This window comes from Pecten maximus, chromosome 12 (genome assembly GCF_902652985.1).
Source record: "Pecten maximus chromosome 12, xPecMax1.1, whole genome shotgun sequence".
Classification (NCBI taxonomy): Eukaryota; Metazoa; Mollusca; class Bivalvia; order Pectinida; family Pectinidae; genus Pecten; species Pecten maximus.
In genome coordinates, this window is record NC_047026.1 from 30,969,038 (window position 1) to 31,041,126 (window position 72,089).

A 72,089-nucleotide genomic window follows, 5' to 3' on the forward strand; every position below is an offset into this window, starting at 1 on the left:
AGCCACAAGGTTAAGTCAAATTTGATAACAATGGTATGTGTAACAAAGGATGGGACATAACTCTCTCACTGAAGTATTTCTGCCAGTGTGATGTTTTCAACATGTATTTCTATCCCCCTATTTGTTATTTCAGACACCCATCATCACTTGATTTTTTTTTTTTTTTTTTTTTTTCAAAGCATAAAAAACTTATATTTTTCAATCTCAACCAATTTATATCAAAAAGGAAAAAGGATCTAGCAACAGGCATAGCCTATATAAATTCTTTCCTAGATAAATATATAGTTTATAATTGTGTCACCCAAATCCGGAAATCATATCCATTTCAGACATTTGTTGTCACTTAAAAATCAGACACCTAGTATCTCTATTCCTATTCAAATAAGCAGACAGTTGTAAATATTTCAGACACTTGTTATCCCTTTTGTATCAATGTATGGATATGTGTTGGTCAAAATATAATTACGTTATATCACATATTTACCTTAATTATTTCATGGTATTGATACTGATACCGGAAGGATTATCAGATAATTAATTTAATCATTTAATATCTGATTTATAATATATTTCTACTCAACTACAAAACAGTTATTCCCTTCAGCCTTACCCGTATAGACAAGTCCTCCGTTTTGCGACCAGCCATCATCCTTGCAAGGGCTTTTACCGGGGCACCCTCCTGGAGCCTTCTGACGGCAGGAAGGACATTCCTTCCTTTCAGAGTATGTCTCTTTTTCAATGTAGTTGGAAGGACCATGTTCTAAGCAAGGGAAATATACTACACATAGAATACAACAAACAATAGCTATCGAACTCCAAAACGTGCTCAGGGACACCATTATTGTTACTCCAACCCAATTATGTACCACAGCAGATGTTCGTACTCGAACGCGGTATAAACAATAATATTAGAGTTACCTCCCTTTACCCGTTCAAGTCGTTGGTAAAATTAGCCATGCTCGAATCTATGTCAAGCAATATATAAGTACGCAGTGTAACCGTCAATAAATATAACAACCAACACTATCATAATAGTACTCCTTACATGCATACCATATAACCAAATTAAGAAAAAAGTCTTGCATGACTGATAGCGAGCAACCGGCCCTGAATGAAGCTGACCCCACCAGCTCACGGATTTCCAATCCGTCAAGAAATATAACCATCGCGCCATCCAGGCGGAAAGTAAGGCTACCAAAGCCAAAATGGACCATCCAGGTCAAAGCCAACCAGGCTATTCCCGTTCCACGGGTTTTAAAAACATGCATATTTACCTGATTCTTTATCAGTCGAAACAGCGAACGTCCTCATGGATGGATGTTGAAGATGTCTATGACGTCACTTCCGCTTTCAGTGACAAGTCACTGAGGATCGTAATATCATCAACAGTATATTGAGAAAGTTTATTTATTTATTTATTTATTCAAAGGGTTTTACGTCCGCTATTACGGCCTTGCGGCCTTTCAGCTGACGAGTAAACAGTGCTGTCGACCAGTAATAATCATCAACAGTATCTTGAGAAAGACGATTAGTACCCCTATATACAGTGCTGTCGACCAGCAATACCATGCAAGTATACTGGATTCCATACAACTCAACAAATAGCTGGAAATAGACATGTCTTGCAAGGCAACCGCATCACTCAGTTTTCGAATTCAATGGATATCGTGTCATTCAGGCGACACAGGTATAGCGTAGCGGCGGTCAGACGGAAATTCATCTTTTTAGATTATAAAAATTGGGAGTGAGTTTTGGCGAAAATAAAATTCAAATAATCGATTGATTTTTATAAACGATATACATACATTGGTAATCAGTGATATGGGGAGTAGTTTGGATATGATTAATTTATAAGTAAATGAAATCCATGGTTTGTACATTGTAGATGCATACAATTTTTTTGTCCATAACACCTGCTTTTGTGTATAAGAAATGATTTGTTTAATCAATCGGTGGCAGTGAAATACATTTCTGTATTTTGTGTTGTTTATCCTACTGGATAATTGAATATAGAACACATGATTCACGATAAAGATATAAACGAATGCTGTTTTCCATCTAATCTATTTCAAAGTCGCCATCAAGGAGAGAGAATTGAAACATTTCTGTCGGGAGAGGGGTTGCACACCAATTCCATATCCCAGATGTTCTATTTTTCTATTTCTTTTATTGTATTTTTTGTCGTAATCATTTGAGTTCGCTTCTCGAAGAGAGGGATATCTTTTGTTGTTGGTTTTGATTTCTAAATGTTAAAGTGTTTGTAGTGTTGAGAGGCATCAGTAAAAACTCCTTTGTAAGTGTTATAGGGGTGCTGGTTTGGTTTGTACGACGGTTACCTATAACTTGCTGGAGCCGAATAATCTCTTTTTGGAAAAAAACTTTCATTGAAACGTTTTGAACTTAGATGTTTTATTGTTAAGCTACTACTCCCCGGCAAGCCATGCATACCTAAAATACTCGTATACTCTTAGCCTAAGGTATTACTTATATCATGGTTTTAAAATCTCTATGAATCCACGAATGAGACGTAGATACATGCATCCGACGTTATCTTTAGGGTTTAAATATGATGATCAAATCCATAAAAATCACGCATTAACTAATATATTGGCTACACAAAGTTTGATAAATCACTGCAGCACCGACAAAAAATGTCTTTGATCGATAGAATAAAAGAAAGGCTCGTTTGTAGTACCAACAAGAAAGACAGTAATAACGGAATGTGGAATTGAAAACAAATGGAAAGAAGAAACCATGAACAGAAGAAGAAAACAGAAACAACAAATACCGGAAATAAAACACACACGCACCACACCTACAAAACACACACACGCACCACACCTACAAAACACACACACGCACCACACCTACAAAACACACACATGCACCACACTTACAAAACACACCCGCACCACACCTACAAAACACACGCACTACACCTACAAAACACACACACGCTCCACACCTACAAAATACACACACGCACCACATCTACAAAACACACACATGCACCACATCTACAAAACACACACATGCACCACACCTACAAAACACACACACGCTCCACACCTACAAAACACAAACACACCACACCTACAAAACACACCCGCACCACACCTACAAAATACACACACGCACCACACTTACAAAACACACACACGCACCACGCCTACAAAATACACACACACGCAGCACACCTACAAAACACACACACACACCACATCTACAAAACACACACGCACCACACCTACAAAACACACACACGCACCACTTACAAACACACACACGCACCACACCTACAAAACACACACACGCACCGCACTTACAAAACACACACACGCACCACACCTACAAAACACACACACGGCACCAAACCTACAAATACACACACGCACAACACCTACAAATCACACACACGCACCACACCTACAAACACACACGCACCACACCTACAAAACACACACACGCACTACACCTACAAAACACACACACGCACCACACTTACAAAACACACACACGCACCACACCTACAAAACACACACATGCACCACACCTACAAAACACTACTCTAATACAGGGGGAAAGCAAAGTCATTCGGGATTCTAACTCGCTATGCTTATGCCTGTACTCAGCGACGTAACCATTTAGCCCTCACGACTGATTCGTCAATCAAAACAATGTGGTGTATCATTGTTGGATTAACACATATGCAATGTACCTATTTTCTCTACATGAATATCATCTGCATTCAGTATGTCAATGAGCGATCAACACGACAGGACACTCTCGTGCGATTACTATTGTAGGCAAAATAATGGATAATTACTAGGACGTTGTGTTTAATTTTTCATTTGCATTGATGTATTTTTTTTAGTTTCATCGGGGTATGAAACAAATTTTGTTTGCAAACAACATAATTGTTTCAACGATTCGGAGTTTGAATTAAAATTTCCTTATTTTGCCGACATTTTTTGTTTGTAGAATGTCACTTGACCTTGATTTGACCTAGGTTTATATGGTGGGTAGCGCCGAATGAGGAGAGGACGCTTACCCTTTTTGAGGATCTGGTCTTATTCTCGTTGTACGTTTGCCTGAGGCTCCATCCAAATCTATATATTTTTAGTTGGAATTATGGTTTAACTAGGTAGCCATATATAAGGGAACGCTATATAATTCAATGCCTAGATTCTCCATTTATATAATTCTTAACCATACTTTTTGTTTACCCAAATTTCAAACAAGGATTCCTTGTTTGAAAGGTTGTACAGCCACAAGTGTTTAACTTCAACCGCATTTTATCCCATACCGACTCATGCAAGACATAGTAAAACGAATTTGTCATATAACAAATGCATGTATACTCATTTTGCTAAGGCCGGTTATGTTAATAATCGTATATATGTTAATATTTGTGAAGAGATCGTATGTAGTCGTTATCCCTGAAGTATCAAGAATGATGTTAATAGCACTGATACGTCATGCTCTACGCACTAGATAATATGAAAAATTATATAAGTCTACATCAAAATTATCACAGCCTTGTTTCAACGAAATCGGTGAACCGACAAATCAGTGATATGTAGACCTAGTCTACAATATACAGTAATATCTTACATTTTCATAGACTTTTATGTGTCCTTTTTGTGAAATCCAAATGTACATACATGATTGAATTGATCTCATTGAACCATATAGTGGGCGTGTGTGTCTCATTTTAGAAACACACGTATACATGTGAAATAGAAACTAATTTGTGCATGGACTATGTCGTTTTAATCTCCAATTGTATCCCGTGGAAATGGCGAGAACACTCGCCAATTGAGTGTCTAATGATCCCATTTCAAATGAAAAGTTTTAAACCCGGCAAAGCATAGTTAGCTTATGGAAATGGTATTGTGCATGCACATTTCTAGAGTTTTCCTGTCATTCGTACAGGTTTTCCTATTTCAAAACAACAACAACAACAACAACAACAACAACAACAACAAATAAACAAACAAACAAAACAATTTTTAAGAAACAAAATAGTTTCGTATTTCAGAAACTAGAGAAATACGTTGCCAAATGTTTGCATGCTTTATTTCCTATTACGAAAATAATAAAATATTTAAAGCTAACACGTTTAATATGCAAAGTTATTACTGGTATTTCCTGCGGGGAAAAAATGGTAAATGTTTTAGCATTTTGAAAAAAACGAGATAACCCATAGATACTAATAATTCAGATCCAGTTATAAAAGAAAATCGTGACGACCTTAAGATAGAAGGTATTTCTTTCAGAGTAAAAGGTGCAACAGTTCATTAAACACTTTTAAAATTGGTACTTGTGATAGAATCGCTGTATATTAACAAAATCTCTTTTACCAGCCGATGTGAATTTTCCTCAATACTGCAAATAAATTATTCAGGCACTTTGGAACCATGCACATTTCTAACCATATTTCCTATCTTATTTTTATTGTCTTTATGCACAGAAGAGGTACAATGAAAAGACCTTTATTGTTTTTATTTGTTTATATTCTGTATGATAATGTACTATAACTATCACTATGTAAATTCTATTTTATAGAATACAGAAACACTAGCGACAATTATACTCTAAAAAGACAATACATCAATCATAGTACTTCTATTTAATAGAATATACAGAAACACTAGCGACAATTATACTCTAAAAAGACAATACATCAATTATAGTACTTTTATAGCAGTTAATGGAATACGTTTTCAAAATAGATATGTAACAACACAAGTTAAGACTATAACCACACCCATAACATATAAAAGCATAGAGTGGGCTTTAGCAAAGTACTCCCATAAAGTAACATCTTAGACTATGTTACAATAGTGCTATACAAAACACAACAGTAGACAATGATAATACCATTGTTCATACTCATCTGTGAAAAAAACACAAATCAATATAGCTCTACGCACGCATTTTGCCTCCTGGAAACATGTACATGTCGACAAACAATGTAGTTATGGGTAGCGATAAATTATCAAAATCTGCGGAAACGATAAGGAACTTTAAAGGGGCATTCCTTCTTTCGGACATCAGAAACATGCACAATTTTTATTGGTGAAATCTATATCCGAACGATTATTATATTGTGTTTGTGCCTACAAGAAAAAGGCGTTTCGTATGCAAATACTGTAAGTCTTTGGGGTAATAACTGATACTTCGGGTCGAATTAAGAATTGTCAGGACTTAATACTCGAAGAACTTCGGTTTTTATTGATAGTAAAACTGCCTTATTAACTTAAAGACTATAACTTTTACTACTTGGAAAATATATATATTTTCCAGTAAGTTTAATTTTGACGATCTGAACTGTATTCAAACGAAGGAATGCCCTTTTAACGGAAACTTTTAAAACATTCCAAAAGATTATTGAAACATTTTAAGATAAAAGCACCAGTATTTACTTTAAGAGACTGAAAATTCGCATATTATCCGCGGTCATGATTTGAGTGTTAAGGTACTTAAATTGGTTGCTAACAAGTATGGTGATGTAAATGTGTCAATCATCTAAATACTCATCGCAGATATAAAATGGGAAATACTATCGTATTTACAGGGATATAAAATTCGTTTGCACCATGGGAATTAAAAAAAAAAAACATTATCTGCATGTGTACATTTGTTTACATATGTATGTAAAACACAGCCCATTTCACCAGGCGCACAGCAGAATATGTCCCGAAAAGTACAAAAAAGTACAAATGTATAACACTGTATAGTCCATTATTATCGAGGCAAATACAACAATCCTCGTTTACGAATACTCGTGACCAAGACAAGAACCCAATAATGTTTCTTCATGAAGTCTATCACTCAACATTCGTAGAATTTGTAGCCGTTGCCAATACAAGAACCACATAACTCATTATTTTTGTAATATTCAATTAGTTCATTCAGGCTTCTGAACTGGGCTGCTGCCTCTATGCAATAAATGTCCTCCTAATAAAACAAAAGGTAGTTGATAATATATCGTTTTTTGACAATAAATGAATATAAATAACAATAGCATTATAATAAACAAAATATATTAAATCCACCGTTACAAATGTCCTCCTAATAAAAGAAAAGGTAGTTAATAATATATCGTTTTTTGACGATTAACGAATGTAAATAACAATGGCATTAGTAAACAAAATATATTAAACCCACCGTACATTTATATCAAATCCTCTGTAATTTTGTATTAAATCCATTGTACTTTTACAAGCTCGATTTTCTTAAGAGACGATTCGACATCTTTATATCATTGAATAATGGCGTTACAGGGCCAAAAGGATGCCTCGATAATCACTTACCCTTATGTTGATGACGTGTTGTTTGCATTCATCCCTTCTTTTAACCACCAAAATCTGTGAAATATGAATAAAGCAATAAAGACAAGACAAATACACGCACAAATAAATAAAATCGCCATCACCTTAGTCGAAGTAGAAAATATAATAAATAAATAAATGAATAAAGTAATAAAAGAGACATGCACAAAACCAAGGAAACATTTACACCAGGAACTAAGAGGAGCAAGATATTAAAAAAATCATCAGGAATATGTATTATACCAAGGAAAACAAAATAGGAGTATACGGCATGAAATAAACAAGAAGCATAGTTTTGCAAAATTTACATGAGTGAGCATGATTAACAGGCACACCGAGAATCTGCTCCGGGGTCTCCAATTAATAATTCAACAACGCATATATATCATCCTAAGGACATAAATCTTATTTTATATACAAATCCTCGACAGCTTTTAAAGAAGTGCCATATTTTGAAATATGAAAAAAAAGAGTTGCAAAGAATGGTTAAGATAAAATAATAAGCTTTGAATGGTGTTATTTTGTTGTTTTGAATGCCGTAAGCATACCTTCCTCCCTTGTTCCCTCGAGTTGCGTACCAGGAACGTCTGTATCACTTTGTCCTTCAGATGCCTGTAACATAATATGTTACAAACTATGGAGTAGGTTTGAGGCCGGATGGTGTGACTTTATCCGTTATTACATATGTTGGTAATTTTCAGACGACTTCATAGCCACTTAATCATAAATTAAAAGACTTAGAAAATACAGAAATCAAAATCGTAGCAATAAAAGTAAACACTCAGGAGCAATGAATTTCTTACCGTTATTCAGAAAAAGGAACGAATTCGCAAAATCTTAACAGATAGACTTAGCTTCAAAGTTCAATGCGGGGCTACACAGCCAGCACTATGGTACTTACGCTCGGGCAGCATTGCCGTCAGAACTATCAAACAGGTAGTCCTACAAATGGAGACAACTCTGTTATCAACTGTAGAACAAATCACCAGTAGTAATATAGATATTTGGTCATGTGTGTAACCATGGTTATAGGTGTTTGGCCGGAAAGTTTTATAAAGAAACAATAATGTGATTTATCCGTGCACTATACAATGCTTTTCTAAATTATGCTATAGCGTAAAGAACCAACGAGTGGAATATTTAAGCATTTGATGAACGTACACAGCATTACAGGAAAATAGAATGAACCGTTAAATTCAAATTGGAGAAACGGCTGGTTTATATTGACCTGCACGACAGCCGAATGCATGCATTATGTTGCTTGTAGACTAAACTGAGTTTTACGGGTATATGTAGGAACTATCTTTCTCCAGATATATGTTTATCAGCTTACATACATGACTCCTGATACATTCATATCAGATTACTTTACTATTAAAGTTTATTCAATTCCGCCCAAAACGTGATATACGATGATACATATGTTAATAGGAATGTTAATCCTATAGAATGATATATGTAGTGATGGCTATCCCACAGTTAACATATAGAATGATATATGTAGTGATGGCTATCCCACAGTTAACATATAGAATGATATATGTAGTGATGGCTATCCCACAGTTAACATATATAATGATATATGTAGTGATGGCTATCCCACAGTTAACATATATAATGATATATGTAGTGATGGCTATCCCACAGTTAACATATAGAATTATATATGTAGTGATGGCTATCCCACAGTTAACATATAGAATGATATATGTAGTGATGGCTATCCCACAGTTAACATATATAATGATATATGTAGTGATGGCTATCCCCCAGTTAATCGTATAGAATGATACATGTATATGTAGTGATGGCTATCCCACAGTTAACATATAGAATGATATATGTAGTGATGGCTATCCCACAGTTAACATATATAATGATATATGTAGTGATGGCTATCCCACAGTTAACATATAGAATGATATATGTAGTGATGGCTATCCCACAGTTAACATATAGAATGATATATGTAGTGATGGCTATCCCACAGTTAATCATATAGAATGATATATGTAGTGATGGCTATCCCACAGTTAATCCTATAGAATGATATATGTAGTGATGGCTATCCCACAGTTAATCCTATAGAATGATATATGTAGTGATGGCTATCCCACAGTTAACATATATAATGATATATGTAGTGATGGCTATCCCACAGTTAATCCTATATAATGACATATGTAGTGATGGCTATCCCACAGTTAATCCTATATAATGATATATGTAGTGATGGCTATCCCACAGTTAACATATATAATGATATATGTAGTGATGGCTATCCCACAGTTAACATATAGAATGATATATGTAGTGATGGCTATCCCCCAGTTAATCGTATAGAATGATACATGTATATGTAGTGATGGCTATCCCACAGTTAACATATAGAATGATATATGTAGTGATGGCTATCCCACAGTTAACATATATAATGATATATGTAGTGATGGCTATCCCACAGTTAACATATAGAATGATATATGTAGTGATGGCTATCCCACAGTTAACGCATAGAATGATATATGTAGTGATGGCTATCCCACAGTTAACATATAGAATGATATATGTAGTGATGGCTATCCCACAGTTAATCGTATAGAATGATACATGTACAATGTATATGTAGTGATGGCTATCCCACAGTTAACATATAGAATAATATATGTAGTGATGGCTATCCCACAGTTAACGCATAGAATGATATATGTAGTGATGGCTATCCCACAGTTAACATATAGAATGATATATGTAGTGATGGCTATCCCACAGTTAACATATATAATGATATATGTAGTGATGGCTATCCCCCAGTTAATCGTATAGAATGATACATGTATATGTAGTGATGGCTATCCCACAGTTAACATATAGAATAATATATGTAGTGATGGCTATCCCACAGTTAATCCTATAGAATGATATATGTAGTGATGGCTATCCCACAGTTAACATATAGAATGATATATGTAGTGATGGCTATCCCACAGTTAACATATAGAATGATATATGTAGTGATGGCTATCTCACAGTTAATCATATAGAATGATATATGTAGTGATGGCTATCTCACAGTTAATCCTATAGGATGAAATGTGTAGTGATGGCTATCCCACAGTTAACATATAGAATGATATATGTTGTGATGGCTATCTCATAGTTAATCCTATAGAATGATATATGTAGTGATGGCTATCTCACAGTTAATCATATAGAATGATATATGTAGTGATGGCTATCTCACAGTTAACATATAGAATGATATATGTTGTGATGGCTATCTCATAGTTAATCCTATAGAATGATATATGTAGTGATGGCTATCCCACAGTTAACATATAGAATGATATATGTAGTGATGGCTATCCCACAGTTAACATATAGAATGATATATGTAGTGATGGCTATCCCACAGTTAATCCTATAGAATGATATATGTAGTGATGGCTATCTCACAGTTAACGTATAGAATGATATATGTAGTGATGGCTATCCCACAGTTAATCCTATAGAATGATATATGTAGTGATGGCTATCCCACAGTTAATCCTATAGGATGATATATGTAGTGATGGCTATCCCACAGTTAATCCTATAGAATGATATATGTAGTGATGGCTATCCCACTGTTAATCCTATAGAATGATATATGTAGTGATGGCTATCCCACAGTTAACATATAGAATGATATATGTAGTGATTGCTATCCCACAGTTAACATATAGAATGATATATGTAGTGATGACTATCCCACAGTTAATCATATAGAATTATATATATGTAGTGATGGCTATCCCATAGTTAATCATATAGAATGATATATGTAGTGATGGCTATCCCACAGTTAATCCTATAGAATGATATATGTAGTGATGGCTATCCCACAGTTAACATATAGAATGATATATGTAGTGATGGCTATCCCACAGTTAATCATATAGAATGATATATGTAGTGATGGCTATCTCACAGTTAATCCTATAGAATGATATATGTAGTGATGGCTATCCCACAGTTAATCATATATAATGATATATGTAGTGATGGCTATCCCACAGTTAATCATAGAGAATGATATATGTAGTGATGGCTATCCCACAGTTAACATATAGAATGATATATGTAGTGATGGCTATCTCACAGTTAATCGTATAGAATGATATATGTAGTGATGGCTATCCCACAGTTAATCATATAGAATGATATATGTAGTGATTGCTATCCCACAGTTAACATATAGAATGATATATGTAGTGATGGCTATCCCACAGTTAACATATAGAATGATATATGTAGTGATGGCTATCCCACAGTTAATCCTATATAATGATATATGTAGTGATGGCTTTCCCACAGTTAATCCTATAGAATGATATATGTAGTGATGGCTATCCCACAGTTAACATATAGAATGATATATGTAGTGATGGCTTTCCCACAGTTAATCCTATAGAATGATATATGTAGTGATGGCTATCCCACAGTTAATCATATAGAATGATATATGTAGTGATTGCTATCCCACAGTTAATCCTATAGAATGATATATGTAGTGATGGCTATCCCACAGTTAACATATAGAATGATATATGTAGTGATGGCTATCCCCCAGTTAATCGTATAGAATGATACATGTATATGTAGTGATGGCTATCCCACAGTTAACATATAGAATAATATATGTAGTGATGGCTATCCCACAGTTAACGCATAGAATGATATATGTAGTGATGGCTATCCCACAGTTAACATATAGAATGATATATGTAGTGATGGCTATCCCACAGTTAACATATATAATGATATATGTAGTGATGGCTATCCCCCAGTTAATCGTATAGAATGATACATGTATATGTAGTGATGGCTATCCCACAGTTAACATATAGAATAATATATGTAGTGATGGCTATCCCACAGTTAATCCTATAGAATGATATATGTAGTGATGGCTATCCCACAGTTAACATATAGAATGATATATGTAGTGATGGCTATCCCACAGTTAACATATAGAATGATATATGTAGTGATGGCTATCTCACAGTTAATCATATAGAATGATATATGTAGTGATGGCTATCTCACAGTTAACATATAGAATGATATATGTTGTGATGGCTATCTCATAGTTAATCCTATAGAATGATATATGTAGTGATGGCTATCCCACAGTTAACATATAGAATGATATATGTAGTGATGGCTATCCCACAGTTAACATATAGAATGATATATGTAGTGATGGCTATCCCACAGTTAATCCTATACAATATGATATATGTAGTGATGGCTATCTCACAGTTAACGTATAGAATGATATATGTAGTGATGGCTATCCCACAGTTAACATATAGAATGATATATGTAGTGATGGCTATCCCACAGTTAACATATAGAATGATATATGTAGTGATGGCTATCCCACAGTTAATCCTATAGAATGATATATGTAGTGATGGCTATCCCACAGTTAATCCTATAGGATGATATATGTAGTGATGGCTATCCCACAGTTAATCCTATAGAATGATATATGTAGTGATGGCTATCCCACTGTTAATCCTATAGAATGATATATGTAGTGATGGCTATCCCACAGTTAACATATAGAATGATATATGTAGTGATTGCTATCCCACAGTTAACATATAGAATGATATATGTAGTGATGACTATCCCACAGTTAATCATATAGAATTATATATGTAGTGATGGCTATCCCATAGTTAATCATATAGAATGATATATGTAGTGATGGCTATCCCACAGTTAATCCTATAGAATGATATATGTAGTGATGGCTATCCCACAGTTAACATATAGAATGATATATGTAGTGATGGCTATCCCACAGTTAATCATATAGAATGATATATGTAGTGATGGCTATCTCACAGTTAATCCTATAGAATGATATATGTAGTGATGGCTATCTCACAGTTAATCATATAGAATGATATATGTAGTGATGGCTATCCCACAGTTAACATATAGAATGATATATGTAGTGATGGCTATCCCACAGTTAACATATAGAATGATATATGTAGTGATGGCTATCCCACAGTTAACATATATAATGATATATGTAGTGATGGCTATCCCCCAGTTAATCGTATAGAATGATACATGTATATGTAGTGATGGCTATCCCACAGTTAACATATAGAATAATATATGTAGTGATGGCTATCCCACAGTTAATCCTATAGAATGATATATGTAGTGATGGCTATCCCACAGTTAACATATAGAATGATATATGTAGTGATGGCTATCTCATAGTTAATCCTATAGAATGATATATGTAGTGATGGCTATCTCACAGTTAATCCTATAGGATGAAATGTGTAGTGATGGCTATCCCACAGTTAACATATAGAATGATATATGTTGTGATGGCTATCTCATAGTTAATCCTATAGAATGATATATGTAGTGATGGCTATCTCACAGTTAATCCTATAGAATGATATATGTAGTGATGGCTATCCCACAGTTAATCATATAGAATGATATATGTAGTGATGGCTATCCCACAGTTAATCATATAGAATGATATATGTAGTGATGGCTATCTCACAGTTAACATATAGAATGATATATGTTGTGATGGCTATCTCATAGTTAATCCTATAGAATGATATATGTAGTGATGGCTATCCCACAGTTAACATATAGAATGATATATGTAGTGATGGCTATCCCACAGTTAACATATAGAATGATATATGTAGTGATGGCTATCCCACAGTTAATCCTATAGAATGATATATGTAGTGATGGCTATCTCACAGTTAACGTATAGAATGATATATGTAGTGATGGCTATCCCACAGTTAATCCTATAGAATGATATATGTAGTGATGGCTATCCCACAGTTAACATATAGAATGATATATGTAGTGATGGCTATCCCACAGTTAACATATAGAATGATATATGTAGTGATGGCTATCTCACAGTTAATCATATAGAATGATATATGTAGTGATGGCTATCTCACAGTTAATCCTATAGGATGAAATGTGTAGTGATGGCTATCCCACAGTTAACATATAGAATGATATATGTTGTGATGGCTATCTCATAGTTAATCCTATAGAATGATATATGTAGTGATGGCTATCTCACAGTTAATCATATAGAATGATATATGTAGTGATGGCTATCTCACAGTTAACATATAGAATGATATATGTTGTGATGGCTATCTCATAGTTAATCCTATAGAATGATATATGTAGTGATGGCTATCCCACAGTTAACATATAGAATGATATATGTAGTGATGGCTATCCCACAGTTAACATATAGAATGATATATGTAGTGATGGCTATCCCACAGTTAATCCTATAGAATGATATATGTAGTGATGGCTATCTCACAGTTAACGTATAGAATGATATATGTAGTGATGGCTATCCCACAGTTAATCCTATAGAATGATATATGTAGTGATGGCTATCCCACAGTTAATCCTATAGGATGATATATGTAGTGATGGCTATCCCACAGTTAACGTATAGAATGATATATGTAGTGATGGCTATCCCACAGTTAATCATATAGAATGATATATGTAGTGATGGCTATCCCACAGTTAATCCTATAGAATGATATATGTAGTGATGGCTATCCCACAGTTAACATATAGAATGATACATGTAGTGATGGCTATCCCACAGTTAATCCTATAGAATGATATATGTAGTGATGGCTATCCCACAGTTAATCCTATAGGATGATATATGTAGTGATGGCTATCCCACAGTTAACATATAGAATGATATATGTTGTGATGGCTATCCCACAGTTAATCCTATAGGATGATATATGTAGTGATGGCTATCCCACAGTTAACATATAGAATGATATATGTAGCGATGGCTATCCCACAGTTAACATATAGAATGATATATGTAGTGATGGCTATCCCACAGTTAATCCTATAGAATGATATATGTAGTGATGGCTATCCCACAGTTAACATATAGAATGATATATGTAGTGATGGCTATCCCACAGTTAATCCTATAGGATGATATATGTAGTGATGGCTATCCCACAGTTAATCCTATAGAATGATATATGTTGTGATGGCTATCCCACAGTTAATCCTATAGGATGATATATGTAGTGATGGCTATCCCACAGTTAACATATAGAATGATATATGTAGTGATGGCTATCCCACAGTTAACATATAGAATGATATATGTAGTGATGGCTATCCCACAGTTAACATATAGAATGATATATGTAGTGATGGCTATCCCGCAGTTAACAAATAGAATGATATATGTAGTGATGGCTATCCCACAGTTAATCATATAGAATGATATATGTAGTGATGGCTATCCCACAGTTAACATATAGAATGATATATGTAGTGATGGCTATCCCACAGTTAACATATAGAATGATATATGTAGTGATGGCTATCCCACAGTTAATCCTATAGAATGATATATGTAGTGATGGCTATCCCACAGTTAATCATATAGAATGATATATGTAGTGATGGCTATCCCACAGTTAATCCTATAGAATGATATATGTAGTGATGGCTATCCCACAGTTAACATACATAATGATGTATGTAGTGATGGCTATCCCACAATTAATCATATAGAATGATATATGTAGTGATGGCTATCCCACAGTTAACATATAGAATGATATATGTAGTGATGGCTATCCCACAGTTAATCCTATAGAATGATATATGTAGTGATGGCTATCCCACAGTTAATCCTATAGAATGATATATGTAGTGAAGGCTATCCCACAGTTAACATATAGAATGATATATGTAGTGATGGCTATCCCACAGTTAACATATAGAATGATATATGTAGTGATGGCTATCCCACAGTTAATCCTATAGAATGATATATGTAGTGATGGCTATCCCACAGTTAACATATAGAATGATATATGTAGTGATGGCTATCCCACAGTTAACATATATAATGATATATGTAGTGATGGCTATCCCCCAGTTAATCATATAGAATGATATATGTAGTGATGGCTATCCCACAGTTAATCCTATAGAATGATATATGTAGTGATGGCTATCCCACAGTTAACATATAGAATGATATATGTAGTGATGGCTATCCCACAGTTAATCCTATAGAATGATATATGTATTGATGGCTATCCCACAGTTAATCCTATATAATGATGTATGTAGTGATGGCTATCCCACAGTTAATCATATAGAATGATATATGTAGTGATGGCTATCCCACAGTTAATCATATAGAATGATATATGTAGTGATGGCTATCCCACCCGTCATCATGTAAGGGTCAGCAATGCAAGTTTTGGAATTATACACGGTATATAATATCGATTAACTCAAAAATATCCATGGTTAACTTTGAAAATGGTAGCCTAAAAACTACACTAAATCAAGCCTCGAACCTCCATCTCTGTCTCCTCCTCCTCCTCCGCAACCTCATCGTCGCCTTCTTCCTCATCATCCACAATTCCACGTTGATTCACATATTGTCTTGTTTCAGCCTTTCAACATATAAAATTACCATATATTCCCATACCATACTTAAACTATAACCTAATGACATTATTAGATTGATATATTACGTCTACATTTTCTCTATCACTATGATGTTTGGTAAGTATCCACGCGCTATTTGCTAGGTTACCAATTAAGCCTGGAAAGAGGAATGAGAAATCATCAAGCATTTCCATGGTGTTTTTTTACACTAATACTTCATATCAAATGTACAGCGCTCTCAATATATACCCCATTCAAATAAAGACAATTAGTATAAAACGTAACGAACATCATTAACAAAATCGCTTATTGTAATCACATCAGGTACTTACCTCATTTACATACACGTGCTCATCACTTTCCATCGTAGGCTTCTTCTTCTGCTTCTGAATAACAAAAATGGAGAAAGTATCACATGTGCATATTAAAACTACGACACATCCACGTATCTCTTACTAATAACTAGCCATCGAATATTCGCAGAAATAAATATTTTGTAAAATCCCAATTAAACTGATGTTTCATGGAAAAAGATTCATGGAGCCGTTCTTTATTGCTCACCTGGTTTATTTAAGCAAACATCACAGTAATGTTTATGTTATATTTGTTTGTCCAACAATCCTATATGTATGGTTATTGCGTGAAGATCTCAATTACTTCAAAGATATAAACAAGAAACGAAGTCAAGACTCAACATGATTGTGTTTAAAGAAATTTAAAGTCACTTGGGGGTTGGGAAACCCCTGGGCTTATTTTTACATCAAGGTTGTGTTCATCTCTTGATGCCCAGCAATGCTATATATGTTTATGGGATGGGGATCTGAACGGTATTTAAAAATACTTAATTACAATTTTGAAAAAAAGTCCTGTATAGCAATATAGTCAAACTGGTCTCTTTCGCCCCGCCCCTTAGGCCCCTGAGGCCCTGGGGGATTTGAGGGTCATCTCAATCATTTGTATAAATTTGAATCCCAGCCACCTTGGGATGTTCCCACTGAAATATCAATGTCATTATTTGCTTAGTTTCAGAGAAGAGGTCGTTAATATCAATATTGCCAAATGGACCCCATTAGGCCCCAACCGTCAGACCCCTGGGGAGTCAGTCCAAACAGATGTATAAATTACCAGCAACCTAGGGATGCTTTCTACCAAATTTGGTTTAATCCTTATCATCGGTTAAGAAGAAGTCGATTGTTGACAATACTAGTTTGGAATTTTCTGTACACGATTGTTATGATAATAGATACATACCGTTTCTTTATTCATTTTTCCACCAGACGTTTCCTTTGGAGTGGACCCATCGAATATTTCTGTAAAATAAATATTGGCTGTGAATAAATGTAAGAAAATCGAACAATATTATATACAAATGTATGTAAAGTGGTGATATAATTTATTTTAATGTATATGCTATCATGCACTAATCACAATACACATACATCACCCTTTATAATAATACACATACAATTTTTTGTATGTCAATCTTATAATAATACACATACATCACCCTTTATAATAATACACATACGTCACCCTTTATAATAATACACATACGTCACCCTTTATAATAATACACATACGTCATCCTTTATAATAATACACATAGGTCACCCTTTATGATAATACACAAACGTCACCCTTTATAATAATACACATAGGTCACCCTTTATGATAATACACATACGTCAACCTTTATAATAATACACATACGTCACCCTTTATAATAATACACATACGTCAACCTTTATAATAATACACATACGTCACCCTTTATAATAATACACATACGTCATCCTTTATAATAATACACATACGTCAACCTTTATAATAATACACATACGTCCCCAGGGATTGTAGCGGTCAACTTTCGGTTTTGTTTTCTTTGTCTTATCCTCCTTTAACTTGTCTATGTTGGTGTATCCGCTGGTTGGACTTTCCATCAAAACAGGCTTCTCTGTCTCCGACAATCCAAACTTGATTAGCACGTGTTTACTGTGAAGGAACATAAACAGAAAATGAATACGCGTGTTTAATGTTATTTTCCGTATGGAAAAATATTTTTTTCAGTGGGTAGAAAAAAGAAAGACACAACAAGCACAGTCACTACAGGACATTTTCAGGCGGACTGTTGCTGGTCGGTCCCCAAAAGACATAGAGGATATCTAACAGTGTCTTCAGTAATACTGAAAATATTAGCCACACGAGTGAAATATATTTGGTATTACTGAAGACACTGTTAGATATTCTGTTTATTACATTTTTTATCAACGAAAAACCTACCCCGTATGCTAACTAGGCCTACAGCGAAAGTTTGCATGCAAAAAAATGTACTTCCCCCTGTCCAGGTGCTGACATATATGTCAGGCTTTCTGATTGGTCAATTATTGTGGTATTTTCTAATCATTAATTTGATTGGTCAAATCATCAAAAGTGATATAGTGAAAAATATGATATTCTTCACTAGTGAAAAATATCACTTTTATAGAATGAATAATTTTTGATATTTCACTGGTAAAAATGTAATAAACTGTTATATTTCATTATAAACCATATAGATACAACAAAATTTAATATATACACATATGAAAGCAGGCTTAATTTAAAATGAAATAATATTTCAATGAGAATGTCATGTTTTGTAGATTATCATAACTCCCTTTATCTTAATATGTTAAAGGTTTGCAAACTTCTCGATTATAGATTATTAGATGGTACCACATGAGCTAAGACCTGTCCCCAACAAACCGACCCCCTCCAATCCCAGAGTTACACAGCGACCAACGAATTATTCATAACTAATACCATATGTATTACTGACTGATAAGACAAACGCTGGGGAATATGTCACTACTTACTCGGGAGGCAACTGGTAATTTCCTACAAGCAGAGCATCGTATATGCTCCTCATCCAGTCCTGTAACGAAATAGGTATCTATCATGGATGTACCAAAATAATCTGGTTTAATTTAGGAGTTTAATATGGCTCAAGAAATAGTTATAAAATAAATAAATTTAAGTCAGAAAATCATTATGTAAATAACTATGTAGTATGAGCAACACTGACCTACTACCTGTCGTTTTCACCGAATTTCATTAATTAAGTTCAAAACACACACAAACTAATATAAATTTGATTGTACACAGTCTGTTATCAGAGGAAAACTTCATCGCCACTCACCAGCATGTCATCAGCATTGGCACATGAGAACATATACGTCTTCAGCGAGTTGTCTCCTAATGGGGGCTGTATCTCGAAACAATGGTCTCGCTGTTGATTATCTACCCGACACAACCTGACATACAAGAGCAGTATTATTACTTTATTCCATCTCTTTCAGGTGAAAATCGGTGGATTCACGTTTGTTATTGGAGTGTCCACTGTCTAGAATATTACAGTTGTAAACAAAATTGATTTTTAGTGTTTTTTGTATCTTAAATACGTCTAGGATAGACAAGTGTAAGAATTCAGCTTGACAATTCTTTGCAAAAAAAGTGAAAACCTCAAAAAACATCAGTTATATTCCTAAGACTTTTTACCTGCAGAGAAATTCGATTCTTTTTGTATTCAATCTAGAAATAAATACTTGCGATATATTGTAACCATACCAATTATTCCATTTAAGCATATTTGTTATCTATCGTGTTATTTAAACGTGCTACATCGTCGACAAAGAGAAGGTATGTCCAATTGAAAACAGGATTAGATTATCATTACACTACTACATTCAGTACCACCCTCTCTTTGATCTTTAAAATTTCAGGTGAATAAATAGTTAAATGCACCCCGAAGAAATTCTATCGTACACTATATTTGGTACACAAGTTTTGGTTTTATCTTAAGCGATAATTTTAGAACGCTAATATTACTTTTTTCCCCTTTCAGTGCTCAGAAATTGGCTCTTACATGTAATTGTTCGTTTTGTCTTTATTATTATCACTGCCCATTCTAGCATCAACATGCTTGCATACACAGGTACATAACATATACAGGTATATAACAAGTCATTAGCACATACACATAGAAATACACTTACACTCGCATTATTCGCATTCACCAAACACCCTTCCCACACTCACATAATTAGAATATCATAAACACACACTTTCAGATATCAAATCTATAACAGGAATTTACTATAAACATACGAACGTATAGAATGTCCTTTTTTAATTTCTTGTGAAATATTTTATTTTTGTAGCCTCGTTTTACCTGTTATACCCTGTAAGTGGAAAAGCTGTCTTCGGATTCTTCGATGTATTTGATTCAAAGTGGTACATACACCCCTCTGCTATACAGCAGTACAAGGTCCTCCCTGAAAAACAACACGGAGTCATGTCCGTATATCATAGTTTAAAGTATATGCATAACGGTTGTATCTTTCTCTGAAATCGAGCACAATAAAACTGAAATGATTATCACAGTAAAATAAAAATGGTTACCAATCCCATAGATAACCTGATTGCATTTCCAATCACAATATCATCTGTTATTTACCAGTTCTCAACACTGAAATAAATAACAAACGATCTCGTATACATTCGATCAGTAAGTATGTTAACATGACAAAGAATTGGCAAGGAGACAGATTACATAAGTACTTAGTCCTTGTTTCTGAATCCTTTTAGACATTATATTGTATATATCATATTGTCATGTATTATTGAATAAAATAAGTTTAAACTAAGAATTGGCATAGATTAAAACAAAAACGATTTAACACAACATGTATCGTATGTATAGTAGGAATTCAAAGAAAATCTATAATTGAACTCTAGGAATACTTCATCTCGTGTCTATAGCCTTATATAGATAAAATGCACCATAGTGTACGTGATGTGATGAAACACAAATGACACATCACAAAGATGGACAGATGGTATTTCTTGTTATATTTTTGATAGTACATCAGCTATAAGTAAAGTTTTAACGGTGATTGAACGGTGTTTTTTTTACTGTAAACGAGTCGGGCCAATAAACCAGAAGAGGTCGAGTACTTATAGGAAATAAATTATATATAGGGATCTGAATGTTGTACAGCCTAGTTTACTCTATTAGTCGCTAGATACTCTCTTGAAGTACTACTGGTAGGTCACTGAAAATACTAACCAGATTCCGTTGAATCCTGTAATTAGCTGCTCAAACAAACAAACAATAGGAAGTAAATCTGATATGTTTATATCATAGATTTAGGGGGTAATTCTTCATTTTCGGTATCATCCTATCATAAATTATGCAAATATATTAAAGGATACTTTCCCGTTTCAATGTAAAATGTAAATATTGACTTATCTATTGTTGACAAACCCAGTTTTACTCTGACAGACGTACATGCAATAGCGCCAATCGACAGACGCTGTGATCCACGCTGTGTCTTCCTCTTCAGCCACCCGCTCTTTGATACATGTCCGAGCTTTAATAAGTCTTTAGCTCCTGTGACGACCAAAATCAAAACGGAACAAACTATATCAAAACATATGCCCCCGGTTATCACATATAAATCCGTCAGAATTTGGACTCTTGCCAGAAAAAAGAATAACCTAGCAAAGATTTCGCAATACACATGTATTTGTTATATAACTTCAGACCTGTGTACTTGTCCACTTGTGACTCCGTGTCATTGTGTTATTATTCATTTTAAGAAAGGAATTCGATCACCATTTATTCCGATATCTTTCATTGTATCGTTATATTTTGTCTTTAAACAAAGTTGACAAACGTAACCAATGTTGAGTTCTACAATAAGGTACACTCTACTTATCGTCAATAGAACCGTTCCCTGTCGGCCCAATATATTCACATTGGGACTATATTACTTGTCTTGTTGTCCCAAAACAATCAAACATTGTAAATAAAATGGTTAATTGACTTTATACTTACCTATTGTTGATAAGAACTTTATCTCCCTTAAATTCCCTGTATCACTGCTATCTGACCCGTCACTCATCATTAAAGATTACATTTTGCATCAGATGTGAAAACCTGAAACCCGAACACAAAAAAATAGAGATGAACAATACGAAAGTGAGGCGGAAATGATCTACAAATGTACATTTTCTAGCTTAAATATTGTTATATCTCATCAGTAGGTGACTGCTTTTCTCTTATCGTTCAAAGATTTACCTGTTCAAGATTTCTATATCATTCAATGTGTGATTTCTCTGTCAACCCCTAGCCATGGGTATGTCATATAGCACGTGCTGCTAACAATACAATGACGTCACATCAACAACACAATCGCGTTATGCCAACACTATCATGATAGCACGTCGACAATCCATTCACGTCACATTAACATCATGTTGCATTGCAATACTAGTATATGGTTAATAAGATGACAACTGGACCCTACGTAAATGAACATTGCATTTTATGATAACTAATGTATAATTTGGTTACTGGAAATACTTGAATACTAACATTGTATTATATAATACATAATAGTTTATGATTTAGTTACTAAAATGATTAACATTATATCATGCCATTATGATATATAACAGTGTATGATATATTACCGTATATAATCTAGTAACCGGAATGAGACATCGCTGATACACTGTAAGAGGATATTGTTCGATATGTAGGAGGTTTACTTACATTGATGACAGAAGTTTACCTGAATTACCTCGAGGTATTTCTAAACACACCTAGCGATCACATACACTTTTAAACCGTACTAAATGTAAACACAAGTGGATTCAGCTTAACATATTCCAGTCAAACCACGTCTCATGCATTTATTTATTGCGCATATCTAAAATGTAAATTTGAATTAAGTAAAAACCAGGATGAATATATGTATCACAGGAACATGGAACTCGCTGAACCTGTTTTAGCTTATGACTCGGCAGTATAGACCGTTCTTCCTGAGAGGATGTCAAGTGCTACACGTATCATATGTACGTTAAACGGAAAGCGAAAGACACGCGCGTCAATTGTTTCGATAACTAGAGCTATACTGACCAGCTTTCTCCTGAGTAATATAAATTGTTCTTTAGTTGAATTTATTACTTCTTCCATCTACTCCTTTATGTACAAGCGGTAGAATTAATAGAATATAACAAAGGTCTGTTCCGTGGAAAGTGGAATCTGATTATTGTCTTACAAACTTGCAAGCAAATGTAAGTTTTTATAAAAAACAATTCATCCCGCCATCAACAATGCCACTGGGGATGTACGTCAAAATTGATGACGTCATAATTTACGACATAGTTACTCAAAGTCACATATACATGTATGATGATGTTACGTTATGTGAGGTGCGTCATATAGCGCGTACGACCTGTCTCAACCCCCAGTTTCATTTTTCTTGACGATTCAACAAAACCATGCCACCATTAGATCGGCCAAGTGGAGACGATTTGAGTTTAGATTAAGTCCATTCCGAAAAGTTTAACACGTCTCACAAAATGCAGTGGTAATATCTAATATAGACTTAAAGTGCCTTTGACGATATGTTTGTGTTTTTTCTTCGGTCTGATATCGTTAGCCATCTTAATTTTGTCATAAATATCAAAAGTAGTTGATTCATGGTGTATAAAATGTTCGATAGCAGTAATAAATTAACCAATCAAAAACAGTCAATTTTGTTGAGGTGTAGTAAAGTCTATTTATACAGGTGTTCAGTAATAATGAAAGTAGCAACGTGGACCGTGGAAACAAATGTTGTATTACAATGTTGTTTCTATTGATAAGACGCGAATTGTGACTCATATATTTTTTTAATGCTTCCCCTGAGTTTGATTCGGATAATAAATCATACAGACACAGTTTCTACCTTACAGATATTTCCCATGACTTAAACTCGGATAATAATCATACCGACACTATATGTAGCTAACACACATTCCCCCGACTTTCTCTCGGGTAATTATTCATACAGAAAATATGTAGGTTACAGTAATATCATACAGACAATATGTAGGTTACAGTTATATCATACAGACAATATGTAGGTTACAGTAATATCATACAGACAATATGTAGGTTACAGTAATATCCTACAGACAATATGTAGGTTACAGTAATATCCTACTGACAATATGTAGGTTACAGTAATATCCTACAGACAATATGTAGGTTACAGTAATATCATACAGACAATATGTAGGTTACAGTTATATCATACAGACAATATGTAGGTTACAGTAATATCATACAGACAATATGTAGGTTACAGTAATATCCTACAAACAATATGTAGGTTACAGTAATATCCTACAGACAATATGTAGGTTACAGTAATATGATACAGACAATATGTAGGTTACAGTAATATCCTACAGACAATACTAGTACATTGTATGTAGGTTACAGTAATATCCTACAGACAATGACATTATGTAACTTGCACATATTTCCCTTGACCAAACCATAGCAATGTGTAATATACACAGTTATCATCAGATATGACTTGATGTGAAATGTACAAGACAACAATATCGGACGTCAACACAAAGGAAGTACAACAATATGTTTATATGATAATAACATTTAACCAATTTAATGGAACACGTAGGCTCCAGTAAGACGGCCATTACCTGATTGAAGATAAAATAAAGACAGAGTTTATCATTTTAGTAACGAAAGACGTGTTGTTAACTTGACCAATACAAATATTGAAAAAGGTTGATCTTAAAAAAAACATTTGAAAGCAAAAACAAAAAAGGGAAAGTTAAAATAAGACGGTAATGAAAATTAGATTACACTGCGGAATAAGGTACAACATTAAATAAAGTTATAACATGCAATAAGAAAGTACAACAAATACTTCTACAATAGAGTTAAATTCTGCAAATCTTGGAAAGAAGTCAAAACTTCTCTGTTTAAACAACTTGGAATTTTTTAAACATTTTCGTAAAATATAATCACAACTCAATTTCATAACCACAAAGGCCATGTCAATATATACGTATGTATGTTAAAACTAACGAAGGGTAAAAACATATGTTACCGAAAGTATTAACGTTAACATCGGTCATGTTGCCCATAAAACAGTTTCGAATTGTTTTATACCTATTGTTTTCTCTGTTTACCTGTGTATAAGGTGCATTCGTGAGTAATCCAATATCAAAAGTATTTCTTTAAACTACGCTATATGTCAGGAAAAAAAATTATTCAAATAAAATCGTTATTCGTACTCGAAATAAATTAAACGAATGGACATTTTACATTGTGTTATTGATTTAATTGGGATTTAGTGACACCACAAATGAGTGGGATATCAAGGTTTTCAGCAGAATTCAGCAAAATGTAAAAAGGTACATGTTGGAATGTTAAATATTAGATAATTTTGAAGATCATTACCCATTTACGGTCTTACTTGTCCATCACATGGTAGTTATTAATCTTGTTAATTTCTTTCCGACTGATGGTTGGTTCATGTGAAATTTTATCAGAGAAACAGTTTGCATCACGAGTTAACACAGAAGATTATAAAAGAAGTATTAACTTTAAAAATATTTGTTTATGTTATGGAGCCACAAAACAAAAGGCGGAACGTCTTTGTGGTTTGAGTACACTCTTTTTATTATTATTATAGTTCCATATCAATATATATATATATATATGTATTCAAGTTAAAAAGTTTAAGGTGAACCTTACGGACGAAAAATATGCATTTAAAAAGAATAAAAAAACACGACACAGCAGCTAGCGCTTTCGTCACGTCTAGGTGACTCTTCAGAATAACAATGTTATGTTATGTTCTGAAGAGTCACCTAGACGTGACGAAAGCGCTAGCTGCTATGTCGTGTTTTTTATTCTTTTTAAATGTATATGTATACATATATACAGATATATCATTCGTCATCCTTAACTACCATCAAATGTATGTAGTGTCTGTAATGATTTATATCGTAATATATGTCTTACCAGGAAGTTATCCACCACTGAAATGTTCCATTTACTTGATATTGAGTCACAAATATCTGATGACAAATACTTTGTTATAATTTTATCAAAACGAAATTAAACCTCTTACGCACATTAGTAATGGCCGCCATCGTGTTTACAGATAAGTTGTAAATAATGTCTATGTCTGGTGTCGGTATGTCGATGACACGCATTGTGTCAAACATAACAGCTGTATCAGGTTTACATTCTCAATACCTTATCATTTAGTACATCTTAACATGAGCTGAAATTTGAGGATAAAAGGGTTTATCATTAGAAGATGTTATTATAGAGATGCGACACAATGTCCAACATGCTTTAAAGTTGAATATACAGTTTTCTCGAAAAGATAGTGTCTGATAATACAAACTTCATTTAAAACCTGACAGATATAACAAATGAGTAAGAAAGCAGCAATACATAGCTCCGATATCATACTTATCACATGTATTCTGATTATCAAACACTGTTTACTTTACACGTATGCCCGTATATTGGTCTTCCCAAATACATTTTCTATGTATTGGTCAATAACCAGGACTACATTGTAAATACGTGCTATATTAACCAAACCTTTGGAAATACCTTCCTGGCATCTGTTATCAACTTCACTCACTTGGTCACCTTTGTTTCGCTAACCATCTTATCAGCAGACGTATACCACAGCTATATACATAACAATTTGTGTACACTGTGTACGGTGTTAGAGTTCAATGTTACAGACTAGTAAATTGTCGCTGTTTTATGTCACATTAGAAATACTTGGCATGATAAAATAATTTCAGAAAGTTTTTCATGTTCAATGTAATAAACGTAGTTATATAACAGTCCTAGGATATAGCTACATGTATGTCAGGGTCCTAGGATACTTGGTTAGACCCTAAGTTACTAAGTTAGGGTCCTGTGTTACTAAGTTAGGGCCCTAACATAGCTACTGTACGTTAGGGCTCTGGGTTACTCGGTAAGTCCCCTTGGATAGCTATGTTAGGGCCCTGGGTTACTCGGTTAGTGCCCTTGGATAGCTATGTTAGGGACCAGGTTACTATGTTACGACCCTAAGATAGCTATGTTAGGGCTCTGGGTTACTCGGTTAGTGCCCTTGGATAGCTATGTTAGGACCCTGGGTTACTCGGTTAGGGCCTTTAGATGGCTATTTTAGGGTCCCTGGTTATTAAGTTACGGCCGTGCCATAGCTCTAGTATGGCCTATGTTACTACGTTAGGGCCTTAGGTTACTAAGTTAAGGCGCTAAATAGGACAAATTGCTTGTCTTGCCTTAATCAGCCACCGTATCAACTCTACTTTAACAAGGCATTGCGAGAAGTTTATATGTCAAGCGATGTCTCGGTTTTCTTTCTTTCCACCAAACCACACACGGCTGATTGCTTATGACAAAAGTTAGCACCCTGCGATATTGTTAGATACAGGTCTATATGTGGGAGTGTGAATTATATCACACTTACTTTAGAGTATGTCATTACGCTGAAAGGAAGGAGGACAATAACGATTTGTGGTGGCATAAACATTTTACCAACGTTATGTAGGAATGGCAACATAAACAAACAATCAATGTTATGTGGGTATAGTAGCACAACAAACTGTACCAATGTTATGTAGGAATAGTAACACAACAAACTGTTACAATGTTATGTAGGAATAGTAACACAACAAATTGTTACAATGATATGTAGGAATAGTAACACAACAAACTGTTACAATGTTATGTAGGAATATTAACACAACAAATTGTTACAATGATATGTAGGAATAGTAACACAACAAATTGTTACAATGATGTGTAGGAATAGTAACACAACAAATTGTTACAATGTTATGTAGGAATAGTAACACAACAAACTGTTACAATGTTATGTAGGAATAGTAACACAACAAATTGTTACAATGATGTGAAGGAATAGTAACACAACAAACTGTTACAATGATGTGTAGGAATAGTAACACAACAAATTGTTACAATGTTATGTAGGAATAGTAACACAACAAACTTTACCAATGTTATGTAGGAATAGTAACACAACAAACTGTTACAATGTTATGTAGGAATAGTAACACAACAAACTGTTACAATGATGTGTAGGAATAGTAACACAACAAACTGTTACAATGATGTGTAGGAATAGTAACACAACAAATTGTTACAATGATATGTAGGAATAGTAACACAACAAATTGTTACAATGATATGTAGGAATAGTAACACAACAAATTGTTACAATGATATGTAGGAATAGTAACACAACAAACTGTTACAATGTTATGTAGGAATAGTAACACAACAAACTTTACCAATGTTATGTAGGAATAGTAACACAACAAATTGTTACAATGATGTGTAGGAATAGTAACACAACAAACTGTTACAATGATATGTAGGAATAGTAACACAACAAATTGTTACAATGATGTGTAGGAATAGTAACACAACAAACTGTTACAATGATATGTAGGAATAGTAACACAACAAATTGTTACAATGATATGTAGGAATAGTAACACAACAAATTGTTACAATGATATGTAGGAATAGTAACACAACAAATTGTTACAATGATATGTAGGAATAGTAACACAACAAACTGTTACAATGATATGTAGGAATAGTAACACAAAAAACTTTATCAATGATATGTAGGAATAGTAACACAACAAATTGTTACAATGATATGTAGGAATAGTAACACAACAAATTGTTACAATGATGTGTAGGAATAGTAACACAAAAAAACTTTATCAATGATATGTAGGAATAGTAACACAACAAACTGTTACAATGATATGTAGGAATAGTAACACAACAAATTGTTACAATGATATGTAGGAATAGTAACACAACAAACTGTTACAATGATATGTAGGAATAGTAACACAACAAATTGTTACAATGATATGTAGGAATAGTAACACAACAAACTGTTACAATGTTATGTAGGAATAGTAACACAACAAACTTTACCAATGTTATGTAGGAATAGTAACACAACAAATTGTTACAATGATGTGTAGGAATAGTAACACAACAAACTGTTACAATGATATGTAGGAATAGTAACACAACAAATTGTTACAATGATGTGTAGGAATAGTAACACAACAAACTGTTACAATGATATGTAGGAATAGTAACACAACAAATTGTTACAATGATATGTAGGAATAGTAACACAACAAATTGTTACAATGATATGTAGGAATAGTAACACAACAAATTGTTACAATGATATGTAGGAATAGTAACACAAAAAAACTTTATCAATGATATGTAGGAATAGTAACACAACAAACTGTTACAATGATATGTAGGAATAGTAACACAACAAATTGTTACAATGATATGTAGGAATAGTAACACAACAAACTGTTACAATGATATGTAGAAATAGTAACACAACAAACTGTTACAATGATATGTAGGAATAGTAACACAACAAATTGTTACAATGATATGTAGGAATAGTAACACAACAAACTGTTACAATGATATGTAGGAATAGTAACACAACAAACTTTACCAATGATATGTAGGAATAGTAACACAACAAATTGTTACAATGATATGTAGGAATAGTAACACAACAAACTTTACCAATGTTATGTAGGAATAGTAACACAACAAACTTTACCAATGATATGTAGGAATAGTAACACAAAAAAAATGTTACAATGATGTGTAGGAATAGTAACACAACAAATTGTTACAATGATATGTAGGAATAGTAACATAACAAACTGTTACAATGATATGTAGGAATAGTAACACAACAAATTGTTACAATGATATGTAGGAATAGTTACACAGCAAACTATCAGTTTCCTGGTCTTATCAATTTTGAGTTAGGGTAATGGTTTCGTTATCATGTTGTTATTATGTCGATTTTGAAGTGGGATTATGAATTATGATTGCTCCGTACTACAAACAATAGCAGAGAATACCAATCAGCAAACGGCACCGTGATTTACTCAAAATCGAAAGTGAAAGCAAAACATGAACAAAATCTAGATTTTTCATGGCAGAGAATAAGTGTTTAGATAGGGTACGTATCTTCTGTGTCACCGACGACATCCGCCATGTAATCTAGATCACGTGATCTGACAGAACCAGGCTGGTGACAACGGAAGTACTAGGCGTATCAACAAGTATCGACGACGCCTGACTTCACATCACGAAAGGAAATAGTATACTCCTAATGAGATAAAACATGTGATTATGTGATGCCCTTTTGAAACGCCAGCTGTAGTATTTACAAATCCAAACAGAATATTTGACACATTTTAATATTTCTTCGTGAATTATGACGATTTTGATTTTCATGTTTATGTTTCCCGACTACCAAGTAAAAACACTTCAACAGAAATATTTTAGCTGTTTTATAAAAAGTGAATTGGTATGTCACTGAAAACATATTGTACATGATCATGTAAAATGTCCATCTAGTATTAATGATGACGTGCGCTTGTATCAATCAAACCGTTCTATACTCGTGCTCAAGTTGATACTAATGCATAACAACAAGTTGTCTTTGTTGTTTTGTTTGTGGTTTCATTTGTTGTTTCACTCTCAGATACCATTGGCTGGTTGTTTCATACTCCCACAAAACTGTGACTGAGAAGTTAGAAGAGACTAGAATAATCATTTATTTCAATGCTACGAAGTCAGACCATTGTGAGAAACTAGCAGTTTTGTTTTCCTTTTTCGTTTCTTTTTTTTTCTGTTCTTTTCTATTTCTTTCTTTCTTTTTTAAATTTTTTTTTTACCTGGAGTATTTATTGTTAGATATTAAGATATAACAATGACATGGATATTGAAGCGAAAGTTTCACAAAATCAGACACATAGTTTAAATAAAAGAAAGAAGTAAAGGAGTGTTCAGAAACAATATCTTCTATTTTTCCCCATCACGAAATAAACGCATCACCACCTGACGTGCATATTAATATCTCTTTACCTTATCTTAATCAGCAGAAATACTGTTTACTTGGTCATTTCCGCGGGGGCATAATTTCGCGATTGCGATAGGTAAATTTTACGCGTTATATGGGTAATGTACCCTGTTTTCTTTTGCACATTGCGTATAAATACTACAGACATCACAAAACTATACGTGCTGGTGAAATATTTAGCATCAATTCTTCCCTCACGTTAATTTCCACGTACAGTATACAGTTGTCACTTAACATAAGTTTGCAATTGTTTGTTGTTGTGAAATGCAGATTTAACATATGAAGTCATTTTTATTTTGTCTTATTACATGTTAGTAGTAAATAGTAATGTAGAATGAACGCCAAGGTCAGATAATTCTCCTCTATACAAATACATGGATATGGCGATAAATGGTAACAATAAAGACCAGCACAAAACACACACACGATATGACCACATGTACCGACGGAGAGCTAGATACATTACAGTATATCAAACAGATACATCTTATTAAACCAGGAGTTAAACAAATACACTGAAGAAAAAAACGGCACAATAAACCAGAATTTTATCGAAAGTTTGCTCAAACAACAACCTGGATGTAATAGTAAATCGTTCAGCCTGGCGATAAAAAACGCTTTATTCTATCAATAAAAAAATGATATCTCTAAAATATAGTCTACATGTTACTGTGGTTGATATTCAAAACTTGTGATTTTTGTGATTTTTTAAACTGATTGATTCATATTTCAACTATTGTGATTTGTATTTTGAAATCAAGACTTGAATTGTAAATGAAAATGTTATTTGCATTAAAAAATGTCTCTATAATTTATATTGTGAACCAAATTTAAATTTAGAGATTCATATTCAATGAGATGTGATTTATATTAAAACTTGTGGTTATAATTGGAAACATGATATTCTTTCTTCTCTTATTCTCTGGTGATATACAATGTACATGTAAATTGGATAGAGTGATCGTCAGGGGTGCACTATGATGAATTTATATACTTATTATTTTAACCTATTTTTCTGATTTTCATTGCATGGGTGTAACATTGATGAAACCATTTAACAAATGTCGAGAATATTATAAAATATTCATCTGTAATACTGAAAGGATATTTCAGAACATGAAACAATAAATTGTGGACCCGACCGACTTCTCTAATACAGCACACTTAGATCATGAAAACAACTTTATCATTACTAGTGTCCATCTGTATTATTTTATGTAGAACAATGGTGTTCATTTGTATTCTTATATGGAGAACAATAGGAGACGTTCCCGTATATATACTTCCTTATGTGTGAATTTTTGATCAGGAAAACAACTTTAGCATTACTAGTGTCCATCTGTATTCTTATATGGAGAACAATAGTGTTCATTTGCATTCTTATATGTAGAACAATAGGTGGCGTGTTTTATCCCCACCTAGGACCACAGGCGCTTGCATAGAAAATGTGACTTTCAATTTTTTTTTGATATGACAGTGGTATGTGTAATCTGTTAAGTACTTAACAGATTACACATTCCACTGTCAAAAAAAAAAGGAAAATAACATTTTCTATGCAAGCGCCTGTGCCTAGGACCAAATGTTTTTCTTGAAAAATTCATATTTTCAAGTCCGTCGTTTATATATAATAAACGGCCAATTTCAATTCTAACTAGTCTCTGTGTTGTCTTTATCGTTGTTTGTATTTGGTCCAACAAGCTTGCCCTCACGACAGTCATGTATAATTATGTTTTCTCTCGGCGATTCGGTGAGATTACTTAAATTATGATGCTTATTATGTTTAACATAAAATATTTCGCCTGGGAAGCAAGCTATTCTTTAAATATGAATTGAACAACAGGTACACGGAATATGAAAACAAAACTGAATACATGTTTACCAGATATCGAACAGCAATCAAAATAAGAATACTTCAGTCGAACCTCGCTATCTCGAGGTGAGTGGGGTCATGAAAAACTTAAAGTTACAGGTATCCCGTGTATCAGAGTACCTTAATATACTTTCTATAATATTTTCTACTCTATAGTCTCTAGTTCGAGATAACGAAATTGACTTTTTCAAATATTTAGCATTGATATTACATGCAATATGTCAGCATTATCATAACTTATATCTGTCTGACCTTCCGATACGTCATACCGTGTCGCGAGTGTGAACGTGACAGTTTGTGTAATAAGATAACTTTCCTGGTAACGTTGGATTGGCTGTCGGGTTTTTTTCTAGACTATGACTCGATAATTTTTCATTGTGTTTTAACCTACAACTGCATATATAATGGTAGTCCGAATTTCTTCTGGCCCTGACATCCAACGTGTAGAGGTCCTTCACCAGATTTGTATCTGTCAAAACGTCCAAGTATGGTGTCTCGTCCAGAAGAAAGTTGGGCTAATGTTCAGGTAGTGTATTCTCTGAGCAAGACGAGGCCTAAGTGTGTCGCCACGCTCAATGGAACCTCTATAAGCACAATACATACCTGTCCTCACTGTTTGGATTCTTGTTTGTATTGGGACTCCGGGTATGAAAAGGAGGTCACAAAACTTCGGCTACTGCACACACAGAAACATGCACCATACTACATTTTGTACGACCACATAGCGACTTCAAACTACTTATGTGTCCCTGGTTGATATTAAAAATAACGGTACACTTACTTGCTGTGACGAGGTAAATGTCCATCGCCGAACCTGCGTTTGCAGGTGGTAAATCCGGAAGTAGGAATGACGTACCCGTATATAGTGTATCTATTTATAGCATAATCTCGTCGATATACACCCACCCTACGTATACATATATATAGTGTAGCTTTTAATACAGGCGTACAATAACAGTATGTACACACTGTGAGAAGGACGCGCAGGTCACACACCCACAGCAGTATATTACACTTAGTGCCCATGTTGAGACTTGGGCCCTTCTTGAGATGAGATTTATAATTCGATGAGACATCTTAAAGCTATTTAAGTTGTCAGTGAATAATTAAACTACAAAATACGTACAGAAATCATAGCAATCCTTACACAGTCTGAAATATCGAATGACCGAATACATATCCAGCTCAAAAGTCAAGAGTTTAACGTCGCATATATATACATGTAACATAATAACATTAGCACTGTAGTGCTATTCTAAATGTATTATTTTTTAAGGATGACAATTTTTATCTATATAAAAACAAGACAACAATTCAATTTAGGTATGCTACATATATGCAGTACACTTTAGTACAATCACAGTTTATGAAAAATAAGAATTTTGACATTTTAAAAGAAATTGTTTTATAGTGAACACATGTCTTTCACACAAATGTTACAAAATACAAGTTACAACACTGTCACAGTGTAATGAACACATAGGATACACAGGGGCTTGGCACGATTTTCCAAATGATGGTCCATTTGGAAAATCGTGCCAAGCCCCTGTGATAGGATAATATAGCAAAGTCTAAAAAAAATACATGATATACACTAATTAAATCGATTAAAAGAGACGACGAAGTCTTAGTTTGAAACACAGAGAGATGTAAGTATGATATATTCTAAAAAGTAATTATTATTTCTATAAAAAGGAAATAGTATTACATGTTGTATATGGTACTGATGTGTATATCTAATCGGCAAGATAAAGTCAAAGAGGTTAATTACAAAGGGGGCCAACTCACCCATGATGTGTACATGAGCAGACCTTCGTGTCCCAGTTGCGAAGCAGTCCACGAAATAACTTACAGTTTTCAGCTAACCAAAGTTCATTTGGAAGGTTGTTCCATGCCTGGTAGGCAGCAAAACGGAAGATTTCTTACCATATGCCAAGGCTGCAAGGGCCTTTTTTTATTATGAGAAAAATGGTTACGAATGTATTCAGTTATGGGTTGTATAAGTATGATATTGCTATATTCATCAAGTTAACGACAACAAATTCCATTTTAGCTGATTATATTTGTCTTCGAACGCCTCCATTTCCGTAGATTATATTGGCCTAAAACAAAATATATCATTGGCAGTATCTTACAACAAAGAAAATAATCAATAAAAACATATCGATGCGAAATTGATACAGCTGTTGTCACTGTGGGTCATGTTTGATGAAGACATACTACATAACGTCTTACGTGGCCTGATGTTTTGTTCAATTCATCCGAATATGAAACTAAAAATCAAGACGCCAAATAGAGATGCAGTGTTTGAACCAGTGGATAGGATCAATAAGTTACAATTTTGAGACAATGGTCTTCCTTGATTAAGACAGAAACATTACAAAGATACCTCTCTCACCAGACAGAAACATTACAAAGATACTTGTACGTCACTCACAAGACAAACATTGCAAAGATACGTCACTCACAAGACAGAAATATTACAAAGATACCTCTCTCACAAGACAGAAACATTACAAAGATACCTCTCTCACAAGACAGAAATATTACAAAGATACTTGTACGTCACTCACAAGAAAGAAACATTACAAAGATAGTCACTCACAAGACAGAAATATTACAAAGATACTTGCGACTCACAAGACATAAATATAACAAAGATACCTCTCTCACAAGACAGAAACATTACAAAGATACCTCTCTAACAAGACAGAAATATTACAAAGATACTTGCGACTCACAAGACATAAATATAACAAAGATACCTCTCTCACAAGACAGAAACATTACAAAGATACCTCTCTAACAAGACAGAAATATTACAAAGATACTTGTACGTCACTCACAAGACAGAAACATTACAAAGATACCTCTCTCACAAGACAGAAATATTACAAAGATACTTGCGACTCACCAGACATAAATATAACAAAGATACCTCTCTCACAAGACAGAAACATTACAAAGATACCTCTCTAACAAGACAGAAATATTACAAAGATACTTGCGACTCACAAGACATAAATATAACAAAGGTACCTCTCTCACAAGACAGAAATATTACAAAGATACCTCTCTCACAAGACAGAAATATTACAAAGATACTTGTACGTCACTCACAAGACAGAAACATTACAAAGATACCTCTCTCACAAGACAGAAATATTACAAAGATACCTCTCTCACAAGACAGAAACATTACAAAGATACCTCTCTCACAAGACAGAAATATTACATAGATACCTCTCTCACAAGACAGAATTATTACAAAGATACCTCTCTCACAAGACAGAAATATTACAAAGATAATCACTCACAAGACAGAAATATTACAAAGATAATCACTCACAAGACAGAAACATTACAAAGATACCTCTCTCACAAGACAGAAACATTACAAAGATACCTCTCTCACAAGACAGAAACATTACAAAGATACCTCTCTCACAAGACAGAAATATTACAAAGATACTTGTACGTCACTCACAAGACAGAAACATTACAAAGATACCTCTCTCACAAGACAGAAATATTACAAAGATACTTGTACGTCACTCACAAGACAGAAACATTACAAAGGTACCTCTCTCACAAGACAGAAACATTACAAAGATACCTCTCTCACAAGACAGAAACATTACAAAGATAATCACTCACAAGACAGAAATATTACAAAGATACTTGTACGTCACTCACAAGACAGAAACATTACAAAGATACCTCTCTCACAAGACAGAAATATTACAAAGATACCTCTCTCACAAGACAAACATTACAAAGATACCTCTCTCATAAAATAGAAACATTACAAAGATACCTCTCTCACAAGACAGAAATATTACAAAGATACCTCTCTCATCAGACAGAAACATTACAAAGATACCTCTCTCATAAGACAGAATTATTACAAAGACACCTCTCTCACAAGACAGAAATATTACAAAGATACCTCTCTCATAAGACAGAAACATTACAAAGATACCTCTCTCACAAGACAGAATTATTACAAAGATACCTCTCTCACAAGACAGAAATATTACAAAGATACCTCTCTCATAAGACAGAAACATTACAAAGATACCTCTCTCACAAGACAGAAATATTACAAAGATACCTCTCTCACAAGACAAACATTACAAAGATACCTCTCTCACAAGACAGAATTATTACAAAGACACCTCTCTCACAAGACAGAAATATTACAAAGATACCTCTCTCATAAGACAGAAACATTACAAAGATACCTCTCTCACAAGACAGAATTATTACAAAGATACCTCTCTCACAAGACAGAAATATTACAAAGATACCTCTCTCACAAGACAGAAACATTACAAAGATACCTCTCTCACAAGACAGAATTATTACAAAGATACCTCTCTCACAAGACAGAAATATTACAAAGATACCTCTCTCACAAGACAGAAATATTACAAAGATACCTCTCTCACAAGACAGAATTATTACAAAGATACCTCTCTCACAAGACAGAAATATTACAAAGATAATCACTCACAAGACAGAAATATTACAAAGATAATCACTCACAAGACAGAAACATTACAAAGATACCTCTCTCACAAGACAGAAACATTACAAAGATACCTCTCTCACAAGACAGAAATATTACAAAGATAATCACTCACAAGACAGAAACATTACAAAGGTACCTCTCTCACAAGACAGAAACATTACAAAGATACCTCTCTCACAAGACAGAAACATTACAAAGATAATCACTCACAAGACAGAAATATTACAAAGATACTTGTACGTCACTCACAAGACAGAAACATTACAAAGATACCTCTCTCATAAAATAGAAACATTACAAAGATACCTCTCTCATAAGACAGAAACATTACAAAGATACCTCTCTCATAAGACAGAATTATTACAAAGACACCTCTCTCACAAGACAGAAATATTACAAAGATACCTCTCTCATAAGACAGAAACATTACAAAGATACCTCTCTCACAAGACAGAATTATTACAAAGATACCTCTCTCACAAGACAGAAACATTACAAAGATACCTCTCTCATAAGACAGAATTATTACAAAGACACCTCTCTCACAAGACAGAAATATTACAAAGATACCTCTCTCATAAGACAGAAACATTACAAAGATACCTCTCTCACAAGACAGAATTATTACAAAGATACCTCTCTCACAAGACAGAAATATTACAAAGATACCTCTCTCATAAGACAGAAACATTACAAAGATACCTCTCTCACAAGACAGAAACATTACAAAGATACCTCTCTCACAAGACAGAAATATTACAAAGATACCTCTCTCACAAGACAGAAACATTACAAAGATACCTCTCTCACAAGACAGAATTATTACAAAGATACCTCTCTCACAAGACAGAAATATTACAAAGATACCTCTCTCACAAGACAGAAATATTACATAGATACCTCTCTCACAAGACAGAATTATTACAAAGATACCTCTCTCACAAGACAGAAATATTACAAAGATAATCACTCACAAGACAGAAATATTACAAAGATAATCACTCACAAGACAGAAACATTACAAAGATACCTCTCTCACAAGACAGAAACATTACAAAGATACCTCTCTCACAAGACAGAAATATTACAAAGATAATCACTCACAAGACAGAAACATTACAAAGGTACCTCTCTCACAAGACAGAAACATTACAAAGATACCTCTCTCACAAGACAGAAACATTACAAAGATAATCACTCACAAGACAGAAATATTACAAAGATACTTGTACGTCACTCACAAGACAGAAACATTACAAAGATACCTCTCTCATAAAATAGAAACATTACAAAGATACCTCTCTCACAAGACAGAAATATTACAAAGATACCTCTCTCATAAGACAGAAACATTACAAAGATACCTCTCTCATAAGACAGAATTATTACAAAGACACCTCTCTCACAAGACAGAAATATTACAAAGATACCTCTCTCATAAGACAGAAACATTACAAAGATACCTCTCTCACAAGACAGAATTATTACAAAGATACCTCTCTCACAAGACAGAAATATTACAAAGATACCTCTCTCATAAGACAGAAACATTACAAAGATACCTCTCTCACAAGACAGAAATATTACATAGATACCTCTCTCACAAGACAGAAACATTACAAAGATACTTGTACGTCACTCACAAGACAAACATTACAAAGATACCTCTCTCACAAGACCGAAATATTACAAAGATGCCTCTCTCACAAGACAAACATTACAAAGATACCTCTCTCACAAGACAGAATTATTACAAAGATATCTCTCTCACAAGACAGAAATATAACAAAGATACCTTTCTCATAAGACAGAAACATTACAAAGATACCTCTCTCACAAGACAGAAATATTACAAAGATACTTGTACGTCACTCACAAGACAAACATTACAAAGATACCTCTCTCATCAGACAGAAACATTACAAAGATACCTCTCTCACAAGACAGAAACATTACAAAGATACCTCTCTCACAAGACAGAAATATTACAAAGATACTTGTACGTCACTCACAAGAAAGAAATATAACAAAGATAGTCACTCACAAGACAGAAATATTACAAAGATACCTCTCTCACAAGACAGAAATATTACAAAGATACCTCTCTCACAAGACAGAAATATTACAAAGATACTTGTACATCACTCACAAGACAGAAACATTACAAAGATACCTCTCTCACAAGACAGAAATATTACAAAGATAACTCTCTCACAAGACAGAAATATTACAAAGATACCTCTCTCACAAGACAGAAATATTACAAAGATACCTCTCTCACAAGACAGAAATATTACAAAGATACTTGTACGTCACTCACAAGACAGAAACATTACAAAGATACCTCTCCCACAAGACAGAAATATTACAAAGATACTTGCGACTCACAAGACATAAATATAACAAAGGTACCTCTCTCACCAGACAGAAACATTACAAAGATACTTGCGACTCACAAGACAAACATTACAAAGATACCTCTCTCATAAGACAGAAATATTACAAAGATACCTCTCTCACAAGACAGAAATATTACAAAGATACTTGTACGTCACTAACAAGAAAGAAACATTACAAAGATAGTCACTCACAAGACAGAAATATTACAAAGATACTTGCGACTCACAAGACATAAATATAACAAAGATACCTCTCTCACAAGACAGAAACATTACAAAGATACCTCTCTCACAAGACAGAAATATTACAAAGATACCTCTCTCAGAAGACAGAAATATTACAAAGATACTTGTACGTCACTCACAAGACAGAAGCATTACAAAGATACCTCTCTCACAAGACAGAAATATTACAAAGATACCTCTCTCACAAGACGGAAATATTACAAAATTACCTCTCTCACAAGACAGAAACATTACAAAGATACCTTTCTCACAAGACAGAATTATTAAAAAGATACCTCTCTCACAAGACAGAAATATTACAAAGATACTTGTACGTCACTCACAAGACAAACATTACAAAGATACCTCTCTCACAAGACAGAAATATTACAAAGATACCTCTCTCACAAGACAAACATTACAAAGATACCTCTCTCACAAGACAGAATTATTACAAAGATACCTCTCTCACAAGACAGAAATATTACAAAGATACCTCTCTCATAAGACAGAAACATTACAAAGATACCTCTCTCACAAGAGAGAAATATTACAAAGGTACCTCTCTCACAAGACAGAAATATTACAAAGATACCCCTCTCACAAACATAAATATTACAACGTTACGTCACTCACAAACAGAAATATTAAAAAGATACCTCTCTCACAAGACAGAAATATTACAAAGATACTTGTACGTCACTCACAAGACAAACATTACAAAGATACCTCTCTCATCAGACAGAAACATTACAAAGATACCTCTCTCACAAGACAGAAATATTACAAAGATACTTGTACGTCACTCACAAGAAAGAAACATTACAAAGATAGTCACTCACAAGACAGACTATTACAAAGATACCTCTCTCACAAGACAGAAATATTACAAAGATACCTCTCTCACAAGACAGAAATATTACAAAGATACCTTTCTCACAAGACAGAAATATTACAAAGATACTTGTACGTCACTCACAAGACAGAAACATTACAAAGATACCTCTCCCACAAGACAGAAATATTACAATGATACTTGCGACTCACAAGACATAAATATAACAAAGGTACCTCTCTCACCAGACAGAAACATTACAAAGATACCTCTCTCACAAGACAGAATTATTACAAAGATACCTCTCTCACAAGACAGAAACATTACAAAGATACCTTTCTCACAAGACAGAATTATTAAAAAGATACCTCTCTCACAAGACAGAAATATTACAAAGATACCTCTCGCATAAGACAGAAATATTACAAAGATACTTGTAAGTCACTCACAAGACAGAAACATTACAAAGATACCTCTCCCACAAGACAGAAACATTACAATGATACTTGCGACTCACAATACAAACATTACAAAGATACCTCTCTCATAAGACAGAAATATTACAAAGATACCTCTCTCACAAGACAGAAATATTACAAAGATACTTGTACGTCACTCACAAGACAGAAACATTACAAAGATACCTCTCTCACAAGACAGAAATATTGCAAAGATACTTGCGACTCACAAGACATAAATATAACAAAGATACCTCTCTCACAAGACAGAAATATTACAAAGATACTTGTACGTCACTCACAAGACAGAAACATTACAAAGATACCTCTCTCGCAAGACAGAAATATTGCAAAGATACTTGCGACTCACAAGACATAAATATAACAAAGATACCTCTCTCACAAGACAGAAATATTACAAGGTACCTCTCTCACAAGACAGAAACATTACAAAGATACCTCTCTCACAAGACAGAAATATTACAAAGATACCTCTCTCACAAGACAGAAATATTACAAAGATACTTGTACGTCACTCACAAGACAGAAACATTACAAAGATACGTCACTCACAAGACAGAAATATTACAGTTACGTCACACAACAAGAATGAAATATTACAGATACGTCACACAACAAGAATGAAATATTACAGATACGTCACACAACAAGAATGAAATATTACAGTTACGTCACACAACAAGAATGAACTATTACAGTTACGTCACACAACAAGACAGAAATATTACAGTTACGTCACACAACAAGACAGAAATATTACAGTTACGTCACACAACAAGACAGAAACATTACAAAGAAACGTCACACAACAAGAATGAAATATTACAGTTACGTCACACAAGAAGACAGAAATATTACAGTTACGTCACACAACAAGAATGAAATGTTACAGATACGTCACACAACAAGAATGAAATATTACAGTTACGTCACACAAAAAGAATGAAATATTACAGATACGTCACACAACAAGAATGAAATATTACAGTTACGTCACACAACAAGAATGAACTATTACAAAGGAACGTAAGACACATACATTATGTGTATAACATGAAACAGCGTAACACAATACGCCAAACAATTATACAACACATCATGAAAAAAAGACATGAAATGGATCGCTTCGTCCATGGGGAAGCGGAATGTCCTTAAGAAACCATCTGTCGGTGGTGTTCGAATGACGGATAACAGATAACGTATACATAATACAGTTCATGTAATGATTGCAAAAGGAATAACGATAAAACGAAATTCAACCGAATAACAATTTATTAATGTCATATCAAATAACCGTTTAAATTTACCACAAATCATATGTAAAATATAACAGAACCATGACCTTATATTAGACATTATAAAATACTGTTTGATAGACCTACAAGTACGTTTTACCGATAACCACGCCATTTCCATGTGTATTAGCACAGGATGTTGAGCTACGCATGTGTGTATAAAATGTTACTGTTACTGAGTTGGCTGTTACCATTTTAATTGACAGATGTGACAGTTTATACAGACGTACTCTGAACACCTCGGCAGTAATAACGCTATTGTTTCAGTCGTTTAAAGATTTTATACTCAGTAAGTCTCGACCAGCAGACTTATCAAATATATACGAGTTAACTCCCCTTACACACAACTGATGCAGTCGTTCATCATGTACATGAACAATGAACAGATGGGCAAATTTACATCGTATTATATGACGATAAATATAATCTCACAATTTATTGTTTAGTACGTACGGTTTAGTCACGTGCAATAATATTCAATCTAGATGACTGTTTAATCACATATTATGCTTCAATAAAATTTAAAACCAAAATACGATTACTATGTTGACCGGATAAAATGAACGCATTCTACGATGCTATAGATTATCACGTTTGAGATCATGATGATATATTTACCTATTAAAGTTCTCTGCCAGGGAATCTCTGGTGCACGGAGTGCTAAATGATCGAAATTGTAATCAAAAATCTTAATGTTTTTCCCGAGAGAGGCATTATACTGATAGGTTCTGCTCCATTATACCTATCCAAACAGGCTTGGCGGCAATAAACTTCAACAATCTATATTTCAAAGTAGTTATGGTAAGAGATCCATGGTAGTCATTGCAACTGGTCGCGTCTTTGGAAAGGGTGAAGTAAGTCAGTACAAGATGGCGGAAACTATTGTACGGCCACCATCCGTTAAAAATGGTATGTACAGTGTTGAACCACAGGGACATGAGAAGTTAGGGTTACCGTACACATTGTATAGGCACTTTATAGACTTAGATCAACATTCGATAAAATTATGGCATCCTTCTGGGATTTATCAATGAAGGCGACAAAGAGACCCGAGAATTTGTTACGATCGATGTGTCTGTAGGCCTTTCAGACGATAGTCAGTACAGGGTTGACTTTCAGACGATAGTCAGATACAGGGTTGACTTTCAGACGATAGTCAGTACAGGGTTGACTTTCAGACGATAGTCAGTACAGGGTTGACTTTCAGACGATAGTCAGATACAGGGTTGACTTTCAGACGATAGTCAGATACAGGGTTGACTTTCAGACGATAGTCAGTACAGGGTTGACTTTCAGACGATAGTCAGATACAGGGTTGACTTTCAGACGATAGTCAGTACAGGGTTGACTTTCAGACGATAGTCAGTACAGGGTTGACTTTCAGACGATAGTCAGATACAGGGTTGACTTTCAGACGATAGTCAGATACAGGGTTGACTTTCAGACGATAGTCAGTACAGGGTTGACTTTCAGACGATAGTCAGATACAGGGTTGACTTTCAGACGATAGTCAGATACAGGGTTGACTTTCAGACGATAGTCAGATACAGGCTGGCTTCTGTTTTGCCCGATATATTGACGAATCTCTTTAAACGCCGAAACTGTTCGGCATACCCACTAGAATATGTCCATGTAAGTCGAAATGCAACAAATTACCATGTCGCCGTGATCCCGTCTATTTGTATTTAAAATGTAATATGTTGATTTAAATTGAAAACGAATCCTGTGATGTTCGATAAAAAGTCATATTGACCGGACTTGAAAACAAAATCTAGTTAAAAGCTGGTTGATTATAGGCATTTCTAAAAATCGAATATGAAATAACCATCAACGCCAAATCGGTCTGACCGTATATTTGAAACAAGAAATTAAAAAAAAGGTAACCTGCAAAGTTGACATTATTGCACAATTTGAAAATATCACGGGGCTACATAGGGACGACTGTTGTAAGATTCCCTGTATTAAGCTATAGGTTGGTGTGTGCAAATGTAACACTTCCTTCTTATCAACATACCAAGTTTTATTAAAAGTTAAATCAATTAAATGAGTAATATTTTATTAATATTTCATTTTTAAAAATGACCCATTAGTAAGTTTCTACATAATGTATACGGAGGGATGTTTACCGAATGTTGATTTGACTCCCGAATGTTGTTACGGCTGGTGTACATGTAGGTGTGGCTACGTCGGAGGAATACTCATTACAAATGATGTGTGACTGGAACTCACTGTATACTTTATTGAAGAAACAAATCAATATTATCAAGATATAAAAACTGTATTACGCTTAAGCCGGATTGTTTCCCGCGTAACTACGGGAAATTAGGCGTGCGGATTGATCTAAAAATAGGATCTAAATCTATACGAATAGATAAATCTGACGACAAACTATGACGACAAACTCTGAAAAGCAGCTTTGTTGCCGATAATCAGATTACGCATTTAAGCCATTGTACGGAATTTACGCACGAAGTTGTTTGACTTTAATGATGTTGAAATATGTTTAAAACCTAAAAGTATTGCAAATTTTGCAGTCTGATTGACTAGTCTGATCGCATAATTGGAAACAAACCAGTTCTGACAATTTATAAAATTTACTGCATTTACTTCGATTTTGTATGACGTAGATTGTGCAAACGGATATTTTACGGCTTTGCCGAAAAACTGGACCGTTCGGACTTCTAGGGAAGGTTTTGGGTTCTGTCATTTCCCGGGACATACATCTGTGATCATGCTTATCGCTCAATATTTTGGGAGTGGGGCGACAGGTTTGTCCGTTGTCAGTATACTGTGACCAAGCGTGTGTCCTCCTAGGTTTCCTCGGCAACTTCCTTCCATGAGGTAGCGCTATAAAATCGACTTCAGCTCCGCGCTATCAAAAGGAGACAAACACGGACAAACACCCGCCACGTACATCTCGTACAGAGGAGAGGCTGTCCTTAAATGTCCAAATCTGTCGATAGCACGTTAAACAAAAACCAAATTGCCCATAGTATTTCTTGTGGTGATGGCCATTTCATACATATCACGTAACCAACATATACACCTGCCTGGTGATTCTTAAAGGAAAAATCATCTTGCTTGTAGCACACCAAGGCAAAGTGTTGGTACTACGTGCCTCCGAGCAGGCTTGGACTCACTGCCTCCCGATAAACTATCTAAGTTATTCGAGACGATGTCAACTTTCAGAGATAACTTTGGCACATCAAAGATAAAACGGTAACCCCGTAAGACGTAAAAAAATGTAAAATCGGCATGCTTGTTTGACAGAGGCAGAAATAGAGAACATTTTAATTGTTATTTTATGGCATTCCAGCATTACGGCACGACCTGCTGATATAACCGTTTTATTTCATAGTCTCACTAGAGATACAGCTCACCTTAGTAACAAAGTCGTTATTTCTTCATTGCATAATTGGTAGTGCAGGCAAGGGTCGTAAACATTGTTCTGTTGGACTCTCAGACAAAATTCCGGTTTGGTTTGGTTTGGTTTATTTTGTTTAACGTCCTATTACACTGTAACAGCTAAGGTCATTTAAGGACGGCCTCCCGTGTGTGCGACATGCATGCGTGTGGTGAGTGCGTATGTGTTTTGGGAGGCTGCGGTATGTTCGTGAAGTCTCCTTGTGATAGGCTGGAACTTTTGCCGATTTATAGTGCTATCTCACTGAAGCATACTGCCGAAGACACCCAGCAGCACACCCCATATTACATTATACTGACAACGGGCGAACCAGTCGTCCCACTCCTAATATGCTGAGCGCTAAGCAGGAATAGCAACTACCATTTTTGAAGACCCTGGTATGTCTCGGCCAGGGGACAGAACCCAAAGCCTTCCTCACAGGGGCGAACGCTCAACTGAAGGCCAAAAGTGAGGCATTGTCAAGACAGACATTAGGAAGAAGAAAGTTGTTAAGAAAGAAGAGAAAAGATAAGATCCCAAATTTAGTCGTCTCTTACGATCATGCAATGGGGGCAGCAGGTGCAATTCTTACGCCCTACTTGCACGGCAGACAAAATTCCGGTTCCGTAGGATATAATGGCTTTGTCGGCTTACTTTGACGTATAATAGCTATAGGTGAATACTAGTAACACTAAATACTAAAGACTATGTTATCTCATACAAAAGTCGTTACTGTTTATCAACACCGGTGTGGAATGCCTTTTCGATAGGGTGCTACTTTCCCGAACTTTTCCTAAGTTTGCATTATATAAAGGTTATTTCTCTAGGTGAGGTCTTGTAACCCTTAATGGAGAAACGTAATCATTATATCCATATTCGGGACAGCGAAATGTATTATCGCTATTTATATATATAGAGAGAGTGTCTATTGCTATATATATATGTATACTGTAATAAAATACATACGTGCTCCTGTTTTTATCATCGCGTTTTTTTTCATTCTTAAGAGCAAATAAACTGTATAACCTATATTACTAATGTTATTGACGTCAGACATCCCGGTCTCTATAAATACGATTATCACGTGCGGCAGTGATCGATACAATGGCCAGTTGCAGTTCTGTTTTAAGTATATTTGTCCAGATTATCAAAGGAACCGCGCTAAAAATTACGTGAGCTCTTGTAAAATCGATACTCATTACATTGTGTTTTTTTTTATCGTCACCAAAAGTTATTGATCTGAAAAAGTAGAACACAGTCATGATAAACGGATCTCTCGACTTGCCTGGATACATGATACGTCTCCGAGACCATAATTAGCTTTTACCAGTTGGCCTGAACTCAAATCTTGGCCCTCACGTAAACATGGATGAAATCTATCGGGAGAGAGATGTTACATGGCCGTTTTATGTTGACAACATCTGAAGCAAGCACCTGTTCTGTTAGACTCGATTAAAGTCACGGATAATGCCATTGTCTGATAGCGCCACCATACGTCAATGGACCAGTAAGGGGACATAACCCCGGGATTAGGGTTACTTAAAAAGTGATAACCTACAATGTGTACAGGTGTGCACATTTACAGGTAAGATACACATACAGCATAACAAAATGAACGCTGATTGGATGGACTTGTGCCAATGTACATGTAGATTAACTACATAATCAAAAACAAGGGTTACTTATCAAATACATCATTTTATCATAATGGCACACGGCACTCGGAACGCGAATGTGATTCCCGCTACGAGCACATCCGAGGAGTTCCGATTGAAGAGAATACTGATAGAAGTAGTATTTCCGGACAGCAGAGTCCGAACAGAACAGCATCATAACGGTATACATGTATAGATGTTAATTGCTTGCAAATGATAAATGTATTTTGTTTTTATCAATTTGAGAATGCCGTTAATAACTGTTTTGCTAACAAGCCAGTTTTACCTTGGTTTTTTAATATTGACTTAAATTACGTCAGTGCTTTTGATCGTCTCGTTCTGGCGAAGCCGCTGGCCGACGTGCTCCCGACTGTGGCTTTGTTCGTGGTTTGTTGATGATAACATGATTCGTGTTATCAGTTCGGATTTCATAGGAGGGATAATAAAGCAAAGACAGACTGATAATATAATAGTGAAGTTGTGTTTGTTTGCTTGTATGATGACATGCAAGTTGAACAAGAGTTTTTTTCTTGTTTTTTTTTTCTGAAAAATTGATAATTTTAGTGCATCCGTAAAATGTACAATAAAAAAATGTCCGTAAAGATCATCATCACTGAGCAAGACCTACGTAGATTTGTACCTCATTCGTTAATGCTTGTAGTATTAGTTTACACAAAACTATTTTTACACAAAAACACGCCCTTTGTATACATTTGTACATAAATAACCTAATATGACATGTCTCTGTATGTATAAAACCCAAATATGATGTATTTGTCTGTATAAAACCCTAATATGATGTCTTTGTCTGTATAAAACCCTAATATGATGTCTTTGTCTGTATAAAACCCTAATATGATGTCTTTGTATGTATAAAACCCAAATATGATGTCTTTGTCTGTATGAAACCCAAATATGATGTCTTTGTTTGTACTAAACCTAAATATGATGTCTTTGTTTGTACTAAACCTAAATATGATGTCTTTGTTTGTACTAAACCTAAATATGATGTCTTTGTTTGTACTAAACCCAAATATGATGTCTTTGTTTGTACTAAACCTAAATATGCTGTCTCTGTATGTAGAAAACCTAAATAAGATGTCTTTGTAATCACCAATATAAACAAGGTGTCGCAAACGATATCGATTATACATCACGTTTATAACAGTGCCTTTGATTAGTCGAAACGCATCACGTGGCCGGGAAATAAAACATCATATCTCCCTGAGCCGCGTGAGCCAGGGAATTAAATCTTCATATCTCCCTGGATCGCGTGCCCCCATGGCGACCCTCACATTCTGTTACGAGGAGTTGTCTCCCTTCCAGTTGTTTACAAATGGCAGACGAACAGAAACGCAAACGTTTTCGTGCTGTCGAAGAAGCAGAGAAAGATAAAATTCTGCAAAACAATATTGCACAGAAAGCAAAAATATCAACAAATGTACACGCCAACTGTTTCCAAGAGTTTCTTAAAGGCATTGTCAATAACACCTTGACTTGGAATTGTATCAATTCCGCGATTGGCCGGGATCACAAGGGTTTGTGATAAAAAGTATATTTCATATATGTTTATTTTTAAGTACATGTATCATCATTACTGATTATTCTTCGGTATACTAAACAATTTGTGACCCTGAATTCAGCAATCTATTTAAAATCTAGATGGCCATTCTCACTACGTTACATGAACATGTAACGTAGTGAGAATGACCATCTAGATTTTAATTAGATTGTGAATTCAGGGTAATATGAAGGTTTGTTTGCCCTCAGCTCGGGAAATATGGCACTTTCGGGTAAACAAACCTTCATATTACCCAGGATCCAGGGCCAAAAATGCATGATATCGCCAATACAAACTCGTTCTATGTATTCTCATACTAGACCAATATTTGAAGTTTAGTTGAAATCCGTTTAAAAATGAAGTCACTATAACTATGACAATGAGTTTATATCAATATAATTTGTTATTTTGGCATTGGCCGCTTTTACCGAGTGGTTAAGGTGTCCCGACACTTGATCACTAGCTCTCCACCTCTTGGTTGCGAGTTTGAAACCTACGTGGGGCAGTTGCCAGGTACTGACTGTAGGCGGTGGTTTTTCTCCGGGTACTCCGGCTTTCCTCCACCTCAAAAACCTGACACGTCCTTAAACGACCCTGGCTGTTAATAGGACGTTAAACAAAATAAACCAAATGCCTTGGCATTTGCACCTTAGAACAGAAAGTTTGATCACTGACGTGATGTCACTTTCTTCCTACTGATACGATGAATCTGGTGGTTTGACGTCAATTTTTATTTAACGTCGCATATTTAAAACAGTAAATATTAGCGCTGTAGCGCTATTCTTGCGACAAACATGAGCTAAAACAACAAGTATAAACATAGTACTAAGAAATGCAATATTATCTAGTTCAGATATATATGTAGCATACAGGAATCATAGAAGAAACGATACTGAATTACAAACAGCTAGATTAAGAATATAGTAATACACAAATCACAGAAGGCATATGAAAGCAAAGGAGCAAACGAGTTACAAGCAAGCATACAAGATACAACAAACAAAGCAGCATATTAAATAGTTAATTATCACAGAATAAGTATAGTGTTTAAAAGATTCAAATATAAATCTCATAAGTTTCATAATATAGACATAATATTGAACACCTGCATATCACACAAGTATTACTAACGGATCATGTTAAAGCACTATGCTAGTCTAATATACATACAATGCTAATATAGCAAAGGGTAAAAATTGACATAATATACACTAATATAGTGTGAATTTAAACAAGAGACAATGAAGTCGGTTGAAGTAGAATTACTATGGCTAATAACCATACTGATGAAAACCGGAAACAGCGCTATAACATTGAGCGTGATATCTGCATTGACGTGAATTGGATCAGTACTTGCTTCCATTTACTCTGACTTCACAGGCCCCTGTCATCTGTCCTTCCACAGGCGACAAATCCTCCGTCAGTCAACTGTAACGAAGATTGATATGTAGTGTCCGTTAGATTTCTTAACCGCTCACCTTCATCCTCCAGCCCTGCTCCCCTTCCAATGCACCCTACTCCTACCTCCGTACCAATTCGACTATTGTCTTACACCTCCAGTCCTCCTGGTCAAGGTTTCATCAACGTTCTAAATTGAAAAATTAAAAATTCTAAAATTAAGGTAATCTTTTAAAATTTTACATAGGAAAGCATTATCAGATTTCAGCTCCTAAACGAAGAATTATTTCCTTAAGTCCAATAACTTTTTCTTGCTAAAAATAAAGTTAATGAGTTTCCTTAAGGGTACATTGATACAATCTGAGCCAGGTCTGAGGATAATTTGGTTATAGCGTCATTATCAATTTTTGTACTCTTCCCTTATAAGGACATTTCTAACTATCAGTTCTGTCAAGGTCACCTTCAAAAGTCACAATATGACGGTTTAGAGTCAGCTAACCGTGATCGTGCTTACCATCGAAAAAATGTATTGTCTGGACAGGAAAGGTTAATTATCGTAAATATATATATGTATGTTTTGTGTCAATATCCTAAAAGTTATCACTATTAAAACCAATCTGTTCTCTCGTAAACCTATACAGGTCCGTCGGGATACTGCTTTTTGCATTCAACTTTTTCTGTTCTGGAAATCAATAATACTACACTAACAATAGCTCATGACTGCAAAGCATTCTTAGCAAACGTATATTGTGACATACACTTCAGAATATATAGAAAATATATCAATAAAACGATACAAACATCCGTACAATTTACATTGTAATAATTAACAGCGAGAAAGACGTTACAGAGATCGACCTTTGACCCGGAAGCTGACCAAGTCTTGTCAGTGCCCTGCTATATCAGGTCAATAAATGGCGAACTCAGCAAACATTGAATAGTAAATCATTACAAATAAATTGAATTAGCATTAAACAGAGTCTTGATTATCATCGATCATCAGTGTTGGTCATCTCTTGGTCAGCCAATATCACTAATGGGCACGCGATGAATCTCGGAAATAAACATTGATGTATATGTCCGAAGTCACGTTTGACCATCAAGATAAAACCGTTCATAGGTGCCCTCAGTTAACAACTGTTTTCCCAGGAGGGACAAATGACCGTGACGTGGGTCAGGCTTTCATTTATAAATGGACAGAGGATGTTATTCTACAGATGGTTTCCGTCCTGAGATACCATTTAATAGTTAAGTAGTGGACGTGCTAGTGGCCATCTGTTTAAACGGTATCCCTATAAAGGCACATATCTCGAACATTTATGTACGTTTGTGCCAATCGTTAAATTATATCTGTTAAATCACATTCATTTTCAGAATAATGAGACTATGCAATGTATGTTATCAAAACATATTTGTAATATTATTATGATTGCCGTTCTGCACCTGGTGTTAGGACAGTATATACGGTAGCTGGGTTCGTGTAAGACAACAGCAGCTGTATCAATGTCAAAAGTCATTGTAAACCATGTGTGCAGAAACTTTTCGGTCATAGATGGTCCGACTAAGTCTAAATTTAGGTTTTGTTATTTCATTGTTTAGCGTCCTATCAGCACATTCAGTAATTTAATTAAGGCGGGTCAGTTTGAAATATATTAAGATAGAAAGGTAGATACCGCTCACGTGATAAAAACCGTAAAACTATTGTACAAATTTTTACACATAAACAGTTTTTTTTTGTCCCCAGACGTCGGGTGGTCTAGTAAAAAGATTTAGGAACACTAATTGGCTTTCCGTTCTACAAGCTTTACTTGACAGAGTGACGATATAGTAAGCGGGAGCTGACATCAACATCACATAGAGTGCGACCCAATTCGGCATTCTTCATTCTCCCCGTCTTTGGCATTATTCCAAAGATTGAACTCTTATCCCGACATACCCGCCATGGCAGCCATCTTGAAAAACACATTTCAAACTTCTTCTCCAGTTCCACTGGTGCCATTAAGCTGAAAATTGGTGAGACTGTTAAGGAAAGAGAGTCAACAAAGTGTTGTTATTTTTCGGCATCGTAAAAACTTTTACATGGCAGCCACGGCGGCCATTTTGTAACATGATTGGCAATCACGGTTTTCCTGAACAACACCTATTTCAAACTTCATCTCAAATTCCACCTGTGGGATTCAGCTCTAACTTACCAGAAATGATCCGGAGATAGTCTTGATGTGTTGTTATTTTTCGGGTTGATCCCAATTCCAAGATGGCCACCATGGCCAACAGTGCCACTGTATTTGCTACAGAGAATGCATACTACAATAGTATAAGGGTCTTTAATTTAGAGTCAGATGACCGTTTAGGCCCTTGGGCCTCTTGTTTTATGTATACATTATGCAATATTAAATTTTATCTCTGGTCTTTAGCCCAGGACTTGATCTTTATTTCATTTTATGCTGAATTTGTGTCGCCCACCTTTGCGGTTTACATATATTTATACTTCCTTTATCTAATCTGGAATTGTAAAAGAATTCATTCTCATGCAAAATAAACTACAAAGGCCAATTTAACAAGAAAGGGTTCCATTTTCCGCCATATCTATTTGTGTTTGAGTTTTAAATTTCATGCGAAAACAGAGCTTCACAGCATTGATTTGGATTACGCCAGTGGTTTTTAAACGTTTATTATATCTTATCAAAATGCAGACAAGGCAAAAATAGCTGTTATACGGGCGTTCAGTGTGTGAAATTAATATTTAATGTTTCCGTGAAATGTCTGAAATTAATCTCTAATATATTCAGTGTTTATTATCATCCACATCTGTTCTGGTCACGTTCCATTATAACATGTCAGTAAATGTTTTTCCGTTGTTTCTTTTTCGGGTTTATTTTTTTTTTGAATGCGTCCTTTTTTCTAAAAGAATGACAGATTTAATGGTGCAATTTTTCAATTCCTACTTTTTCCGGTACTCATTGCATTTGAATCCCCTGCGACCTCAGTCTCAGAAGAATGACAAATCCCACTTCATACCAACCCCCTTATCAAACCTCCAAACCCCAGTATCGATGGTGACCTTCGAAGCCCTATTTATCTCGGAAAATTGACGGCTTTATCGATACAGTTCGTGCAACATGTGATCACGTGGCCCGGTCCAGCATCCTTCCTGTCTCGGCGCCATGACACTTTTATGGTGCGAGTTATAGAGATTTATCGCACGTGGGAATAATTAGAAAAATATGATGTCGGGACTATTTTGTCAAGTATATGAGTATATAGATCTCATAAGAACTGATGAATACATTATCCATTACAATTTATATTTAAAATGTTTTTCTTGGCTATATTTTCTGTAGAAATAAACCATGATTGTTTGTAAATACGCCTTTTTCCACGTAAAACATATTTTGGTCACATGATCATTTGTGCAAGTAAGCCTAGCATACGTTCAGTACGTTCACCATGCACATACGCTGTTGTCAGATGGTCTGTTGCTATTGATACCTCCCCGCTCATTGCACGTGTTATCTCCAGTGAAGTTTTTGTGAGTTCCTCTTAACACCTTGTATCTGTCAAGTGTCTATCACAAGGAGAGGGCCACAAGAGGGGAGACGTCGGATGGCAGAGTGGGGAGGGGCAGCATGTATCAGCTGGTAACTCCTATCTGACTGGTAATGACAAGGGATAATTAGTCCGGTCAAAGATCACGTGAATTGGTGACGTGGCAATATGCTCATCATACTTGTCTGCATTCTACCACCCAGAAAGTGACAAATACCTCATTAACATGTACGAACCTATCGATGTGTACATATAACGTCAACTACCTCACGTGCAGTCAATCGGTGAGTGCAGTGTCGTCATGCTTATGTACAACAGAAACAGAAAAAATATCTTCACATCAATCTGACATTTTGTGCAGGTATGCAGGGGAAATATACAAAAGCGAACCATAAAATGTCTTTCTTTATATGAAGTATGCTGTGTATAAGAAGGCGAGAGAAAAATAAGGTTATAGAGGATAAGAAAGATCAACACAACATGCATTAGATAAACCGTTGGATTGATTAAAAACTGCATTTACATTTTAACAAATAATGAAAATTGTATTGAATTCCAAGCAGCATATATATAATTTTTGCTAGAGTGCCCAAAACTGTTTCAAACTCGTAATCTGATGATGGATGGTGTGGCGAATGCAATAGCGGTTTACCCTATATTTTGTTCACAAAATAAGATAAAAAAAAATCAGTGTAAATTATCTTCTGGGAGATCGATCTATTGGAGGAGTATGAATGGGAAAAGTTAATGGGACATGTAAATATGTCAGTGAATCTGAAGGAAATGGTGAGAGAGCTGGGCACATCACTCTAATTTTGATACATGTATATACAAGATGTACTTAATTTAATTAATTTAAATTGAAATGTAACATTTATTATATTTGATTGACATAATCTCTTGTAAAGGAGGAAATAAAGAATGTCTGTCTGTCTATATCAATGCCGAGAAATGTTCGTAACCGGAAGTAATTTTTATCGTTAGTTTCGCACTTTTATTGGCCGTTAGTTTCGCATCGTAAAATATGAAATCAACTACACTGAAGTCAGTACAATGTAGGGACTATCGTTAAACGACCTTTGCTAAATCGGAGTATCGGTCGATGGTATCAGAAGATTAATTTCACTTACCCAATAAGACTCGTTTTGTCACGTGTATACTACAATTAAAGCACGTGCTAAATATGTACATGAATGTGCGGATTACGACACGAGAAGGAATCCACGACTTTCTTTAATCCTTGGCTTGGATGATAGACAGTGACGTCATATGCTGCTGACATGCATTGTTTGCGGGTTGTATCTAAGTAATATTTGTTTATATAACATACTGAAATATCCAATACACATGAATTCCTGATATATAGTGGCAAGGTACGTGTCCGTTGGCAAATACGTGATGAGGGATGACAGGGAGACGCCTAGTAGATATTACAGCTTTGGTACAGCATGTGAATTCGAGAGATATGACAGGGAGACGACTAGTAGATATTACAGCTTTGGTACAGCATGTGAATTCGAGAGATGAAGCTTACGTGTGTAAAGAAACATACCTCATAGTTGGTTAGGCTTTGTACAATACAGGTAACAGTTTACCGCATAAATCTGTTCGAATCAACTTTTTACAACATAAAAACTTGTAGCGAGCTTTAAACAATTGACCCGAAGTCTATCTAACCAACATTAACGAATACCCTGTCTTGATAAATTAATACTTCGGCGACATGTGCTAGACAATCGCAGTATCAAACAAATTAACATACAGCACAAATGCATTACGTGTCCTTGTTTGAACATGCAATATGGTAAAATGGGAAATTTATACCCAAGCAGTTCCCACTATGACAATACCCATATATTTCACATGACAGCGGAATTATAAAACAATTCACTGATGGTGACGGCGGGATTGCGTTTTCCCGGATCTCGTTTTTGAAGGCTCATATATCAATCATACACTATATTTCGGAAGCAGTGCTGTCGATCTGTGCTATTGAAGTAAAAACGTTAATATTAATAGCCCGCCAGCCAGTTAGGTAAGGCGAATTACCAAACATTTTAGCCGAATCGCTACGAAATGTCAGCTTTACATCATTCATTACGTGCCAGAAGCGCGGATTTGAGCGCCAAGTGCCATCAATTGTTGTGTGCTGCGCATGCGCAATATGCAGCCACAAGTTATTGCATTTATTGATTCATGAGCCATTTTTCCAAACTTGAAAAATCAGCAAAATCTCGTTTTAGAAAATAGCATTAAGAAGAATTGCCCGCGGGAAATAAGATAAAAAGATCTTTTATAGGAATGTGCATTTTTATCACATTCTGATGAAGAGCAGGAAAGCAGATTTAGTCGTGATTAGAATAACAACCAGAAACTCAAATATTCCGACTTCAATTCGTCATGCACTTAAATAATCTTATTTGACAAAATAATTCAACACATTTCAAAATGTGTGTTACATTGTAATTGTAAAATGCATGTTTCTTTAGGAAAGCTTGTTGTACCATACTAAATTATATCCTAATTATTGAAATAATTCATTTGGTAATTTTCAAAGTTGCAGATTACATGATGCAAGTGAACTAACTACGTTGTGTATCTGGGCTGCAAACTCGTATTTCTCCCAGCTACATTACGAAACAGTCATCGAAAGCACAGACCAAACCACAGATGGCTGAAGAAATACTACGAGTATAGGATATCTGGGCCATGACATCGAACCGATTTTTAATTTCTGGAGACAAAGTTTTGCTTGTTAAATAAGAAAATGAGGAGGCACAAGCCATTTGCTTCTCGCAGTGTTTTACAAATAATCATAAAAGCAAAACCTACTTTATCAAATGTGATAAATCAGGGATGTCACAGTGTCAATACATGTAGCTTTCACAACTTATCGTAAACAATGATGACATGGCAGACAAGAAAACAGAGCATGGTTGTACTTAGATTAAAAACTTTTTAGATTAAAATAAAAACTGCCGAATCATGGTTCGAATTTCACCAAAATTGACTTTCAATAAGTGCCCGTGTAAACTCCTGGTACAGGAGGGGTATGTGACGTTTTAATGGGGGTCACTCCATAACACCCGTGTCAACGATCATCTATTATTATGGATCAAATCCAGGCCTATAAAACATATACCGGTGTTGAATAATTCACCCCTGGTAACAAAGCCCGAGTGTTCCATGGATTACCGGGGATGAACTACGGATGACACCGCCAAAGTGTCAAACACTGGTGTCAATTTTATAGGTAATTAAACCCGTAAATTAAAGTTAGAGGTCGCTGTACCATCTTCGTATTACAGTGCTGAAGCGAAACTACATGATTTACATTGAATTATAATGACTTTTCTTATCCTGTATAATCTAAATAGTTAGAATCGGTTAGGTAACAGACATCAAATGTGTTCCTGTATACAACGTATCGAAATACATGTACCGATATATCAAACACGTAGGATTCGGATAAACTGACCGGATCGAAGCTTGTCTGATCAAACAGGTTCTAGATCTAAATATGATGGGTCTGCTACACAATTAATCATAACTGTAGAATTTGTTTTGTTTTGTTTTGTTGTTTTTTTTGGGGGGGGAGGGGGGGTTACCATCTGAATACCTGATTAAGACTGAAATTCGGGATTTTACAATGTGACTTCGTAATAAAGTCTGACATCCGTGAATATTACATCGGGCCACGTGATAAAGTCTGACATCGATAAGGTCTGACATCCGTGAATATTACATCGGGCCACGTGATAAAGTCTGACATCGAAAATGTCTGACATCCGTGAATATTACTCTGTGACCACGCGATAAAGTCTGACATCGATAAAGTCTGACATCCGTGAATATTACATATTGCCACGTGATAAAGTCTGACATCGATGAGGTCTGACATCCGTGAATATTACTCTGTGACCACGTGATAAAGTCTGACATCGATAAAGTCTGACATCCGTGAATATTACATCAGACCACGTAATAAAGTCTGACATCGATAAAGTCTTACATCCGTGAATTTTACTCTTTGACCACGTGATAAAATCTGACATCGATAAAGTCTGACATCCGTGAATATTACATCGGACCACGTGATAAAGTCTGACATCGATAATTCTGACATCCGTGAATATTACATCGGACCACGTGATAAAGTCTTACATCGATAAGGTCTGACATCCGTGGATATTACATCGGACCACGTGATATAGTCTGACATCGATAAAGTCTGACATCCGTGAATATTACATCGGACCACGTGATAAAGTCTGACATCGATAAAGTCTGACATCCGTGAATATTACTCTGTGTCCACGCGATAAAGTCTGACATCGATAAAGTCTGTCATCCGTGAATATTACATCGGGCCACGTGATAAAGTCTGACATCAATAAAGTCTGACATCCGTGAATATTACATCAGACCACGTGATAAAGTCTGACATCGATAAAGTCTGACATCCGTGAATATTACATCGGACCACGTGATAAAATCTGACATCGATAAAGTCTGACATCCGTGAATATTACATCGGGCCACGTGATAAAGTCTGACATCGATAAGGTCTGACTTCCGTGAATATTACTCTGTGACCACGTGATAAAGTCTGACATCGAAAAGGTCTGACATCCGTAAATATTACTCTGTGACCACGTGATAAAGTCTGACATCGATAAAGTCTGACATCCGTAAATATTACATCGGACCACGCGATAAAGTCTGACATCGATAAGGTCTGACATCCGTGAATATTACATCGGACCACGTGATAAAGTCTGACATCGATGAATTTGATGTGACTTAGTGATAAATTCCAACACCCAGGGAATTTACAATAAATTGACATTTGTGCGCACGATGTATGCGGACCATGTATACACGATATGCGCAGCTGTAGATTGGTAAACGAATGACGAGTCAATTAATCCTATTGTTAAAGGTACTCCCAAAATAAAACCTATTGTATACAACTACATGTTGATTGTAAGAGACGATTAAAAGTGGCCCCCTGAGGAGTCCGGAATCTTCTGCATTGCCTGTTTATTATATTCATGAATATTGACGAGGCGAAAATAGATCTGCTGCCTCATTGCAAAATACTTGGGGATCTTTATCTCGTCCATTTTTCTTGTCTTTTCGACACTTTCCAGTCTGCTCGCACTGTGATTTGTATTTCGGCTGTTGTCTTGACCCCGTGATAATAATTATATGACCTTCGTTGTTGCGATCTTAGCACTAATTCTCGACACACAGTCCATATACATACTTGCATTATAATACATGTACCGCTGGGTCATGCCAGCAGTAACTTGGCAAGAATTCCCAATATATGTATTATAGTATACTTGTATTTAAGCATTGAACTGTTACAAAATGGTAGTATACATTCGATATGAATACAATTTGAGTGACAGATAAATAAAATGTCGCTCGTTAGGATTTATCTGTCACCCAAATTGTACTTATATCGACTGTATACTACCATTTGGTAACAGTCCAATGCTTATATTTACATTCATAAAGATTTTTTATTTACTGTAGGTTATGGCGCGTTTAAATTTGCCGCTTACCTTATCGCTGACGTCATCAAGTTCAAATACCCAGAATTTCCAGAAGGAATGATATAGTCCCTGATGACGTTATTAATAGCAAGCACATAAGATCGTTTTTGTACAAATTTGGCTTTATTTATTAATTCATATACGTTTGTAAGTATCGTTAAATTGTTCACAATTGCATAATTTCTGATTGTTTAAAATCGAAACCGTTTTTTCTGCACAATGATATACAGTTAACATTTAGAAGTGAATCGGCGTTGAACGGGCATTGCCCAGGACAGACTCGATTCCTCGGAAACACTAATGTTTCTATCGACTGGATTTACGTTATTTTAAGAAGAATATCAGCTCTTAAATTCTAAGTGAAAGTCGTCTTGAAAGCAGGGGAAAACGATTCCATGAATATTTCGTTCGAAACAGATTCCAGTCTAACCGGTCAACTCAGTGTCGCTAACTTAGCAGACGATTTTCAACTTCACATGGGCTCGATTTTGTAAGGTAGGCCTTTGACATCAGTGAATAACCACAAAACTAAAATCCAGTAGGCATATACATGTACATACACGGAAAGCCCCTGTGAGTGTGGCGACATTGGCAATTTGAACTTCACATGGGCTCGATTTTGTAAGGTAGGCCTTTGACATCAGTGAATAACCACAAAACTAAAATCCAGTAGGCATATACATGTACATACACGGAAAGCCCCTGTGAGTGTGGCGACATTGGCAATTTGATCATATTTCAAGAATGGCACTTATAGTAATTTCGTGTTGACTACATTTTTCTAATTATAAAATGATACTCTCATAACTTGTGACGTTGCTTTATTTTTCGTTGTGGCTCCTGTAAATAAATGCTAGCATTCCAATCTCTCTAGACCGAAAGTAACTGGCGGCCATTGTTTAACCTAGTACAACACCTGGAGCTGTATTCCTACACTGACCGAATCACTGTAAATTGTAGTATACAGTCTCATGAATACAATTTGGTTTACTAACGACACATAGACAAATGCAACACAGAATGTAAATATATAAAAATATTTAATAATAAAACATATGGACCGTGAATTTGGAATTCCTGCAAAGTCCCTGTAGTTCGGGCGCCTGTTTTGTAAACGCGTTTCAGGTCTTCCGGCATCACAGTTTTCCTGTGATTGACAGGGTAATCATATCGATACATCATATTGTCTGGACAGGCCCCCGGTTACAATAGCCGAGATCGACGCATGGGGCTCGACTGAGACGTAATACCGCGGTGGTCTACACACATGATTAAATGGATAGACTCGAGCGTATCATTTTCTAAAAATCATGGACATTCATATGCATGTACGTTCTGGTTAAAATGCATCATTCGCAAAGTTTGAATTCTTCAAATTTTGATATTTATCGTTGGGTTTAATCAATTGATCTGTGAGGCTTTATTTATAAGTACTGGATGAGTAAAACACGATCTACCTGTGTATGAATAATACACATATGCTATTGATAAAGTGACTCACCGTACCTTTCCTGCCACAGCACCTATCTACAGGTATAACATCACTGACTCACCTGATGAGCTAAATCACCTTCTCATCACCTATATCAATATTGTCTTTGATCCCGCTTGATTGGTTCCGGACAGGTGGGCTGATATTACACACTTTGCTGCCTCTGAATACACGTAACCCAGCGCCACATGCAGAATTGATAAGTCTGATTGATTAAATGTATTAATTTTGTTGTCAGCTATTTATTATCCCCGAGACAACACACGGCAAAATGTGCATCAACAGCGATAAAACATTGGTGTTACAGATTATAAACACTTAGATACGCTCTCGTCAACCCTCAGTCGGGGAAAAAAAACAACTAACACTTCATACACTACCTGTATCTACAGCCTGCTAGCTACCCAAAGTCGGCGAAAATAGCGTAACACACAGGCAGCCTGCTAATTACCCAAATTCGGGGGGACATAATGTAACACACATACAGCCTGCTAACTACTCAAAGTCGGGGGAAATAATGTAAAACACATACAGCCTGCTAACTACTCAAAGTCGGGGGAAATAATGTAACACACATACAGCCTGCTAACTACCCAAATTCGGGGAAAATAATGTAACACACAAACAGTCTGCTAACTACCCAAAGTCGAGGGAAATAATGTAACACACATACAGCCTGCTAACTACCCAAAGTCGGGGGAAATAATGTAACACACATACAGCCTGCTAACTACCCAATGTCAGGGGAAATAATATAACACACATACAGCCTGCTAACTACCCAAAGTCGGGGGAAATAATGTAAAACACATACAGCCTGCTAACTACCCAAAGTCGGAGGAAATAATGTAACACACATACAGTCTGCTACTACCCAAAGTCGGGGGAAATAATGTAACACTCATACAGCCTGCTAACTACCCAAACTCGGGGGGAATCATGTAACACACATACAGTCTGCTAACTACCCAAAGTCGGGGGAAATAATGTAACACACATACAGCCTGCTAACTACCCAAAGTCGGGGGAAATAATTAGTATATATAGTAAATAACAAAGGAAGTTAAAATACGGTCACATACGAGAGGGGATCACTTAATTCAGGTGGTCACTAAAACAGGTTTGACGTTATTCGATAAAACACGTTAACTTCTCACGGACTTTGGTGTTAACTCTGTGAGCGATGATGTCGGGAGTCTGACTAATAAGGCAAGACACGTGATTAATAGTTGCACGAGATCGTTTACTGACCAATACATCACTGGACTAGGGGACAGCAACGTAGGTACTGACCAAATTGATGACCACCTTCCGACAACGGTTGACCTTGAGTGTGTAATTTTTCAGACTGTCATTGTAGGTCCTCCACGGGGGGTCCGAGCCCGTAAAAGGGCTAACGAGTGTCCAAAGTGATTTTTCAGAGTCGTATTTGTCTACATTTGTTAATGGTCCATTCGTCTTCTTGTCCAGCCCGGTGCACGGCAAGACCATTTAATCTCCATGACAACCCGAACTGCGAATACAAACTGTATTTACCCGGGGCGGGCTCTCCTTAATCACCGAAATCGTTTAAAAAGAATTAAGTATTATTTGAAATATGAGATTTCACAAAAAGAAATATTGGCAACAACTGGAAAATATATGACCGCTGCTACAAGAAAAAATAAGCACACAATTGGAGTTCTGTGTCTGTGATCCCAGGTGCCATCCGCGACCTCGGGTTGCACTTGTCCAATAACAAGCATTGTCCTCTTGTTTAGCGATCATCAATCAAGTATCCAATGATAACGCTTTTTGTCACCGCTGAAAACCCCGGTAACACTTAAATATCTTCTCATCTTTAGCTGATGCCACTGAACCCACCCCAAATTCAAACGGCGATTCACAAATACACAGTACATAATGTTTGTATTTGGTTATTGCTTAAAGGAAGATACAACATATTACATATTGTACGTCATAAGTTGTGAAATATGACCCTTCAAATCACAAATATTCTCATACTAAACCTTAGCTTTGGGAAAAGAGATACGACGTGAAATGAATCCCGATAACATTTAATACAATCATATAGATATACAAAAATCGAAAACTAAAACAATTTACCACGTACAAATTGTAGCTACATGTACCAATACCTGCATGACTCTCCCTAATGTTTATTAGGGATTTCCATTTCGAATGGAAATCACTATTGTTATTGTTATGTTTTTTCTTATTATTCTTATTATTCTTAACACTTGCTGTGAACAGTTTCTAGCGAAAACGCAAACAGATAAAACGTTCGTATTACAGTACATGATACCGAACAACCGAGCTGGTGATTTGTCTGACATTTTGGTGATCATAAGTTCAAAGGTCAAGGTCACAGGTCAAAACACAGATTTTTCTTTGAACGACCATAACTTCATACACGATCGTTCTATGTCATGCTCGCTCGGTGTGTCATGCAGATCGTTGTCGGGGCTTACTTTTTCCCATGCCATGTTATCAGAAAAAGTGTCAAGGTCATGGCCTCGCTATGGGTTGAAAGTAAGGTCAAAAATAATATTCTCTAATCGAGTTAAGTGTACCATAACAAATGAAAGAGCATGGACCACTAAGTTGGAATGTGAAAAAATTTTAGTGATCGAATGAAAAATGACGGAGATATGGCACTTTGAAAATTTCAAAGTTTTCCCCGCCAAAATTCAAAAATCGAGCAAAAATGCCTAAATTTGTTTCAGCTCCTTCATTTAAACACATACAGACTTGATATTTGGTACAACTATAGATCGTAAGAGTGGATACAAAAGAAGTTATTTTTCACTGACCTTGAACTTCATTCAAGGTCAAATAAGCCAAAAAAAATAAAATAAAACAAACATTCTTTTGAATCAGGTTCTTTGTCTGTTCATTTTTTCCCTTGAACAATCAATGCATCTTGTAGTAAATTACCGGGGCTCACTTTTCTCTTCAATATGTTATCAGAAAATATGTCAAGGTCAAGGTCTAAGCATGAGGTCAAATCAAGGTCAAAAATTCAAAAACAAAATTGAGTTAATTTTTTAAGTGTATTTTAAAGTGCATGTTTAATTAAGACGAACTGTGCAAGTTTTATGGTCCTGCGATAAAAAATGACGTAGATATGGCACTTTAAAAAATGTTCATTTTCCCGCCAAAATTCAAATTTGTCCCAAAAATGCACTTAATTACCCTCTGCTCCAATATCTTTACATACACAGATATGATATTTGGCACAGTGATAGCATGTACGGATGCCTACAAATTCTTTTACTTTTCATTGACCTTGACCTTCGTTCAAGGTCACCGAGGTCAAATGACAAAAAATCAAAAAAATAAAATTCTTTTAAAATCAGTTTATTTTGATCATCTGTAGAAGAAAATGCTCTTATGAAGATATATGCAACGTTTCAAGGTCAAATCTTCAAAAAAACCCCAAAAAAACACGAAGATAACGGTATGGTATACACGATACACGGTACAGGATTCGCAATATTTTTACGGGATACACGACATACGATACAGTAAACACGATACATGGTGTGGGCTACACTATATACGGTACAGTACAAACGAAACACGGAACGGTATACACAATACTTGGTACGAGATACAAGGTACTTGGTACGAGATACACGGTACGGTATGCATGATACATGGTACTAGATACATGATACACTGTACGTTATACACGATACTTGATACGAGAAACACGGTACCTGGTACGAGATACATGTTACAGTATACACAATACACGTTACGGGATTTACGATACGTTGTACGGGATACACGATTCACGGTTCAGTAAACACGATACAAGGTACGAGATACAGGGTACAGTAAACACGATACAAGGTACCAGATACGGTATACACACTATGAAATACATGATACGGGATAGACGATAAATGTTACTGGATACATGATACAATACGGGATACACGATACATGGAACAGGATTCACAATACAGTAAACACGGTACGAGATACACAATTCACAGTACAGTAAACACGATACAAGGTACGAGATACACGATTCACTGTTCAGTAAACACGATACAAGGTACGGGATACACGATTCACAGTACAGTTAACACGATACAAGGTACTGGATACACGATTCACAGTACAGTAAACACGATACAAGGTACGGGATACACGATTCACAGTACAGTTAACACGATACAAGGTACGGGATACACGATTCACAGTACAGTAAACACGATACAAGGTACGGGATACACGATTCATAGTACAGTAAACACGATACAAGGTACGGGGTACACGATTCACAGTACAGTAAACACGATACAAGGTACGGGATACACGATTCACAGTACAGTAAACACGATATAAGGTTCGGGATACACGATTCACTGTACAGTAAACACGATACAAGGTACGGGATACACGATTCATAATACACTAAACACGATACAAGGTACGAGATATACGATTCACGGAGGTCAAATGATACAAAATCGAAAAATTCAAATTCTTTTAAAACGGTTATTTTCATCGTATGTGAAAGATAGCGTTATTTTAAGATTGTTTAAAGAAAGTCTTCCCTGGCTTATACACAACATTCAGAGTATATTTCTGTAATGTCAACAACAGTCTCTGTAGTCTTGGTGGAGCACGGTTGAGTGGTTTTCGGAATATCGCTTGTAACGGTTTGTGATCCGATTCGATTGTGACCTCTCGACCAAATATAAATTGGTGATATTTTGTACATCCAAATACTATTGCCAATGTTTCTTTTTCTTTTTGCGCGTTCCTCTGTTGTGTTTCTGTTAACGCACGCGAGGTACATGTATAGGCAATCGGCTGTCCATCTTGGATCAATGCTGCTCCAAGTCCTGTAGAACTGGCATCAACAGTTAGCGTTATCTCTTTACATGGATCATAGTATCGGAGAACTGGTGCTTCAGTCACAAGTTGTTTCAATCTCTGGAAACTATCCTCTTGTTCCTTTTCCCAAATCCACTCGGTATCTTTTACTAGTAGTTTCCGAAGTGGTGAACTTTCCTCCGAGAGGTTAGGTAGGAATTTACCAAGATATGTAACAAATCCTAGGAATGTTTGAAGTTCTTTCTTGTTTTCAGGTTGACACATTTCTTTGACCGCCCGGACTTTCTCGTCATCTGGTTTTACACCTCGATCTGTCAGTTTATGTCCGACGTAACTTAGCTCGGTTTGACGGAATCGGCACTTATCTGGGCTCAATTTCAAATTGTATTCTCGTACTCGGTCAAGAACTTTTTTCAAACGTTCATCATGTTGTTCAATGTTTTCACCCCATATCAACAAATCATCGACGATTGCATCACATCCTTCTAGGTCATTTACCATTTCTGAAATGGCTCTCTGGTACACTTCTGGCGCTGATTTTATACCAAATGGTAATCTTCTGAAACTGTACCTCCCAAATGGGCTGTTGAAAGTGCAAAGTTTACTACTCTCCTCATCAAGTTTCAGTTGCCAAAAACCAGAAGTAGCATCGAGTTTTGTGAACACTTTGGCTTGAGGCATGTTCGCGATAACATCCTCTACAGTTTTCATCGGAAAATGTTCTCTCAATATGGCGCTGTTTAAGTTCTTTGGGTCTATACAAATCCGTATCTTTCCGTTAGGTTTTACTACAGTCACCATAGAATTAACCCATTGTGTAGGGTCTTCCTGTTTCACGATTGCACCTTCCTGTTCCATACGGTCCAACTCCTTTTTTATTCTGTCCTTGAGTGCAAACGGAACTTTACGTGGCGCGTCAACAACTGGTGTAACGGTACTATCGGTCTTGATTGTGTGAGTGCCTGGCATACACCCTAAACCTTTGAATATATCTCCATAATCATGCTTAATATCATCTGGGATAGACGTTTCCCTGATTTCATTCACCTGCGATGGTTTTTTTCTCTGTACTAATCCCATCTTTGAGCAGGTTTGAGCTCCCAATATAGCTTTAACATTTCCTCGGACAACCTCAAATGTCTGATAATAAATTTTATCATTCACTGTGCATGGTAATGTTATTTTACCTTCAGATTTTATCTGATGTCCTGAGTATGACCTCAATGTAGATTGTGGTTGTTTCACTTCACAGGTTTTTGATATCTTGTTGACAAAGTTGTACGGAATTATGTTGCACTGTGCACCTGTGTCTAATTGGAATGTGATATTCTGTCCACACACATCCATATTTTCTGACCAATCGTCTGAAGTTACATTGTTTATTTCAATGTGTCCGACAAAGAGTTCGTCTGATGATGCCTCACTGTTGTCCGTGTCATAATAGACTGCGGCTTCCTCGACAGCGTGTACTTTTTTCAATTTAGTTCTACACATACTAGAGAAATGATCTTTCCCTTTACACTTGTTGCACGTTTTTCCTTTTGCTGGGCATTTATGTGGTGTCGACCTCATGACATAACCACATCTTGAACATTTCGACTCTTGCTCTGAAGGTGTGCGAGTGTTTTTACGCGAGGGCTGAACATGTGTTGTATTGCCTCTTTTATTTTGTTTACTTCCAAAGTTCTTTCCTTGTATGGCGTTGACTTCAGTTGTAGAGCTAACACACGACATAGTTTTAGCTTGATTGTGTGATACTTGGTATGTTCTCACAACATCTATAGCCTTGGCTAATGTCAAATCAGATCCTATGTTGATCAATTTCTCGCGAATTTTGGGGTTTCTGATTCCTATCACAATTCTATCTCTCACCATTTCTTCTCGCATTTCATTGGTATATTGACAGTCTTTCACTTTAATCTGTATATCTGTCATAAATTGTTCAAAGGGCTCGTCATTTGCTTGCATTCTTGTTTGAAATTTATATCTGTTATATATTACGTTTGACCTGGGCTTTACATATGCCTCAAAGTTTGTGTAGTACGAGGTTAACTTATTGCATCATCATCTGATAGGTTCCACGTTGAATAGATACTTCGACCTTTCTCTCCAACCCATATAATCAGGTAACTACATTTTTCAAGTTCGCTTTTACCTTTTAGTGGTCCAGTCAACATGAACTCCACGTGTTGCTTGAATGTTTTCCATTCCGTTTCCAAGTCTTCGGAATTCCAGTCCATCCTTGGGACTTCGCCAGCCAAATTAAACATAGCCATGTTAAAGTCGTTTTTAAGGACAATTCTGGGCTATTTGATATGCATTTGCTGGTATCTGGGCGACGATGTTCTTGGATTCTGACACCATGTCGTAACACCACACCGTATTCCTGGTACAAGTCACTTTATTATACGTCGATCATGGTCATACAAACGCTTAGCATAGTAGGACAGTGAGTGACTTCCGTTATACTAATTGACCTACAGTATGGACAATAGCGACAATTACCGACTGGTAAAATACATACATGACAGTGATGCTGAACAAACAAACTCGTAACACCTTCGTAATTACCACCAAAAGGGTGACATTAATATTCTCTAATGTAATCAGCATGTCAAAAGTACTCCTGTTACAATCTGAGAAACGACTGATGAGCGGAATTCCACACTTCTGTAGTCCGTGTAGCGCCATATATAGCTGTATTGTACGGTTGTCGTGATCGACAACAGTAACAATCAACAGATGATTAGCAGCATTAAACTAGTTTAATTGTCATCTTTTGTCAGAGATTACGTCATGGGATTTTAATGGCGATGTAATTTTGTAAAATCCGACGCTTAGGTTTTCTTTCATGATGATATAATGATTCATAAATTTTGAAATGATTTTATATTTTTTTGTCAACTGTCATCACAATCGTGCATGTTCTAGAAGTTCACTGATACACACAGCTTGACTACACTAGTCGTACGTACGAATATAAGTCAAATGGTGACCTAGACACAGATTGACTACACTATTCACACGTACGAATATAAGTCAAATGGTGATCTAGAAACAGATTGACTACACTAGCCATCCGTACGAATGTAAGTCAAATGGTGATCTAGAAACAGATTGACTACACTACCCATACGTACGAATGTAAGTCAAATGGTGATCTAGAAACAGATTGACTACACTACCCATACGTCCGAATGTAAGTCAAATGGTGATCTAGAAACAGATTGACTACACTAGCCATACGTACAAATGTAAGTCAAATTGTGATCTAGAAACAGATTGACTACACTAGCCATACGTACGAATGTAAGTAAAATTGTGATCTAGAAACATATTGATTACACTAGCCATACGTACGAATTTAAGTCAAATGGTGATCTAGACACATATTGACTACACTAGCCATACGTACGAATATAAGTCAAATGGTGATCTAGAAACAGATCGACTACATAAGCCATACGTATGAATGTAAGTCAAATGGCAATGTAGAATATGTAAATAGAGAACATCGCCATGTAAGCGAAGTCATAATTCTGACCCCACACCAATAAACAACTCTAAAATATCACACAATGGAGACTCATGTAAAGTAAAAAAAAAAAAGAATAAAACCAGGTTAAGGACCCTTCTTTAAATTATGTAATGCTTTCCCTATGGGTAATTGTTAGTTAAGGGGGCTGGTGTACCGGAAGCCAATGACAATGGGGCAGTGGGTCATTATAATCCTTAGATAAAATATTCCTGATCTCTTCAAGGTTCAAGAAAAAAAGGGCTTCGTCACTTTGTTTGTTGGCCTCATCCTCAACAGAGGTGGTTATTGTTCTCCTGATATTTAATTATCTGTCCAGTTGTCCGAAAGATTCATTGTGACCTTTGTGGTATGTATATATACAATAAATTAAGCTCCAGATATCCATCCTGAGAGCCTGAGAACTTGCAATATAAGTAATTTGCTGTTATACGCATCCATATTACAATTCATTTGATTTAACGTCCAAATATTGTGATGTTTGATCAATATTAATCGAAAGGGTTTTTTTCTTTTGTTTTGTTTAAGGATAAAGATGTACCGGAATCCATTAAGAAAATCTTCTGAAATGTCGGCAATTAGCTATTGTTATTTAGTACTTGATGTTAGAAATGTTACTTTGCTTTATAGATCTTACCATTCTACATAATATATACCAATTTCTGAAAGATTAAGATACATCCCTTGAAATAGCTCTTTATTGTTGCTTGCTGTTGATGAACAATACAAAGGCTTTTTAAAATCAACCAACACATACTACACATATTTCACACCAACGATGAAGTGAGAAGTCATATACGGTATGGACACGCACTGGGAGCGACCGGTGTAAGTTATACGTCCACGCCCGACACAGCAAGTCAAAGGTGACATTGTATACCTCTAACATTGCTGAAAATTGGAATTTGATTTTATTGTTCGGACGGGATCACTATAAGGCCGGACTAAGTTGTGGCGCGTAGGTATTTCCGGGTTCATACTCCACCTGTGCGTGTGAATAGGCGACGCCTGGGAAAAAATTAAGATACATCTGAAGAAAACATAAACGCTAAAAAGTATATATTGTTATATGTAAAACCAAAAAGACGCGCTATACACCAAATCTTGTATGGATTAGGACTGAAAAATATTGTATTTATGAATATTTTCTATTCGTCAATCACCTCGATCGGGTAAGTTTATAATTTATTGAACAAAGGTCATTGATATGATTGTATCAAAGAATACCCTATAGAAAAAACTGACCTCGTTATAACACGCATGAACAAAACAAATCTTGTTTCTATATAACTCACTGACCAACAGAAATTTAGAAAATGTAACGACGACTACGGCTCTAGAATTCATATGATACCAACGGTATATTATAATGTTTAAAAAAGAAAAATGGAGCGAACAAATTGAAAATTAGTTTGAAAGAAAAGATAAAACATGAAACTCCATTCTAATAAATGAAAACAGCGATGCTGTACTAGCTATCTATTCCATACATATATCTCAAACCTATTTCGAAATTACGCCTTTCATCTCACCAAGCTCTATGTAGAAGAAGGTAGGTATCGTACTATAGTTTCATTTTGTTTCAATATGCTTATTCTAAAGAGTTAATCGAGAGAAGTTCATCAAAATGTATTACTGGAACCGCCCATCTGTATACAAACTTCTCCAGCTGTTGTCTGTGCGCAACAGGAAAGGGCTTTGGAATTTATTGAAGTACTTGA

At 35.5% G+C, this 72,089-nt stretch overlaps 1 protein-coding gene across 4 annotated transcripts; it reads right to left on the minus strand.

Moving 5' to 3' along the window:
- Window positions 1-5,005: 5,005 nt before the first annotated feature.
- On the minus strand, window positions 5,006-34,502 carry LOC117339280. Of its 4 annotated transcripts, none has more exons than XM_033900788.1 (14): window positions 34,375-34,502; window positions 22,750-22,851; window positions 22,201-22,302; window positions 21,082-21,184; window positions 20,050-20,164; window positions 19,727-19,785; window positions 18,712-18,863; window positions 18,123-18,181; window positions 17,204-17,257; window positions 16,778-16,876; window positions 8,239-8,279; window positions 7,886-7,949; window positions 7,320-7,373; window positions 5,006-6,963 (listed from the first exon to the last, which is right to left on the minus strand). In XM_033900788.1, the coding sequence occupies exons 2-14, from the start codon at window positions 22,817-22,819 to the stop codon at window positions 6,838-6,840; spliced, it is 1,098 nt and encodes a 365-aa protein (XP_033756679.1). In that variant the 5' UTR covers window positions 22,820-22,851; window positions 34,375-34,502; the 3' UTR covers window positions 5,006-6,837. The 4 variants fall into 4 exon arrangements, with proteins under 4 accessions (XP_033756679.1, XP_033756681.1, XP_033756682.1 ...); XM_033900790.1 differs by lacking the exon at window positions 34,375-34,502 and adding an exon at window positions 34,197-34,322; XM_033900791.1 differs by lacking the exon at window positions 34,375-34,502 and adding an exon at window positions 27,352-27,370.
- Window positions 34,503-72,089: the final 37,587 nt, after the last annotated feature.

Excerpts from the sequence above, each read along its gene's own strand:
- LOC117339280 (XM_033900788.1), bottom strand. The coding sequence starts at position 22,819 with ATGATGAGTGACGGGTCAGATAGCAGTGATACAGGGAATTTAAGGGAG. Across the intron at positions 8,280-16,777 it reads AGGAGGAGACAGAGATGGAG|GACTACCTGTTTGATAGTTC; the intron begins GTTCGAGGCTTG and ends CTCCATTTGTAG. Across the intron at positions 6,964-7,319 it reads AACACGTCATCAACATAAGG|GAGGACATTTATTGCATAGA; the intron begins GTAAGTGATTAT and ends TTGTTTTATTAG.